Source organism: Natrix helvetica, assembly GCF_964273705.1.
Source record: "Natrix helvetica genome assembly, chromosome: 2".
NCBI classification, from domain to species: Eukaryota; Metazoa; Chordata; class Lepidosauria; order Squamata; family Natricidae; genus Natrix; species Natrix helvetica.
The window spans coordinates 251,930,415-252,002,503 of NC_138552.1; the positions used below are offsets into that span (position 1 = coordinate 251,930,415).

A 72,089-nucleotide genomic window follows, 5' to 3' on the forward strand; every position below is an offset into this window, starting at 1 on the left:
TTAGAACTGAGGAGAAACTTCCTGACAGTTAGAACAATTAATCAGTGGAACAGCTTGTCTCCAGAAGTTGTGAATGCCCCAACACTGGAAGTCTTTAAGAAGATGTCGGATAGCCATTTGTCTGAAACAGTATAAGGTTTCCTGCCTAGGCAGGGGATTGGACTAGAAGACCTCCAAGGTCCCTTCCAACTCTGCTATTGTATTGTATTTTTTTTAATTCCCCTTTCTCCAACACACAGTTCTTTCAAATAGAATATTTTCCAGGATTTAAAAAAAAGATTGCAAAGAAAGAAGTTCTAGATTTCTTATAGTAATGATTAGTTTATTTTTAAAGAATAAGCATTTTCACTTCTTTTTACTATTTTCCTGGCCTACTAAACGTAGTCCTTTGAGTGCATGTAAACTATTTTTGCAGAGTTTGAAACTCTGTAAAGAGACCAGTGTATGCAATTGATTACAATGTCATTATTTTGAAATAAGCTATTCATTTATCATAGATAACACCCGGGGAAATCTGAGAAGGTTGAGTGAGAAATTAGAAAGGTTTGGCATTTAGATATGCTGGCACCAAATTATCCTTCTTATCGGGAAAAAGATGAGAAGGCCAATCCTTTTGGATAACTTAAGTCATCTCTATTCTCTTTCTCTTCCAACGCTGACCTTGCATTTAGTAAATACTGCTGCCGCTGAATGATTTAAGTTCAGGCAAATTGCAAAATATTCAGTCACAGGATATGCCATGATTTAACCACAATTATAAAGTATGCCATGATTTAAAACCAAAAACAACCTAGGATGCTAAAAAACATTGATCAAAATAGCATTTGCATAGATTAACAACATAATCATCCATTTAAAATGAAGAGGAATAAAAATTAGGAAGCTTGTCTTAATGAAGGTGTCACAACGACGTATCCTTTGTATTCTAAAGTTCAGGAACGTTGCTAAAGAAAATGGTATGCTCCCGTCCAAGGCTGGCAATAGTTCTAGGCTGCCTTGGTGACTGCTTGGTCGGCCAATAATATCCTGGACCAGGGACTTTCTGTGCAGAATAAGATACAAACAAGAATTCCATAAGAAAACAACAACCATGCTAGTATTCAAAGCTCAGATCTTGTTTAAATCACTCTGAGGTCTTTTTTAAAAAAAATCTTGCTATCCAAAAAATAAAATAAAACCCACCTCCAGAGCAGGTACTACTTGGACCTGTCTATGTAGAATCAGTCTGAGTTAAAGTAGATCATCTAGGTAGGAATATCCTGTTAATTTCACCATTGAGGAGCATGTTTCAAAATATTGAAACAGGGAATGTAAGACCTGGTAACTACCTTGTTTCCCTGAAAATAAGACCTCCCCGGATAATAAGCTCTATCGGACTTTTGAGCACCTGTGCTAAAATAAGCCCTCCCCCCAAAATACTGCAACAGAGCAGCAGTCATGAGGTGACCATGCTCGCTGTCTCCTGCACTTCAAAAATAAAAAGACCTCCCCCAAAATAAGGCCAAGTGCTCATTTCGGAGGTCAAAAGAAAATAAGACCCTGTCTTATTTTTGGGACAACATGGTAGCTGTTCCGAACCTCCTACTCTTTTGGCCCTCCCTGTCTATTGCATCGTTTCTCAATCTCAGCAATTTTAAGATGCTTGGATTTCAATACCCAGAATTCTCCAAGCAGCAAAACAGGTTTACAGCATAGTAGCCTTGTCTAAGATGTCCTTAGCAACCATAAGCAAATTCAAGATGATTAGAATTACAGTCCTTGAATCATAGACTTGGAAACAGGCCACTCAGGCTATCAGGTCCAACTCTTTTCTCAGTGCAAGAATCCAAATTGAATTATACTAACATTATGGTATGACTCATATGATTAAAGATAATGGATTGTATTCATCTACCAAACTAAAATATAAGATCGCAAAATTCACAGGCTAGTGCCTAGTTTTTCCCAGTAGCTTTATATTTGCTGCCAGCTTGCTACTGCAGGATGAATAGTGCTAAATGAAATATAATACAGGCAGTCCTAGATTTATGGCCACAATTAAGCCCAAAATTTATGTTGCTAAGTGAAATATATATTAAGCGAATTTTGCCTCATTTTATGACCTTTCTTGCCACAGTTGTTAAGTGAGTTAACTTGGTTGTTGAGTGAATCTGGCTTCCCCATTGACTTTGCTTGTCAGAAGGCTGCAAAAGGTGATCACATGATGCCAGGACACTTGAACTATCCTAAATATAAACCAGTTGCCAAGCATCCAAATTTTGATCACATGACCATGGAGATGTTGCAACAGTTGTAAGTGTAAAAAACGATCTTAAGTCACTTTTTCAGATCCATTGTAACTTTGAATGGTCACTAACCAAATGGTTGTAAGTCAAGGACTACCTGAAATGGACTAGAATGCCCTTGTGTTTGGGCTTCATTTTGATCTTTCAAGACTGAGCACACTTCCTTATTCCAGATTGCCCAACTTCAGAAAAGATCCCAGGTGTATTGTCAAGTGTTCTTCTAATACATCAGGCAGCCAGTCTGATCTTCTCCAGAACAGGGTTTTATTTCCATGGAGGCAACTTAATAATGCCTGAATCTAAGTAACATTTACTGTCTCCATGTTTTCCTTTATATCTTGAAAATACTAGGTGTCCCGTCCCCCCCACCCCCGCAAAAAAAAAAGCTGAAAATCCAAAGGCTGAAAATGGAATGTCTCCAAGAAAGTCAGGAACCCCAAGTCAGCCCTACAGCTGCAAGCACAGATTGAGCCGTTGTCAATGTTATACTCACAGTGTGAGCTGGCAATATTCGTGGTACTTTTGATATGAAGGACGATCGTATTGAAACTGGTTGGACATCCTTTATTTCATACTGCCCTGGGCCTGGACCTTGCATCTACAACGTAATAAAATGCTTCTTTTTTACAAGTCCCATATACATAAATAGTTCCATAACACTGTTGTTCCTAGCATTATGTAGCCTTAAAGACATTGCTAACATAATCAACATTTTTACTCAGCGCAAGACAGCTACTCAATACTTGAAATACAGTTTGCATGAAGGAAAGGTTTAGCTACAGCTATAGCTTCTCTGTACATGTCTGCTTATTTGCCCAAATATTTGGCTGTGTGGCTGCCTGTAGACAAGGAAATATCAAGGGTGACAATGCCCAGCACTTCACTTTGAGGACTTTCTTAGAGCAGGGTTTCTCAACTATGGCAAGTCTAAGATGTGTGGACTTCAGCTCCCCTGAATGCCTCATCCAACCACGCTGGCTGGGGAATTCTGAGGGTTAAAACCATACTTCTTAAGAGTTGCCGAAGGTTGATAACACAGTCATAGAGCAATGCATGTTGATCCCTGATTGCGGGACAAGCTTCAGAGACTGTACTCTAGAAGATGGTAGGACAAGAAAGAACTGAGCCCTATCCATTGGTGCCTTCTCTCATTCCATGTGGATCTCTGCACGGCAGTCTCTGCAGCAAACTACAGTCATGCCAAAAGAATAACGAGTACAATTATGTAATCAGGAAAAAAACACAGGTATGTATTTGCATCAGGACCTCTAATGCAACTACATAAGACATGGTTTTTGCATCATTCATGTTGTCTTTTCCCCCTCCACCCTAGAGATGCCCGTGTCTCCACCACACAGAGAGCCTAGCTATGAGAACGTAGAAAGGGATGAGAAATGGAATGGTCCACTTAATTTATCCCTGCTTGCCCTCCCTGGGCATAGGGAATCCAAATGAAAAGAGCTGTTTTGTTCTAGGAAGATCAGTAAGAGCTAAGAGCTAAGTAATACTGACTGATTTTGACAGGTTTGCAAACCCCTGGAGTAATTACAGGATATCAGCTTTTGGCTTGCAAAAACAAATAACCATATTTTAAATGTACAAACAACTGACACCAATCTTTTGCTGACTCATTTGTTAACAAAGGCATTTTCACTGATCAATCTATTCTCAACCACCTGGAGACAAAAGTGACACCAACTAGTAAAGCAGTAATTTATTTATTGTTATAAGACAAGAAATAAATCTATTTATAGTTTGGAGATAGGCTGATATTTGTCTGTTGTTATTTCTGTGTTTCCATGTTAGCATCTGTCATGTTCCTTTGAGCATAACACTCCTGCTTTCGTACATATTTGAAATAATCACATTTTCTGTGCAGGTGTGTTCATACCTTTTTCCATTGGGGCAACTCAGTTTTATTCTGTTTATCCAAGATAAAGTTTAGGAGGATTTTCCATGCAAATATTTCTGAAATTTTCAAAACAGGCATAACACAGTTGCATTTTTAAAAAAGCAGCCAATGGAAAGTGAATCATAAGGAATTGTCATGGATTGTAACAACAGATAATTTAAGAATCTTTGATAAGCATAGGTTGCATTTTAGGTTTTAAAAAATCATGCAGCTATAATAAAAAGACAAAGACAAAATAGAAATTTTCAGGACTACAATATTATAATAAAATACGAATAGGCCTATCAAGATATAATACAGGTTGTCCTCAGTTAACGACAATAATGGGAGTCATAATATCCATCACTAAGTGACACAGTCAAAAAGTGCAATGTTGTGTGACTGCATCGCTTAGCAACATCAATTCTACCACTTTCTGGTTTCAGTCATTAAGCGAATCATTGCAGATCATCAAGCAAAGACATCACACGGTCACAATTTGCGATCTCCTGCCAGCTTCCCCATTGATTTTGCTTGTAGGAAGCTAGCAAAAAAAAGGCCAAAATGGCAACAACATGACCTTGGAACAATGTGATGGCTGGAATTACTGAAGGATCCATTGTCAGTACCATTCAATTCAATACCATCAGAAGTTTGAACAGTTGCTGAATAAGTAATTTTAAATGAGGACCACCTAGATGTCAGTATAATGAATACATATACAATGTACAACTTCTATTTTTATTCTTCTATCGATTGTAGAAATATATAGTTTTTAATAAATCAGCTTTTCCAAAATGGTGGCCTCCAGATCAGGGGTGAAATCCAGCAGGTTCTGACAGGCTCTGGAGAACTGGTAGCGGAAATTTTGAGTAGTTCGGAGAACCGGTAGTGGAAATTTTGAGTAGTTCTATGAACTGGCAAATGCCACCTCTGGCTGGCTCCCGAGTGGGGTGAGAATGGAGATTTTGCAGTATCCTTCCCCTGCCATGCCCATCAAGCCACACCCATAGAACCGGTAGTAAAAAAAATTGAATTTCACCACTGCTCCAGATGATTTTGAGATAAAATTCTACCACACTATGATTTTAGCATACCTAAAATCTAAAATTTTAAATTAAAAGAAATGTGCGTTAGCCAAAAGGGCTAAAATTCCTCAGCATGCTTCATGGAGTATATCTGCCACAATTTTCCCCTCACTGTACAAAACCTACCAGATATATCTAAAGAAGATCCAAGGAATGTCAAGCCAAGGGATGAGGAAGACAATTAAAGCAGTACTTTGGCTCAAAGAATTCAAGAGAGGTCCACATATGTTCTCTTTATTGTTGATTTTATGTCCTTACATTAATAAATCTAATGATTCTTTGGATTTTCCCAGCCCACATATGGTGGTCCCAGCATTCCTCTATTTTTAAGCTACTTTTTTTAAAGTGCCTAATCCACCTTGGAGTATGTTTTAGGAGAAAAGACTGGAAAATATTGACTTAATAGAACCTCAGTGAACTTGAATAAATGTTATCTCTAAAAATAAAATAAAATAAAATAAAATAAAATGGTTAAATGTTGGTTTGCTTTGCATCCTAAACCATCTTTCTGCTGTACCTGAGACAGAATCTACAAACAAAGTTCATTGCAACCCTATCTCTTTATGCAGAATCTCCTTCCTGTCCATGCCTATCCCAAAACAATGGCCATTTATTTCCAATACAGTGAACAACACATGCAAAATCACTCTCCGGGCATCAATAGCTTTAACCTGCAAAGAATACCCAGGTTGCAGCTGTTCCAAGACAGGCAAACACTAAGACTTCAGTTCCAGTTCATTTGTTGCAAAATATTGGATAGCAGCTGTATCAATAACTCATTTAAAGAGTAGTTGTTTACATGGAACGGCTCTCCTGTCACAAGAGGCCACCTGCCACGAGGTCATTAATGAGATCCTCAAGGATTTTCAAATGAAAGGTTAACATCTATTTAAAAGCCAAAATAAAAAAATAAAATCCTCAGACAATTCACATTATACTTAGTTTGCTGCTGCTCTTTCAGAATAAATTCTGGTCAGCTATCGCAATATGTATATACTGTATATTACAGTAGCTGATCAGAGTTTATTCTGATATGTATACATATACATATACATATTTTCTTCCATCATAATCCTTAAAAAAATGCTAACCTGATCTGGAAAATAAGAGAACTAGGCTCTGGAAGTTAAATTTGTCCTCTTGTTTTTCCAAGGCTTATGACCTGGCTGATATCTCAGAATTAGCCATGTATTTGAAAAACTACAGGCATTTAAATCCTAATCCAAACAACAAAAGCAGTGATACGTTGCATTTTTAAACAAATATCATACAAGCAAGCATAACTTTCTTGAAAGGAAAAAGGTGAATCACATCTCCCAGGGAAGAGGCCTGGCCTATAAAGCCTATGAAAAATACAATATGTTTTCAAGCTTGCTGACAGCCTCCTTCTAATTGCATAAACACTATGGTGATCATGCTTCTCCCTAAATGCACCTTTTTGCCTTGATTCACAAATTCAAAATAGGGCTGCTTCAACCTGACAACGATCGTTTAGAACTCAGTTGATAGGTAGTAAAGCTGATGTAGACGCAGAACTCAAAGAATGGTTTGAGTAAGGACCTGCTTTTCAGAGGGTATGTTCTTACACCTTGTCTCTTGCTGTGGCCTCAGGGTGAAAGAATATTCTGTTCTGAAACCACACAAAGCTTTACTAAACCTATTTATAGGATACAAAACTGAGGTGATTATGCACACAAGCAGCAACAGACTTTCTAGCTTCTTCATTGCAAGACAGAAAAAAGTTTGGGATTCCAAACTATCAGATAAATCCAGCTACAAAATTTGGAATTGAATTTAAGCATAAGAGACATTGTTGTGACACAACACAGGGAAAAAAATTATACACATTTTCCTCAGTTTTCAACAAACAACAAAGAAGTATATACTCAATATTGTATAGACATATTGCCTCACCTCAAGGAGAATCCATTGGGTGTTCTTGATAAAGTATCCATGTGTGTTTAAATATGTAGACAGACCCCACGGAAGTATCCTGATTAAGCATCAGGATCTTCTCTTGCATCTGATTCCTTGCATAAATATTTGTGTGCTTGGAGAAGTCCTTCCTATCAAATCTAATAGATATGTCAGAGAAGGGAGGGAAGAGGCTTAAGTCCTCTGGAGTTGGGAAGCTATAACAAATTTTAATAGCAAAAGCAGTTAGTACTTAAGACTTATATGCTGCTTCATAGTTCTTTATAGCCCTAAGTGGTTTAGAAAGTCAGCATATTGCCTCCAATAATCTGGGTTCTCATTTTACCAACCTCGCAAGGATGGAAGGCTGAGTCAACCTTGAGCCAGTCAAAATCGAAATCCTGGCAGTGATCAGTGAGTTAGCCTGCAATACTGCATTCTAACCACTATGCCACCACGGTTCATAAATAAATATGTGATAGCCTCTGTGCAGTCATTCAATGTTGAGTGAGATGGCGGAAAATAAGGTTCATGTGCAATTCCCATCAACAGAATCTAAAGTGAGGTTGTATCTTGTTTATTTACCAAATCCAGATTTAGTATAACTAAAAGCGGAATTTTGCAAACTTTGAGGGGGAAATGAAAGGTATCAGTTTAAATTCCACTATAATGGGTATGTTTTGTGGTCCATATCTCTCAGAGTTCCTTCTACAGCCTAATGGCTTAACAGGTAAAAGATTCTGATTTGGTGGGCTGCCAAAATGTAGATCATAAATTTAGTTAGGTGGTTTCCCATTTTGCTAAATCAGGGCTGCATAAGCTGTTTATGTGGCACATGCCGGTAGGTTTTACATGGTGTGCTGGCAGCTGCCTAAGCCCAAGAACAAAGAAGAGGCAGGGGAAGAACAAAAATTAAAATGGATTTGTTTAGTGTAATAGCAACTAAAGTTAATTAAAATTGTACCTTTATGTAATAAAATTAAACCTATGAATCCATCCCTATAATATGCGGGTCAACATCAGTTTAATGCACTTAATGAATAAATCATTCATATATAATTTACCTCCTGATTAATGACAAGGAGAAATGTAACATAGCTCTTAAGATACTAGTTACAACCATGGAACACACTTTGCACATTCCTTTTTAACATGTGATTATGATAAATGATTGGGATTGATCATAGCTGCCGTCATGCCTTTTTAAACCAAGGATAATGGTTAACAAATATTTGAAGGGCCACTTTATTGCCTTTGCCCCAAGCAATTTCCCCTTCTTCTTTTGAAATGTATGAATACATCGTGTAAAGCAAACAAACTTCAGAGTTACAAGACGACAAGAATTGCACTGGAGGGCACCATGAAACTTTGAAAGCTTCTTTAAGCTATTGATCACTCCTCAACATGCAGCAGCTCCGGTTGGCATATAAAAGCTGCAAGCCCTCCTTCCACTATCATCTTTCCAGATACATTTTTTTAAAAAAAAAACCAGAAAGTCACTAGTGACCTCAAAAAAAAAAAAGCATACCTTAGATATTAAATGCATCCCTGGAGAATTGTGGTATGAAGACCAAATATTATTAATCATAGACCAGCTGAGGACAAAGTTAATAATAAAGAGGAAGAAACCAATCATCTGACCCAAAGAAGCTCATTTACTACTTTCTAACAGCTTGCCTGGATTTCTTCTTAATAGCTTAGCTGACTGTTTTCCTTTCCATAGTGCAGATTTTTTATGGCTAAAATATTTTCAGCAAAATATGCCTTTCTTTTCTGCTCAGCTGTAAAAGGCATGTGGGAATCACTGTCATAATGTCAAGCCGGCCTCCCCCAGCAACCAAGAAAGAAACCACTTAACTCCATTTTGCAGAATTAAGAGTACTTTTACTGGTTATGAAAAGATAGCAGCTAAGCAAAGCAAGATCCGAGGCAAAAGCGTGTGAAATCATACATATCTATATGTGACCAAACCCCTTCCTCCTGGTAACCCTCATCCCAGTGTCCAATCTGTAAATCCCTTAGGTGTCATGTGAGTTCCATCTTGAAGGAGCATCATCAAGTTGGTATGCAGGACGGTTGGTCTTGACCGACACCGAGCACTAATCTCCAGCATGCGCAGTAGACGGTGTGACCAAAACTCCCTTTTTACAATCTCTCCTGTACTAAAACTTCCCCTCCCAAATACCAGGCCCCCCTCTCCATTTCAATGGCAGCCGAAAGCAAACAGCAAAACAGAGCTGACACATAAACTGTCATTTCTGTGCATGAAGATGCGTTAGGAGTGACGGAACTGTCACATTCATTTCCACCACCACCCCAATCCTTTGTTGTACAACGCTTTCACTTGATAACACGTTTTCATAGACAAATGTGAAGGGGAAATACAGCATTGCTTTGTACTAGAGGGAAAAGACAGATAATTTTAATTAGAAAACTGCCTCAGAATGACGGAGATAACATTCTTGTTAGTCACCATAACCCAATACTTAGAGTATGTGTTTTTATAAACCTCTACCCTAAATACACCCTCATTGGTTTGACAACTTGGCCATTAAGTCATTAAAAAGTCACAATGTGTTAAATCAATGGACAATCTAGTCCAGGCTCTTGTTACTTATCGTGGCCATCCCGAGGCATATAGGAATCCATCACAACTGCCAATAGTGTTGCTTTACAGATGTTCCAGAGCATTTTGGAGCAGAAAAAGCCAACTAGATATAGCGCAGGTACTTTTGATTCAATGCCATTGATCCCAACATATGGAGAAACCTGGGAATTATAAATGGGTCAGCTTGTCCATCACAGAACTATAAGCCTGAAGCCACACCTTGATTCCCCTTGATAATACCTTTCTTGTTCCACTTTTTAAGTCAGAGAACCACAGTCATCATCCTATTTGAAAGCAGCAATTTCAACAAAGAAATTATGATCTGGGTCAAGTAAAAGCTTTTCTTTTCCATCAATGAACAACCCATTTCTTAACATCCCTACTCTTCTAACAGAAAACAATTGCCCAAGTCTTCACATTACAGATCAATTGATGTTTTTTCAATGTTTTTGGAATTCCAATTATACTTTATTGTAATGAATTAAATCCCATCTATTGCCATTATAACTGCTGTTCCTGATTATTACCTTCTCTATAATATCATTGCCAATGCTGATTTTTCTGTTGTTTTTGTATATCTTTTTTCTACTTCACACATCAACAAGGAACATGTTATGTATCTCTGTTGAGGTACAGTTGCCCCTTTCCTAGGTAGGACAGTTTAACCACTATGCTCAGGTTACCATGATATTTTTTTTAGCAATAGCAATAACACTTAGACTTATATACCACTTCATAATGCTTAACAGCTCTCTCTCTCTAAGCAATTCAGAGTCAGCATATTGCCCACAACAATCTAGGTCCTCATTTTACTGACCTCAGAAGGATGGAAGATTGAGTCAACTTTGAGTCGGTCAGGATCAAACTCCTGGCAGTCAGCAGAATAAGTCTAAGAATAGAATATTGCATTCTATTCATTGCACTACCCCAGCTCTTTAGGTGAAACTATTCCCGTGTGTGTTTTCTCTTACTAGGTTTGAAGCTGCAGATGATGCAGAATGTTGAGTAGAGTGCTTCGCCATGCGTACATCTCATCAGAGCTGACATAATTACTCCAGTTGCCAAATGGCTATTGACAAGTCAGGATACAAGAGATCCATTTTTCTACTTCTCTGGGATTTTCAGAAACCTTGCTAGCTATGCTGCATTTTAAAGATGATTGGCATTCTGGGATTACCCAATAATAAACTGCCCCTTGGCCTCTGGAATGCTGTTACATATGAATACTTGCTTTTCACCTCCATGTTTCTAATATGAAAAGCAATACTTGCTTTTCACCTCCATGTAGCAATCATTTTCTATATACTTCCATTGCTGTTTTTTTAAAATTTCTAAGCACATGCGTTACTTTCAGACATTTTTAAACATTAGAATCAGGGTGGGTTCCTGCCAGTTCTAACCTCTTCTACAGAAGAGGTTCCACAAATCTACAGTGCCGTTTAGAACCGGTTGCAGCTCCCTCCCCCCGCCTGTCTGCACATCATCAAGATGAAGAGTGAGAGGAGGAATTCTGGGAGTTGAAGTCCACAAGTCTTAAAGCTGTCAAGTTTGAACACCTCTGGAGTTTTTTTCTAAAGGGTTAGGGGTGCAAGGGTCTTCTAACTTGACAGCTTTAAGACTTGCATGCTTCAAATGCCAGAGTTTCTGAGCCAACATTTTGGTTGCTAAGCAAGAGCGTTGTTAAATGAGTTTCACCACATTTTACAAGTTGACCACGCCCACCCAGTCACATGGCCAGCAAGCCACTCCCACCCAGTCACATGGCTGGCAAGCCACTCCCACCCGGTCACATGGCCAACAAGCCACTCCCACAAAGCAGGCCACACCTACAGAAGAGGTTCTAAAAAAATTTGAAACCCATCACTGATTAGAATGTGATACCCCCCCCCAAAAAAAAACGTGAAGAAAACCCAAAAAACAGCATCTTTCCAAATTCATTTAACACAATTTGGAAACTGAAGTGAACTTCGATCCAATTACAAAATGTAAAAATGCCATTAGGCAAATTTTTCTTCCTATCATAGATACTGGGAAGAGGGCTTCGGAGGCACATTTAGCCACAACAGCTATATAGTTCAAGGTCTTCTGTGTAATTCTGACTGTGCTAAAGTGACAGCTTTTCAAGAATATGACTGATTGGTCTTTTGAAAAGTTTCATATGGCCTATGCTCCTATCTGTTCCTTCAGGATTGAGTCATTTATCAAGATTATGGTGGGGTGACTCATAGGCTCTCCATCTAATACACTTACTTAATATTGATGGCAAGTTCTCACTACTTCCTCATTGCTTTGGCTCCTGAATCTAGGTATTGTTAACTGGGGAACAGATGCATCAATAACATCAGCCTGCTTATTCCTCCGATCCATATTTGGACAACTGCAATCAACACATCTGTCAAGTATGAAAGACATGATCCTAGATACCTTATAATGAAAATGTTCAAGTTCTCATGAAGGCTGGAGTTTCCTACATGGATTCTCTTGCTCAAGAACCTATATTACTCAGTTGGCAATATGTGCTTTTGTAGTATGGTGACTGGTTCATGAAAACACTGGCTGTCCAACACAAGAACTAGGATGATGTTACACAGATGTCAAGAGCTCCAGTTGGAAGTACAGTAAGACTAGTGACTTACCAGGGAAGGTGAATACCCTGGGTTTATAACATATGCATAATAGGTTCTTACTATCATCTTGCAGAATAAATCTTTTGGATTGGCCAAGATTTACATAAACATAGTGCTACAAATCTGACTAGTAAACTAGTAGTGATGGTACAATGTTAGAATGCTTATGGTTTTAATGATTTCAGTATAACTTTAGCATATATTTAGCACTGATGATGATTACCTGGTTTATTTTCATAATGAAACATCTGCAAGAAAACAACCAAGTTCAGAGAGCACTAAGGTCCCCATAGGCCAACTCTGAGCTATAAATATTCTATCAATTTAGCATATATGAACTATAAAAATCCAGATGATCATTAGATGGAAGCTAAGAAATACAAAATAATAATAATAATACAACCCTGCCACAGATAACCGGCTGTGCCACAGATAACCGGTTGTGAGTCCCTGTGCGTGAAGTGGGGCCCAGGGAGGCAGTTGGGCTTGCTGATTGTATACCTGGCTCCTCGCTATGCATCAGCAGCCCTGCCCGAGCTCCTCGAGGTGATCGCCGAGATGGCAGTTGAAACCCCCAGATTGTTGGTCATGGGGGACTTTAACTTGCCATCGGTAGGGGAGTCATCCGAGGTAGCTCGGGAGTTCATGGCCTCCATGACAGCCATGAACCTGACCCAAATAATTCAGGGCCCCACACATGAGGGAGGACACACACTGGATCTTATCTTTGTCTCTGGCCGGTGGAGGAGTGATCTGGGAGTAGGGGATTTAGCCATCACACCCCTGTCATGGTCAGATCACTCACTTCTCCGGCTCGACTTTCCAGCCGCTACACCCCACCACGGGGAGGCGGAACCGGAATGTCCAAGATGGTTCCGCCCCAGGCGCCTGATGGAACCTGACAGGTTCCAGACGGAGCTCGGGCCATTTCCTATAGCCCTGACCCGCACCCAGATGGAGGACCTATTGGCTGCATGGAATAGTGCGGCCACTGGGGCCTTGGACCGGGTTGCGCCTTTGCGGCCTCTCTTGCGGCAGCGAACCACCCAGGCTCCTTGGTTCACCGAGGAGCTGAGAGTGATGAAGCGCCACAAGAGACGCCTAGAGAGCAGATGGAGATCGTCACGCTCTGAATCTGACCGAACACAGGTGAGAGCCCATTTACGGAGGAGTTTGACTCTGTTACTTCTGACGATATGGACAGGTTGCGTAGGCGACTGCGAGCCACCACATGTTTTCTGGACCCGTGTCCCTCCTGGCTTGTACTGGCATCCTGGGAGGTCACACGAGGCTGGCTCCAGGAGTTAGTCAACGCTTCTTTGAGTGAGGGGTTCCTGCCGGCCGTCCTGAAAGAGGCGGTGGTGAGGCCCCTCCTCAAGAAGCCTTCCCTGGACCCAGCTTTGTTAGCCAACTACCGTCCTGTCTCCAACCTTTGCTTTCTGGCGAAGGTTGTAGAGAGTGTGGTGGCACAACAGTTTCCACGCCACTTGGAGGAAACTGATTATCTGGACCCGCGCCAGTCCGGTTTCCGGCCCGGCCACAGCACGGAGACGGCAGTGGTCGCGTTGGTGGATGATCTCTGGAGGGCCAGAGATGGGGGCTGCTCCTCCATCCTGGTCCTATTAGACCTCTCGGCAGCTTTTGATACCATCGACCATGGTATCCTATTGCGTCGACTCGAGGGGTTGGGGTTGAGGGGCACCGTTTTGCGGTGGTTCTCCTCCTACCTCTCTGGCCGAATGCAATTTGTATTGGCAGGGGGGCAGAGATCGACCTCGAGGCCACTCACTTGTGGGGTGCCACAGGGGTCGGTCCTCTCGCCTCTCCTGCTCAATGCATATATGAAGCCGCTGGGCGAGATCATTCGTGGGTTTGGGGTAGATTACCATCTGTACGCGGATGACACCCAGCTGTACATCTCTACCCCAAACCACCCCAACGATGCCATCGAAGTGATGTCCCGGTGTCTGGAAGCCATACGGATCTGGATGGGAAGTAACAGACTCAAAGTCAACCCGTCCAAGACTGAGTGGCTGTGGCTACCAGCGCCCTGGTTCAACCAGCTTACTCCATCACTGGCCATTGGGGGCGAACACCTGGCCCCTGTGGATCGGGTACGCAACTTGGGTGTCCTTCTGGATACCCGGCTGTCAATGGACGACCATGTGACAGCCGTGGCCAGGGGGGCGTTTCACCAGGTTCGCCTGGTGCGCCAACTGCATCCCCTATTGAACCGGAGTGCCCTTTGTACAGTCACTCATGCGCTTGTGACGTCCCGGCTAGACTACTGCAACGCTCTCTACATGGGGCTCCCCTTGAGATGCACCTGAAGGCTGCAGTTGGTTCAGAATGCGGCCGCGCGGGCAGTTTCGGGAGTCTTGAGATACTCCCATGTAACACCTCTCCTGCACGAGCTACACTGGCTGCCTGTGGCTCTTCGGGTGCATTTCAAGGTGTTGATTATCATCTTCAAAGCGCTCCATGGCACAGGACCTAGCTATTTGCGGGATCGTATCCTGCCCCATACATCCCTTCGGCCGATTCACTCACACAGAGAGGGACTCCTCCGGGTGCTGTCCACTAGGCTGTGCCAGCGGGCGACGCCCAGGGGAAGGGCCTTCTCTGTGATGGGCCCGACCCTCTGGAACGACCTTCCCCCTGACATTAGAACGACTATGGACCTCCACTCCTTCCGCCGGAAACTCAAAACCCACCTGTTTCATCTAGCCAGCCTGGCCTAATTCCAGCTTTCCCTCCTCAGTTTGTATTTCTAAATCTCATGGTTTGGTTTTAAGGTTCAAGTTTTTAATTCTTATAAATTTGTACAGGGGATATTTAATTCAATTTTAGTTATGTAGATTATCAAGTGTATGGTTTTAAATTTGTACCTGTACACCGCCCCAAGTCCCTTCGGGGAGAGGGGGCGGTCTAGAAGTTTAATAAATTAAATTTAATTTAATAAATTAAATCTAATAGTTGTCAACAATTCTGCAGCCCCAACATGGTGCCTGTTTTATTTCGTTTCTTAAGAAACTAGAATTCTACTGGGCAAGTGTAGCAATTATAATATTTCATCGCTTATTTTCCAAGCTATCTTGATTTTTTGACTTAGGTAAAAAATGGGCAGGGCATCAATTGCATGATTGTAGGAAGCCTCTTGGCTTTTTTGCCCCCCTCCCTCCCGCCGGCGCAGCTGGAAAAAATGGTTGAAACTGACCACCTGGATGTCATGTTGCTGGCAGATAGAAATATGTCACAGGGGCAACTGGGTTAGCCATGTCATGCTAACATGGCCACCGTATGATATTCATTCATTCTATAACCCTCTTAGGAAATTTCCATTCTTCTTTCTATTGGTATGCTGCTCTTCCACTTTCTTTGCATAAAAGGTATACAGTAGTTTCCTGACACTTTTCCAGGGGAATCCCTGAATGGGAGAGAATTTCTGGAAGGCAAAAATACCTGATTTGGTCCTTTGTGACTAGACTGGCTAAAAATAAAAGAAAGAGGAAGATAAGAGAATGGGGCAAGAAAAGAAAGATGATGTATCTGTCTAAAGCAGATGCAATTGTATTTAGAATATAGAATAACAGAGTTGGAAGGGACCTTGGAGGTCTTCTAGTCCAATGCCCTGCTTAGGCAGGAAACCCTACACCACTTCAGACAAATGGTTATCCAACATCTTCTTAAAAACATCCAGTGTTGGAGCATTCACAACTTCTGGTGGCAAGTTGTTCCACTGATTAATTGTTCTCACTGTCAGGAAGTTTCTCCTCAGTTCTAAGTTGCTTCTCTCCTTGATTACTTTCCAGCTGTTGCTTCTTATCCTACCCTCAGGTGCTTTGGAGAGATAGCTTGACTCCCTCTTCTTTGTGGCAACCCCTGAGATATTGGAACACTGCTATCATGTCTCTCCTAGACAAGGGGAGTCATGCAGGTCAGTTCTCCGAAGTACTATTTTTTGGGGGAAAGTGAGTTCTTAAAGGGAGCTCATTTTCCTGACGTGTGTCTCAAAAAAAGAATTTTTTTAAAGAAAAAAATGGATCTCTGGCCTCTATTTACATTTTTTAAGCACCATCCCTTAATGGGCATTGTAATTAAACTGGGATCCATCAGATGGGGAGTGGGGGGATGGGACAAAACTCGAGATGGCATGACAAGAGTGGTTGCAAAGTTTATAGCTGTGGGGCTAGTCTTGAAAAATCTAACTACTCCCCAAAAAGCTAAATGTGAAAGTTGAAGAGTTGGGAAGAATTAATGGTTTATTTTGAAGAAAAGATTGGAGTGGATTTTTCTCCTCTTTACATGAAACACCAACATTTTATAGTCATTAATCAATAGAACTTACCAGAGGAAAAATGGGATGTCTTTGAACTGCAGATCGAAACATATAACTCCTGCATAGAATAAGGAGAGAAAATAAAATTATTTGAGCATTTTGGTTCTTTTGAAACAATTGGGGATTTTAATTTAATCTACATCTCAATGAATGCAAGGCTTCTTCTTTTCAAATGTACAGAACAGAGGCTCCTATGCCCCTGAGTACAATCCAGGATATGCAAAAGAACCCTTGAATGGCCTACACCAACTTCACTCCCAATTCCGTCTTCTTCAAAATCCTTTTCTGGCAGGTCTGCTTTGCCCTCTTAATGGTCATCTCCCAAAAGGCTAAAGCTGAAAGTTGCTATGTTGTAAAGGTTTGAATCTTGTACCAACTTAAGAAGATCCACATTTGAAACATCTTCTTCTGCTAAACTTTGGGGGGGGGGGGGTAATGATAAAAGATATGAATTTTGTCTATGTTTCTATGCAAGGGCCTGCTGTGAAACATTTTGTTTCAGGAGATCTGAATGGTTTTTAAACTGAATTGATTTTAATTTGTACTTATTTTTTTATTTCTAGTTGTTTTAAATAGTGTTCTACCTGTTTTAATGACTACCTTTTATTCCTTGGTTTTAACTTGAAGGACCCACTGCTAGGAACCACTCAAAAGTGTTGAAATCAGTAAAACTAAAGTTACTTTAACAACATCATTTAATCCCTCCAGCATATTTCAAAGCTATTGACTTGTAACTCTTTTCTCACCATCCAATTGAAGTCAAGTGGAGGGAAGGAATGACTAAGACCTTCCTAGACTAATACTGAGACTCAAAGGAAAGATCAAGCATACAGTCCCAGAAATTAAGTTTAACTGATTTCTTACAAGCTACATAGATACAATATAATTTCATAAAACTATATGCAAATGATATATTTGAGGGGCTGCCACAGAGAGGAGGGGGTCAAACTATTTTCCAAAGCACCTGAACGCCAGACAAGGAATAATGGATGGAAACTCACCAAGGAGAGATTCAACCTAGAAATAAGGAGGAACCTTCTGACAGTGAGAACAATCAACCAATGGAACAGCTTGCCTTTGGAAGTTGTGGGAGCTTCATCACTTGAGACTTTCAAGAAGAGATTGGATTGCCGTTTGTCAGAAATGATGTAGGGTCTCCAGCTTGAGTGAGGGGTTGGATTAGATCAGTAGTTCTTAACCTGGGCGGTATCGCCCCCCGAGGGAGCGATTTCATTTTTGGGGGGGGTGGAACAAAAAGGGGCGACGTGGGGGCGAAGGAATGGAAGTGGGGCGATATGGGGGTGATGGAGCGAGACGTTTTGGGGACACTTTTGAGACTTTTTTGTAGAGTGAACCGCTGTATTATCTGTCGTACAAAAACATCAGATCGCTCGCTATTAGTGGATTGAACTATGTTTTAAAATGTTCCTCCAGTTAGCTTCAGTACAGAACGCCGTACATATGTGAATACGCATCACTCTACCCATACAGTGGGCGCCATTGGCCAGAATGGGCAGTGATGGAAGGGTGAGCGCTTCTTTTGAAACATCGCATGCTGAGTGGCTGTCCCCTGTGATGTCAGCTGTAATGTCAACGTAACTGTTGAAACTAAGTTTAGCGATGTCCACGTGTGTTTTATAGTGTTCCAGTGCAGTCTAAAATTTAATTTGCAGTTAGTGCCTTTCATTTCAAAGACCTCTGAACATGGCTGAGAAGAGGAAGTGTTGCCAATATTCAACGGAATACCTAAAATTGGGGGTCATCCCATCTCTTTCCAACGTACAGCTTCCGTTTTGTCTTCTTTGTGAGAAAACATTTTCAAATGAAGCGATGAAGCCTTCCTGACTGAAAGACCATTTGGTAAGAATTCATTCGGATAAAGCCGACAAACCTGTATCGTTTTTCCAATCCTTAAAGCCCAAGTTTGAGGGTTGCAGCACTGTTGAAAAGTTATTTGGAAAATCATCACTCAACGCCGACAAGGGGCTCATTTTTTCCTATGAAGTATCTTTGTTGATAGCAAAATGTGGCAAACCTCACACTATCGGAGAAACGCTGATTTTACCAGAAGTGAAACAGATTGTTGCCACCATGTTGGGGGCCCAGCGCAAGCGCTGTCACGCAATCGATTCCTTTGAGCAATGACACTGTATCAAAAAGAATTGATGAAATGGCTGCTCAAGTGAAAGAAAGGCTTATTGACACCTTGAAAAGGACAGAATTCGTGATGCAGATTGATGAGTCAACGATTCGTGAAAATGAAGCCTTGTTATTGGCTTATGTCCGTTTCATCAACGGAAATGAAGAGATCGGGGAAGAACTGTTATTTGCTCGAAATTTAGCCACCGACACAAAAGGTTCTTCGATATTTAAAAAGGTTGAAGAGTTTTTTAATGAGAAAAACATCCCTTTGACAAATGTCGTGGCATGTGCAACCGACGGAGCTGCATCCATGATTGGACGATATCACGGATTTCAAGCTCATCTAAAATCAGTTGTACCTGGAGTTATGACTGTCCATTGCGTCGTTCATAGACAGCACCTTGTCTCAAAAATTTGAATGGCCGTTTGCACAAGTCCATACGTTACGTCATTAACGCTGTGAACAAAATTAAGTCGAACAACCGACTTTTTCACAAGCTTTGTAGAGTTTGAACGTCTCCTTTTGCACACCGAAGTAAGGTGGCTTTCAAAAGGAAAGTATTTGCGGCGATTCCATGAACTTTTTGACACAGTTGTCTAATTTCTTGAATCCATTGATCCAAGCAGTTCTCTTAAACTTCGACGTCTGGGTGTAGCTTATCTCGCTGATGTTTTTGACAAGCTGAATGAAGTGAACGTAAAACTGCAAGGAGATAAAATCAATTTTCTTAAGGCCAAAGGAGTAATCTGCTCATTTATTTCCAAATTGGACTTCCTTGCAAGCAATATGAATCGCCAGGAACTGTATCAGTTCCCAAGCCTTGGTAATGAACACCAACTCCAAGCAGAATATTTGGATGTTTTTTGTTCCCACTTGAAACAACTAAAAGAAGATATGGAAACAAGATTCTATGATCTGATAAATCTGGAAGTGCCCACTTGGGTGCTAAATCCTTTCACAGCAGACTTTGCACAACTTCATCCCAAACTGCAAGAGCCACTGACAGATCTGAAATACGACTGTGAAGCCCAATCACATTTTCAGAGTTATGAGCCTGCGAGGCTTTTTGGGTGAAAATGAGGAAACTTACCCAATATTGTGGGAGCAAGTTAAGTTGCTTCTTTTAGCCTTTCCTTCCACTTACTTAGTGGAGAGCGGCTTCAGCACCATCCAACAGATCTTTTCTAAGTCAAGGAACATGTTGAAGATCACTAAGCGCGGCGATTTAAGAATGAGATTAACAAAAATGGTTCCAAACATCAAGAAATTGGCATCAGCTCACCAAGCACAAGGTAGCCATTGATGTTCTTTTTTTTGCTTTTTGTGTACATACATTTTCTTCATTAATAATTGTCTCAGCTCTTATCGTTGTATTTGCTTGCATTGGATTTCACATTCCAGTTTGAGTTTTCGGCTTCGTTTTCGAATTCTTGTTGTGCTCTGTAAAACATTTTGTGTGTCTCTTTGTATTGTACTTTTTTAGCATGCACTCCAGTTCAATATTATATTTTCTCGGTTTTATGGTTTCCATTTTTTTTGTTGTGCTCTTCGTGTAAACTTTTTGTATAGATATTTTTTTTTCTTCAGTTTAAGGCATTAAATTTGTCGCTCTGATTTTTGTTGCTTTCCTTCTGTAAAAATTTTCTGTGTGTCTTTTAAACCTTTTTTACAGTGTGCATGAATATATATTTTCCTCAAATCTTAATTTAGTTTCAGAGTTTTCATCTTGAAATTCTTAGTTCCTGCATTGCGGTTTGTTCTTATGCCCTTTTTATATTTCTTTTAGCGTCTTAAAATTCACTTGTAATTAAATCATTAAATGTTACTGTTTTTTTTCGGACGTTTCATTTTCTTGCAATTGAATTTTGTTTTCAGTGGTCATTGCATTTAAGTGTCTTGAATAAATAAGATAATAATGTAATACATGTATCACGAAGCTTGGGAGTAAAGTGACAGGTGGCATCAGCTCAAGGGGGTGATTCTTTCAAAAAGGTTAAGAACCACTGGATTAGATGATCTATAAGGTCCCTTCCAACTCTGTTAATCTGTTATCTGTTACATTATTTTTAAAAACACACACATTAAATTTCCTTCCTTGAGCTTTCATCCACAAAAGAGCCTGGCCTTAATAATATGCCAAAATAGTCGGAAATCCAAGGCACAGCATTGCTGCAGAAGTGTCAGTGATTATTCTAGGACCAACCTTTCCTCCTTGTATTGAGGCTACAATCCAATTTTATTTCAAACATGCCTTTAAAAATCTGCATTTTCCCAGCTATTTCTATATAGCGATGCAATTTATTTGTCCATCACTCATCACAGCAAGGAGAAGAGAGTAAGACAAGGATAAACAGCCAATTTTGCGTGTGAGATGTTTGGATGACGTTTTCCATAACTCAACCACTAGCCCCTCTGGATGGACTGATGAGAATTACAGTCTCAAAAATCTGAAAGGCAACCTGTTGCCTTGCCCTGTAACTAACCAGCCTGGCAAGCTGAACAGTTGCTTTGAGTACTTTTTTTTTTTGTCTTGTCACTTCTTTTAGGATCTTTATCTCCTGCTGACTTTTTGCACCAGCCTCAGAGAAACTGGAACGCATTTCTCCAGTAAGAAAGGATCTCAAAAAAGGCTAATTTTTCATGGAAATCAGCAAGAATCTATCTTGGCCTCTGACAACAACGGTCTGGCTTCAGGCAAGGGCTATGCTACTGCTTGGAAATGCAGCCAAATTCAAGAAATATTAAGTCTTTACATGCCAAAATAATCTGTTTAAAAAGAAAAGTAGATTAGAAAGTATACTTACTTAGTAGGAAAAGTAGGAACTGGACGAGGGAAAAGATCATACTGTCCAGGATCAGTCCTTATATTCTGTGGGGAATCAAAAATACAGGGTATAAATATAAGATTTTAGGCTTTGCTTTTTAGTCTAATGTATTGATCAGCTTTTCCAAGAGATCAAGTCTGCCCTGTCCTGCTTTGTCTTGGCATGGCTGAAATAAACTAAGGGGCCGCTGTATTTGATTGCAGATGTGAAATCACTTTTCCCTTTATCTTTAAACACTCTTTGCAAATAGAAAACTAAGAAGCCAGCCTAAGACCAGATATTTTTCCTCTAAGGGGTGTCAAACCCAAGGCCCGGGGGCCAGATGCGGCCCACAGTGTACTTAGATCTGGCCCCAGAAACAGCAAGGCACCAGCCTGCGGTGCTTCTGCCAGCAAAAATGGGCTCCCGAGCGCCGCTTTCAGCTGCCACAGCCTCCTGCAACCTTCTGCCAGTGAAAATGGAGCTTGGGAGAGCTGCATGTGTCCAGTATCCAAACTTTGCCTTTTTTTTTAAGCAACAATTGTTAAATCTGGAATGTTGTGTAGCAGGTCCTTGCCTATTTGAATTCTAAAGTCCCAGAGCAATTTAGCTTCTTTATTTTCTATTAGGTTGCCTATTTTGTCGTCCCGCCAGTTCCTGCTTGAAGCAAATTGTATTCCTTGCAGATATTCCAATGCACCGTAGTTGTTACTTTCTCAAGTCATTATTTGTAATCAGTCTGTAGGGTCTTCTTGCAGCAGTTAACTTAAGTGATTCATTCTTTCCTCAGCTTCTTTGCAGGGATGCATTTGCTGTCTGCTGCTGTCCTCTCAAATCTGACTTTGTATACATTTGCTCTTAAGACCTGGTCTTTGCAACCAGAATTTGACTTTCTGTCTCTTTCTTAACTTTCCTGCTCTGAGTCATTGCCAGGTTTTGCTTCTACTTGCTTTGCCTGCTAGTTTTCATGTATTGTTCGTGCAATACTTTGTCTTGCCGTGCGCTTCTTTTCTATTTTTCATTTGGTCTTTCTGGTAGGCCAGTTTTGTCTCTCCAGTATTCAGTAAGCCTTCATGGCATTCTGTTTTCTTCACTGCCCTTCAAATGTTCTTCCAATAAACTTTTTTCTTCTACTGTCTGATGTACTTGCAACATTCCATACTAACCTTCTTTTTCTTGATAAATAGAATTTGTCAACATTACGGCATGGATGAAGGACATGATTCATAGTCATTATATTTCCATTCTTTCTCTCCAGGGCTTTCAGTTCTGCTTGAGTCCAATCTACTATTCCAGCTGTGTATTTAATGACTGAAATAGCCCAGGAGTCAATTGCCTTGATGGCATTTCCTCCACTGAGTTTAGATTTTAAGATCTTCTTCCTTCTCATACTGTATTCACTTCTAATCTTCTTTTTGACTCCAGTATGCTTGTTGTTGTCAGTTTGAAAGATCCCCAGGTATTTGAAGTGATTATCTTCATCCAAACTCTTGATATTATTTCCACAGGGCATCTTGATTCCTCCGGTTTTCACTATTTCCCCCTGTTGATGGTGGCATAGTTGTCTAATCTGAATTCCATTGGAATAATGTGGCAGTATATATGATGATGAGCACCAATTCTATTTCAGATGGTGTTTTTCCACACAGCTTCAGGTCATCCATGTAAACGAGGTAGCATAGCCTGGCAGATATTTTTGATGTTTGTAGCCTGACTTATTCAGTATCGTTGGCGGAAAAAAATCAATGCAATGATAAGCAGTAGTGATGAGAGTAAGTATCCTTGAAAGAGTCCTCTTTCTATTTCTTATTTCCAGACACTTGATTATCCAGTCATGTGGCAGGGAGTCAAATGCCTCCTTGTAATCAAGATACATTCAAGTTAGTCTTCTTTCTCTTTCAATTTTCCAAAATCATTTTATCAATTAGGAGCTGATCTTTTGCTCTTCTGCTGTTTGGGTGGTTTCCTTTCTGCTCAGGTAATACCAGCTTTTTTCCAACTAGACTAGGGCTGTCAAACTCACAGCCTGCGGGCTGGATGCATCACACACTGGCCATGCCCATGCATGATTTAACAAAGGAGGAAAACCTGTGATATATCATGTGATGATGCCATGACGATGCGAATTTGACACCCCTGAGCTAGATGCTGTTGGACTACATCAGTGACCACACCAATTAGTAATTTGAAAGTTGTTGGTAAGCAGTTAATTGGACTGTAGTTGCCTGATGCTGCCCCCTTTGTTGGATCTTTCATTATCAGATGTTAACCAATCTTCAATTTCATCTTCTTGAAGCTTGTTGTTAAACTGCTTGGCAACAAGAGGGTGTAAAACCAATCAAGATGTTTCAACCCAAAAGATATATAGTTCACCTTTATGCACTGCTGAGCAATTCTTGCTCTTCTTTGCTCGTCTTCACCATTTCTCTTATTATTACAATGTCTTTCATTTCAGTTCTTTTCTTCTCCACCTCCTTTAGTCAAGCTGAATTCTTGTTGTATTTCTTTGGGTTGTCCCATATCTGTGCCCAGAACTGCACTGTTTCTTCTTTGTCAGATGCTGATTGGTTTGCTGCAGTCTCTCCATTGATGAATTGGTAGAAATATTTCTGATTCGACTGAAATTAGAGATTCTGCTTGAGCTTCATATCTGCTGATCTCCTGTGTTTCCTTACTTTTCCTTGTTTCTAGGTGATATTTCTTGATCAAGTTTTTTTCTTTTTCTTTTGGGTCTTCTGGTTCTTTACCTTTCTTTCATCTGTACTTGCTTGCTTGTATCTGATCTTAGCATACTGATCTTATTTCCCACCCTGACCTTTCATTTTGGTGGTGCACTATGTGGTGCTTTTTTCTTCTTTGTTGATTTTGCAGCCCAAATTGTCAGTTATAAATGCAGCTGTATTATATATTAGTTGGTTTGGTTCTTGTAGTGAGTAGTTGCTCATGTTTGATATCACAGTATTGGCATATTTAAAATTTGTGCTAGCTGCTTCTTTGTAATGAATTTCAATGTGGGCAAACTTATTCGGTTGTGTGTGTGCTATTCAAGACACTCAATTACTCTTTGTTTCAGCTCCTCTTGCCTTTTAGTTAGAGGACTTTGGAAGATGAGAGAGTACCTGGTTTGGGAGTGAAAATAATTCAATAGCTACGTTGGCCCCTTCTATTGCCAACTTTGCCTGGTTTCCCTCTACCATTTAGCTACTTCTGGCAAGCCTTTGATTTCTTTGCCCTGGATAGACCTTTGTAGTTCTTCCATTTCTACTTCTGTGAGTACTTTCATTTGTATTATAAATAGACATTGATCCACTAGCTTTTCTTTTGTTTTTTATAATCCCTTCTCATTTCTTGGGCAATGATTGAGCTGCTATAAGTTTCTGTAAATTGTGTCCCACCATATTTTTTATGGAAAAGACCATCTTTGTCTGGACTTCTGATGAGACTATGGTTGAACTAGCTCTCATTCTCTTTAGAGCACACAAGCCCCACAACCACGTCAAGGTAATGCCTCAGTGGACATCATCATCATCATCATCATCATCATTATTATTATTATTATTATTATTATTATTATTATTATTTTATTGGATTGTCAGCCAGATTGTATTATTATGGTTAGTTAGTTATTCTAAGGTGATGGCGATAACCTCTTTTGAGATTCTCCATTCCATTTCTCTCTGGTTTTCCATTCCTGCTCCTTTATTTGTTGGCCATTAAACCCACTCAGAAAGACTTCCCATTGGGATATAAGACAGGGTCTGGATATTAATGGTAGGTCCTGAGATATCCCAAACCATATTTTAGCTATGTACCTTTTCTTTTAAAATGGCAATTATTGTTATACAGCCCCATTCCTAATCTCATTTTACCTTATCTCTGCTGATGGGATAGTTGCTTTGCCTTGAAGTACTCTTAAAGGAATAAGTAGCAGGTCTTTTCTCTGCCAGTTCCACAAATGAAGGAGGATAGTACATGAAAGTACTTGGTAAGGTCAAATCAGGTAATTGCTCATAGATGGACGCTCTCTTTCTCCCTTCACCTTTAAAATTATAGGTTGCTTTCACTGGATTCAACTGAGCTTCTTCAAGAAAATCTCGTACAGGATAAAACCCTGGGATTGGGGTTGCCTAGTAAAAAGAAACAAAGCATGTATAACGTGTTTTGCATATCTGACAACATAAACATGGATTTTGGCAGTGTCTTTAAGCAGATCATTCTGTATCATTATTTTTTTTGCTGAAGTTGATCAGCAAATTTAAGATGCCTGAATTTTAACTCCCAAAATTCCTCAGCTCATCTTGCTGAGATTGTGAAACACTAGGCTGGACTGACCATTCTTGGTACCCCAGGGAAATTAACATAACTGACAATGTAGGTCTGTGATGGCGAACCTATGGCATGTATGCCAGAGGTGGCACACAGAGCTTTCTCCGTGGGCACGCATGCCATTGCCAGCTGCTCTTCTAGTTTGCGGAGCATATGGTCTTCGTGGGCACTGGAGCGCCGGAAAATGGCCTGAAAATGGTCCAAAAAAATGGCCAAAACCCAGGTTGTTTTTCAGGCCATTTTTCAGGCTGAAACATAGCCTGAAAACAGCCCACAATGGCCCACAAACCAGTCCAGAAAGCAGCCTGAAAACAGCCAAAAAACTGGCCAAAAACAGCCCAAAGAATGGCCGGAAAATGGCCAAAAAAACAGCCAAAAAACAGGCATGCATGCACCGGCCAGCTGGTTTTTGGGTCTTCAGCATGCGCGTGCCAGAAACCTGAAGACTAGCTGGCCAGCATGCACATTCACATCAGCTAGCTGATCTTTGGGTTTCTGGCACTCTGGCACATGAACATGCATGCATGTGCGTTCTGGTTTGGGCACTCCGTGCCAAAAGGTTCACCATCATTAGTGTAGGTCATGGTCCTCTTGCAAGAAATAATAGCAAATCTTCTAAAGGACAGTTTAGTTGGGAACATATTTCACTTACGGGCTAATAATTCATTTGGATAACTCACCACTTCTTATTTCATTCAATTTCCTTTAATAATTCAAGGACTTAACAAGAAATCCAGTGTCTAGATGTTAATGTTCAATATTCAGTCATCCTACAGTATCTGTGGCTCAATTCAAATATATGGCTTGGAAGACGAGGAAAATATTTTCATTCAGTTATTTTCAGAACGATCAGATCAATCATCGCGCAGGTCAACAAGGAATCAGAAATAACAGAACAGAGGCTAATAGATCAATGTTGATTTAGAATGTGAAATAAAGGATTCACAGATGTAAAATTGGAGGAACAGCAAAGGTCTATCCAGGGGGTGGGGGAATCAAAAGCTTGCAGGAAGTAGCTCAGGCCTTCGATGGGAATCCAGGGAAGTTTATTCTAACATTAATTCTTTTTTATTGCTGGGCCACAGGCTGTAAACTGAACAATCCCTTGTCAATATAGACATCTCAGTGAAAAATGTTCTGCAAAGGGTGGGATGGAGGGAGGCAAGTCCTTTATTTTCAATGATTCATAGGAGTATCTAGATTATTGGAGGAGCCATACTAGTTCATCTCAAGCAGAGGTGGTATTCAGCAGGTTCTGACCAGTTCTGGAGTACCGGTAGTGGAAATTTTGAGTAGTTTGGAGAACCAGTAAATACCACCTCTGACTGGTCCCGCCCCTATCTATTCTCTGCCTCCCAAGTCCCAGCTGATCGGGAGGGAATGGGGATTTTGCAGTAACCTTCCCCTGGAGTGGGGAGGGAATGGAGATTTTACAGTATCCTTCCCCTGCCACGCCCACCAAGCCATCCCCAGCAAGCCATGCCACGCCCACCAAGCCATGCCCACACCACCAGTAATTAAAAAAAATTTGAATCCCACCACTGATCTCAAGGACTAATTACTCCAACATTCTGTGCTCATAGAACTAGATGCCTCCGGGAATATGACTGCAATAGCATTTATGAATATAATAGCATTTTCAATAGGCTAAGAATAATTCTCAATTGGCTTGTCTTAATCTCATGCCTTCCATATATATTAGGCTACAATGATCAAAATTCCAAACTAACCTGACCAGTTTTGAAAATTGTAGGATGTCAGGTTGGGGAAGGCTGTTCTAAACTATCACATGATATCCCTAAATTCTACTTTATTCAAGAATGGGGAATGCAAAACTATTAAAGAGCTTCACTTGTCTTAATTACACTAATTCCCAAATAGGAATATAATTCAGTAACATGCAATATTTTGGTAGCTATACAAATTTGATAACTATTTTTTATGTAAATTGTAAATTAAAAACATAAGAATAAATATATATCATATTATTTACCTTTAGTGAGTCTCTCCACCATGTATCTCTTCTGTAATATGGTATTTTTTCATGTTCTATTCCCTAGGGGGGAAAATCAGGATTGTTAAAGAACAACTTTAAGTGTAAGTGAACATATTAATGTATTTTTCAGGGGGAAATTAAAATGGTTTCATATTTAGAATAGCAGTAGGCTTAGCATCTAACCAACACAGGGCTGATTACTAAAACATGGTGACAATCTGATCAGAACTTAAATGGAAGTCAACCAGGAAGTGGAGGCCTTTAGGGCTAGATTAAGAACTTGAAAAACAGCCTGAAGAAGAAATTGGCAGAATGTTTCCATGCTGCTGCCAAGAAAACTTTAAGGATGTCTCCAGGATGTCACTAGGAGTCTCACTTATGAAATGTTCAGTTTTACCATACATTTAAAATGTTTAATCTTACAAGAGAAAATATAATAAGAGCTAGAATTGCAATAAGATAGATGTAGAACATTTACTGGAGGATGTTTGCTTGCTTTAGTGCCCAAGACGCTGTCAACCATGCTCTCCCTCTGGGGTTTTTTTAGAGGATAATTGCATCAAATCAGCAATAGTTGTCTATGACATCACAATCCACATGCTAAGGATTTGAGCATTCTTACTTGGAAGAAATTACAAGCATCTGGGAACAAAACGTAGCCTCGGATAAAGAATTGAGACAAGATTTTGAGAATGGGTTTCTGCTTTCAAGTTGAGAAATGTGTATTTGTGTTAGGACCTGCCTCAGCTACGTATCTTCTCAGGAAAGTATAACTCTTGAAACAATTGGTATTTCAAAAGGAACTTTTGCTCAGGTGAAGTCAGTGCAGAGTATGAAGATTCCTGCATGAAGCGTTGTTCATTTCCCCTGATCAACCCCTACTCAGTGCCCCATGTCCACCAGTGGCCAATACGATGCCGCAAAGGTGTTATGAGAACTCCGAGGCGGGATGGTGATAGCAGATCAGTGATGGCGAACCTTTTTCTCACGGCGTGCCAAAGTTGCATGTGTGCACAGTATCACGCACCTGAGTGTGCCCACACCAATTGAATCCTCACCGCTCACCTGCGCATGCACTTGCAATGCCCCATGCATGCGTGCACGACCCCTCCCCAGGCTTCGGATGCTTTCCTGAAGCCTGGGGAGGGCGAAAATGGCCTCCCCGCCCCTGGAAGCTGGAAAGGATCGTTTTCGAACTTCCACTTGGCCCATTGGGGCTGTTTTGTGCCCTTCCCAGCCTTCCGGAGGCTTTCCTGAAGTCTGTGGAGGGCAAAAATGGCCTCCCCGCAGCCCTATGGAAAGGCGAAAAATCAGCTGGCCAGTGCACCAGAGCTAACAGCTGGCGTGGCAGCAAATATGCTCTGGGTGTCATGCATGCCATAAGTTCGCCATCACAGTAATAGGTCATTTTTGGGACAGTATGACCTTGGGTAACAGGCTGGAACCAGCTTGGAGGGAGTCCATCCTGACAGCTCAGCCCCGCTCCCTAATTCCCATGTGGTTACAGCAAAAGGGAAAGCATTCAAATATTCAGCCCCAAGAAGCATCCCCCTCCCTTCGGAAATGCAGCATGACCATTTCTAAGCTCCCTAAAAGGAGTTTGTGCCAGGTTTTTTTCTCCCATAAACCTGTGAAAATGTCAATCAGAAGCAACAGATGGATATTAAAAAATCTGTTCATTAGGACAAGGAAATTATCCCTCCCTCAATGATCTTCTAAAATGAGACCAATTGAATATATTTAAACCCTGTTCTACCTAGTCCCAAGGCATCCACTCCTGTTTTGTTCTTTTAGCAAGTTGGTTGGCTTGCAAGTTCTCTTTTCACATAACTTGGTATTAAGATATGTAGATAAATAGACACTGATGCCACAGCATACTTAGTCCAAATAGAGATTAGCCCATTCCCACATGCATACCTTTCTGGCAGCACGTTGACACATTAAGGAGATCAGAATCACCAATTGGAAAACACGAAGGTCTCACTTTTTCTCCAAAAGGTGTCTGTTATTCCAAAATCCTTCCTCAAATGATTATTGAGGTTTGATGACATCTCTAACCACTTCCCATTTCCCCAAAACAGGACAATGAGTGAATCTTGAGCTAGGGCTGTAAAAAAATCAGATGTCCATGGAATGGCAGCAAAGAGGGGGGGGGGTTTGTGTGTGTGTGTATCTCTTTGCCACCACCTTGCGATTGTTGGAGCATTTACAAAGCTCAGTCAGCACTGGCTTTAGAAACTGCAGCAAATGTATATTTTAGAGGCATGTTATGAACTGACAATGGTTTTGGTAATAGGGAGGCTTGCATTCTGAAGCCCTATTTACCCCATGGAGGGAAATACAACACAGACAGGTGAAAGATTTGGATGAATCTTATTGGGTCTGATAACAAACTTTTAAAAAAAATAACGACAATGGGAGATTTCACTCTGCCAAAAGCCAGAGATTCCCAAAATGTTATCCTCTTTTGGCAATCTCACTTGTTACTCAAAGAAGGAACAAGGGGAGTCTGCTACACCACACATACATCTTACCAACAAGAAGGAATTACCTGAAGAAGTGAAGGTGACCAGAAATGAGAGAAAGTGTTCTTGTTATCCTCGAACTTCTGCTATCAAAGATAGGGAAAATACTTGCATACTAGATTTCAGAAAAGTGGGTTTTGGTGAAGTCATCCAATGGCTTGACACTCTGAAGGGAGAAACTTTCTGTAAAGGGTGAGAAATTCTGAAAAATGGGCTATTGAAGCTGTAATTGCAAACAGTGGAAATTAAAATGGGAGAGATCTAAAGACACCAGCATAGATAAACACAGGGTTTGAAAAATGCTGAAAAGAAAAAAATAGAAAATAGCAGGGATGTATAACCAAAGAAGGAAACAAGAAGTTGGCAGAAACTAAAGCACAGAATGAGTTGAGCCTTAACACACCATTACATAATCATGCAAATACCCCAATTATAGGCTTGTGTCAGAACATTTGACACAGGTATGTAAATTCCAGCATTTCAGTGATTATGTAATTATACAGGGCATTATTCCCTTTGCCCAACCCTTCAGATGTAATAGATATGAGAATGACCTTGGGAGATAGGAGGGAGAGCGGTAGATTAGACAACTGGCATGTAAAAGATGTCTCCAGTTTTCTGGAGAATAAAAGATGGGAGAAATCCAAGATTCTGTTAAATGTAACTTTACAATAAAAAATAGTGCTAGTACTCTCCTCGTTGTGCTTCTGGTCTGGACTACCTTGCAAGGTTTATAGACGCCCATGCTAACTTGGGTTTGTCACAAAAAAAGTCACACTAATCATATCTTCTTTTTGGACAGAGTTACCAGGGAAACACAATGGACATAAGAGTATTTTGACCTCTGCAAAACATTTGGGTTAGTCACTCTCTCTCTTAACTCTAGCAAGAGGGCAATAGGAAATCAGTTCTGAAGTCATTGCAAGAAAACTGCATGGTCTTGTCCATGTACTAACCAGGAATCAAGATTAACTTTGAGATACAAAAAAAAAAAGGGGGGGGGGCAAATTAGATGATATAATTGTATTGGCTAAATGACCGCACCCAGAGTGTACTCATAAATTGCTCTACATCACTTCAAAAGTTGTATTAAATGACCAAATCCTGGGACTTGTGTTGTTTAACATTTCTATTGATGACCTGGACGAACAGGCTGATGAGATGATTATCAAAATGGCAAGATAAAATTCATAAAGATCTAGACAGCCTTAAGCAGTGGGTCAAAATGAATAAAATGACATTTAACAGGGAAAAATACAAAGCTATACATCTAGAGGGGAGGAAATGAAAGGCACAGGCATGTGGGAGAGACCTGGTCTGGCAGAAAAACTTGGGGAAAGGATCTAGGTACTATAACAGATAGCAAGTTGAATTGGATGAACAGGGTGAGCGTCAACTCCATAGCGTAATAGTCTCATTTGGTTCTGCCTTGGAATAGTGTTTGGAATAGTATTTCCAGTTCTTAGCACTGCAGTTCTCAACAGTGGGTGAAAAAACCCCTGGCATTTAGAGGACAATACCAAGGTAGTAAGGGGACCGGAAACCAAGTCCTATGAAGAAAAGAGAGAGGAACTAGAAACATTGGCCTGAAGAAAAGACTGAGAAGAAGTGCAATGGCAATCTTCAGGTGTCCAGATGTCTGTGAAAAGGAGACAAGGCAGAATCAGACAGGACCAGAACAAGTGAGCTGAAACAACAGGGGAGTAGATGTCATGTTAAATATTAGAGTAACTTTCCTGGTGGTAATAGTTGTCAATCAATGGGATAGTTTAGCAACTACAAATAGCCATTTGTCCACAATGCTTTAGCAGATGGTCCTGCACTAAGCAGGGAATTCACTGGATGATTTTTAAGTTCTTTCCAATTCTTCATTCTATGGGTAGACAATACTGGTGCCTGTGCTAGGTATTCCCAAGATATTACTATATGGAGTTAGCTTAACCCTGTTTGTGGCTGGATGTGCCAGAGCTACATTTCATTACTGGGGAGAGGGGAAGTTAAATGATTGGGAGCTTTTCACCTATTTTGGTACTTCCCCGGTTAATTCAGTTAAGTGGATTGTGAGTTCATGGTCAGTCACACATCAGTTGTACACCCACACAGAATTATGTATTCTAGCTCAAAAAAAAATTATAACATACATTTGAATGATCCCTTCCATTATTGATTTTAGATTAGCATCCATCTTAGTCTTTCATTTACGTGGATAGTTTACTAGCTGATATTATTAATCCCCCTTTCTACATCCAAAGACTGATGAAATGGATCAAATTTATAATGAATTTGAACAAATTTAGAATGAACTAGGGGCTCTGCATTTTTAGTTATCATGCTACATATTACCAAATAAAAAACATTGACATGCCAAAAGATGGTTTCAGTATTTTCCACTCCTGATCCTCTGTGTAAACCTTTTAATGGGCAAGAAGGTTATGTTACATTGAAACTAACTTTGTTTTTTAAGAACACCTCTGGAACGATCAGGACCAGACATGATATTAGAAGCAACAGCCCTGAAGGTTGTACTAAAGTTTAGATAAATGGCAAATTGTGACTTATTTGGAATAAAATCTATTTTTTTGTTTAAAAGCAAATGGGGGCGGGATTGCTGGAGGCATAGCATTACTGAACTTTTGAAATCACTGATTCACCATAAATTTGTTCGAATCATACCATGTATATCGAAACAATTAAGAATATTTCTTAATAAATATGGAAGATTCATTCACGGAAGATACAGAGAAGACATTTTTGTATGCAATTTGTTTTGCATACAAAATGCTGGCTGGAGAGTTTTGGGAGTTGGAAGTCCACAAGTCTTAAAGTTGCCAAGTTTAAAGTCTTAAAGGTGCCAAGCATAGCTGGCTGGAGAATTCTAGGAGTTGAAGTACACAAGTCTTAAAGTTGCCAAATTTGAAGACTTCTGTTTTAATAGAACCAAAGTCCCTGGTGTTTATCATAAAACTGCTGGTGTTTGTTGATTTCCTGCCCCTTTTACTTCATCCTACAATTTTGAAAAACCTCTTTTAAAACAAAAATGTCATGCAAATTAAAAGAGGTGCATTGTTGCTCAGAAAAAAAGTAAAGATGAGCAGGGTAGTAGGGAAAGGAGCAAGTAATACTCTGTGAATTGATGCTTCGCTTCCCAAACGGTTGCATTTTCCACGAGTAGGCATTCTGCCTAGGTGCCCATTTGTTCTTACAATTCTATTTCAACAAATATCCTTAGCTTTTTTCAACTGGTAAGATAAAGAATCATCTCTGTTCCTGACATGGTTCCAAAGGCGTTCTTGCAAATTAAAAATACTAGCATCAACTAACGTTTAAATTTACCTTCCTGTCCATTAAAAACGTTTAGAGGGTAGGGGCAGAAAGTCCTGCACCCAGTCTTTTGGTTTACCTGTGCTTTGTATTTAGCAATAGAATAACTACTTTCTGAGACATAAAACAAAGGTAGAAGAAACCATGTGCCCATTGATCCAGAAAATTTTAGATAAGTTTCACAGCCCAAGTGAAAACAAAGTGCATCACTCACACCCAGCCTTTCCAGAGACTCTGTAGCTGTTGGTATACTCTTTCGACTTTTGAAGCGGCAGCCAATCATTTTTACTTCTTGGTCTTAAGTGTATTGCAGTCTACAAGCAGGTTTTTGTTGTGTTCGGCTCCCAACATGTGGCATGACTAACAAAATTGATGTGCTGGTCAAACTTTTGAAGAAAGGGGTACACAAGTGCCCTTGACTCCTTTTTAAGCTATTAGCAATATCACAATCACAACTGTGATGCAATGTATTAACTCCCAATCAGTGGGGGCAGCTTTAATGAATAACCTATATTAGTTTGTCTTCATTACACAACTACGCATCAATACAGAATTTGGTTGGCTCTCACCCACCTGACTTTCCTCAAGAGCCTGAGGTACCAATGGAGGAATATCACACTGGAGGTGGCTGATCAACTAATAGAAGTCGCCATCTCCCACCCCCCTGCATATTCTGCTTCCTTCCTCCCCATCTTTAGTTTTAACTTGCATTTTATTGTAATTTAATGCGATTTTATACTACACACATACACACACACTTTCAATGTTGTAAACCACCCAGTCACCTTGTTGGGAGATGGACAGCAAATGTAATTAATACATGTATACATTTCTCATTTAATTACACCAATTCCAATATTAGACATTGAGATGTACAGTACTGTGCAAAATTGTTTGGCCGTTGTATAAAATGCTATAAATTAAGAGTGCTTTCAGAAATAGAAATGTAGCTTTGATAAATAGCTTCATCAATTAACAAAATGGAAAATAAAGGAACAGAAGAGAAATCCAAATCAAATCAAAATTTGGTGCGACCAGCCTTTACCTTCGAAAGAGCATCAATTCCTCTAGATCAGTGGTTCTCAACCTTCCCAATGCCACGACCCTTTAATAGTTTCTCATGTTGTGGTGACCCCCAATGATAAAATTGGTGTCTCAGTTCCTAAAACCATCCAAAATGTTTTCCGATGGTCTTAGGCGACCCCTGTGAAAGGTTTGTTCGACCCCCAAAGGGGTCCCGACCCACAGGTTGAGAACCACTGTTCTAGATACATTTGCAGTTTTTGAAGGACCTCAGCAAGGTTCCCTCAAACATCTTGGAGAACCACACATCTTCTGTGGACGTAGGCTGCCTCAAATCCTTCGGTCTCTTCATGTAATCCCAGACTCAATGGTATTGAGATTAGATCTCTACGGGAGTCAAACTATCACTTCCAGAACTTGTTCTTTACACCGTTCTTAAGGACATTGGCTCTATGTCATCCTGCTGCAGAATAAATGTGATGCCAATCACATGCCTCCCGAATGGTATGACATGATGGATAAGTATCTGCCTGTATTTCTCAGCATTGATACCGCCATTGATCCTGACTCTTCAACTCCATTTGCAGAAATGTAGCCCCAAATTTACAAGGAACCTCCACCATGCTCTTCATTGTTGCCTGCTGACTCACTGTACCGCTCTCCAGCTTTTCAGTAAACTGCTTCCTGTTTCAGCCACATCTTTCTAATTTTGATTCCAGTCCAGAGCATCTGCTGCCATTTTTATGCACCCCAGTTGAGTCATTTAGTCTCATTTCTACTTTGGAGGTATGGCTTTTTGGCCACAATTCCTCTTCTGGCCAGACTTCTCTGGATAGTAGATGGGTGTACCTGGATCCCTCATTTCTGCAGTTCTCTGCCAATGGCACTGCTAGACATCTTCCGATGTCCAAGGTAAGCAAGCCTGATGTATCTTTCATCTGCTGCATTGTTTTCTTGGCTGACCACTGTGTCTACGGTCCTCAATGTTACCTTTGTGCTTCTGCAAAAAACCTTGCACAGCACATTCTGAATCCCCAGTCTGCTTTACAATCTGCCTGACAATTACTTTGTTGACGCAATATAACTACCATGTGTCTTGTTTCTGTGTTCAGTTTTGCCATGGTTTATGACCTGTGACACGAAACTGTCTTCCACAACTTCAGCAGCAGAATTTGGCTCTTCCTCACCCAGTTTTAAGCCTCCTGCACTGTCATTTGTTTCAGTTAATGACTGTGTTTCAACCTACATATGGAATTGATTATGTTTAACACCTGCTTGGTATAATTGGTTAATCTGCTAATCCTCCAAAATCCCTGGTTTTGGGATGTGTACAAGTGTAAGAATTGAAGCTGATTTGAATCAAAAGGTAACCCACCCCAAATATTGATTTAATTTTGATTTTTCTTCTATTTGCTCACTTTGGCATTTTGTATATTGATCAAAATAAAACAATTAAAATATATTTTTGAAAGCATTATTTACAGCATTTTTGCACAACTGCCTAAAACGTTTGCACTGTACTGTTGATATTATCAGTATTCACTGTACAGATTTCTAGATTTGAAAGGAGAAAAGGTGATTCAGGGGCGCTATACTTGACTGAAATTCCTTAAAGAAACTTATCTTTGATGCATTTAAGGAATGACAACAGTTGCAACATGCATGCTCATGCACACTTCAAATTACCTTTCACCTCCAAATCTCATTCCTGCACAGCCCATGTCTCCCACATTTGTTTTGAAACCACTGCCATTCCTTGCTATATGCCATGCTAGATAGAACTTAACCAAGTTCAAGCCTAGAAGGTAAAAGTTGCTACTTTTGCTATGCCTAAACACAGCCTTCATTTGGAGTCTAAAAGGTACAAGGATTAATTTCAGAAGTAGACACATTAAAAAACAATGTATAAGCATTCAAAAAATGATTTAGACAATGTGAGTTAATTATTTTTTATTGGAAAACAAATATACAACTTGGAATGGATTTGAGGCAAGTTGTGCCATAAGCGGATTCTTTTTAAAATAAGTGGCTGAACAAAAGTTTTTAAAAGCATAGTAACTATAGAAGAAAATGTCTTCTGGTACATGACCAGGAGTACAAAAAATAGTGTACGAGTACCTGGATAATACACCCGTTTTGCAATAGTGCAAACTTTTTAAAGTTCCATATTGTTGACTGTCCATAGTCCACAGAGTTAAGACTACATTTCAACAACATGCTAAATTTCCTAAAATAACTAATTTCAACAGGCATAACCTAGATGATCCCTCATTTAACCAACACCATCTAACTTTAGAAGTGTGGAAGGGCTTAAATATCCAGAGTAAGCCACATGCAAACATTTGTTACTTTGATCATTTTCCCAAAATATCAGGATGACAGATAAAGGGGAAAACATGGAGGAATGAGTTTGTTACTATACATGCATCTCTCTCAACAGAAGGGGAAAACCTTTTACAGATAAGTTACAAACAGAGAAAAAGGCAAATAAACAATTTGTACAAGAAATTTAACACATTCTGTGCAGCGTCTTCACTTTGCTGTCATCATTTGTACAAACTCTGTAGAAGAAAAAAAGATGATAATGTCATTCAAGTATCTGTGTAAATAGTCAAAAAAAAAAAACCCAGGCAATCTGCCATTTTAGCCAATAAATTTATGCCATTTAGCTACCATCTTGTTCTCTGTATATTTGTGCAGTGCTTCTCACCATTTATGGATTTCAAGAGTAGGTTCACTTTAGTAAAATATTATTTTGAAATAATTTTTAATCATGTTTCATTCATTTAATTAGTAGTAATTCTTTCTAATACACGAAGAATTCATATAAAAAGCAATGTCAGTTGTTCACCAATATTGTTATCAACTGTTTCTTAAGGTACCTAACTAAAATACTGAGCCTTGTTATGTCCAGAATTTGCTGGTTACTCAATGCTTTATCTTTTAAGTGTCACATTAAAATACATTTTCCAGATACAATTGTCAAGGTTTCTATTTAAGTAATTTAAAAAACTGCAACACTACAAATGTTTTAATTTAAATATCACGAAGTATTATTAGACAGGCCACCTTCATGTTTGTGCTCTAGTTTTTACAGATCCATAACCAATTTATCAAAAACTGCTACATAATGAAATTTTTTTTCTTAAGCAAAGGCCTAAATACAGTATAAAACCTATAATTTACCTCAAACGTCTTTGTTCAAGCATAATTGAAAGCAGAGAAAGAAACCAATCTCTTTAATAGTGCTAAATAACTGGCTGTCAGAATCCTTGCTGATATACTGCAAGCCCTACTGGCATATCTTCTGTCTCACATCAAATAAAAACGAATACTTTTGATCAGATCTATGTTTTAATGTTATTTCTGGCCAGATAAACATGCACTTCAATATTTATAACATAAAATATTTTTGAAGGATTATAAGTAATTAAGAACCATAAAGCCTGCAAATAGCACTTTTCTATTTTTAGTTCCAATTAAAACTTTACACCGACACTTTGCAGATATATTTAGCACAAAGACATGATTTACTCCAACTATTATTGTTGCAGAGAATCCCTGTTTCTAAAGAGAAAATAAAATGATGCCAATCTTCTGATATCACATTGGGAGTATGAGAATACTAACATCTTTATTTGATTAGCCAGATGCTAGAAAAAGACTGTTTACCTGATTGCCAATTAATTTATTGCAACTTTGAAATTATGTGTTATGAGAAAAAGTTAGATTAGTTGGATTCTAACAGTGCTATTCCTTTGTATTATCTCTCCATTTTTAATGCAAGCTCTCAAAAGGAGAAACTGAATATTGCAAATAGTTTTACTGGGTTTTTCAGACTGCCAAATGCAAAAAAAAAAAAAAAAGCACATCCTCTAGCCAACAGAAAATAACGTGTTTTTTACTGCTTTTAGCCATTTTATAACTTCTTTGGCCTTAATTATGCAGGTGTGTTAAGGTCAGTGGGTTTGATTGTTTGCTAACAGGTTCAAGACAACTTATGTTACTAAAAACAATGTATAACTTTTACCTTCATAGTTTACTTGACCATCACCATCGATATCTGCTTCTCTAATCATCTCATCAACTTCTTCATCTGTTAGCTTCTCTCCAAGATTTGTCATCACATGGCGAAGTTCTGCTGCACTAATATAACCGTTACCATCCTGGAAAACATTTGGTAGTCACTTTAATTATATTACATTGCTTTAAACTCATATTTTAACAATTACTCAATCAGAAATAACTTGCTTCTACTGCAAAGAACAGTTGAAGAAGTTAAGACAGTTATACAGTTAATTATTGTTCCATTCTTTTTGAACTCTTATATATGCATACTTAAGAAAGCTTTGTTTTTAGACTGTATTACAGACCTAACTATTTACTGACATTATTTGACATTATTAGTTACATACTTTAACTGGGTTGGCAGGAATGAAAAAAGTGCACTATTATTGGTAGCACTAACTCTTCTAAAATTTTATAGAAGATTTGTCTGCAAGTTAAGAAGGTTTGCATTAAAAGTCAAATGTAATTCCCTGAAAACAATATGTCATTGCTCACTGGCATTAGTACAGAATTTGTTCTTATCAAAGTGAAAATTTCCTTTGGTTAAGGCACACAGTACTTTGAAAACTTATCAAAATATCTGGAATACCTTATCAAATACACGGAATGCTTCTCTAATTTCTTCCTCACTGTCTGTGTCCTTCATTTTTCTTGCCATCATTGTCAAAAATTCTGGGAAGTCAATTGTACCATTACCTGGAAAATAATTTATATATTAATACAATTCCTTTCAGTTACATTCAAGTGTTAATGGTGATTAAATTTTAACTACTGAATAATTTTAAATAAAATTTACCATCAGCATCTACTTCATTGATCATGTCCTGTAATTCTGCTTCTGTGGGATTCTGACCAAGTGACCTCATCACTGTCCCCAATTCTTTTGTTGTTATTGTGCCATCTCCATCTTTGTCAAATAGTGAAAAGGCTTCCTTGAATTCTGTAACACAAAAGAGGAAACCATATATATGTATATGTGTATATGTGTATATGTGTATGTATGTATGTATGTATGTATGTATGTATGTATGTATGTATGTATGTATATATATATATATATATGTGTATGTATATATATATATATATATATGCAAACCATTCAACTTATTTTTATTTAAATTTTAATTCAATTGCTCAAAAGCCAATGTAAGGGATAAGAGAGTGAGTAAAACGAATGAAATCCAAGCACATTACATCAGAGTAAAAACGCATACTGCTTTCAATAGGATATTGTGTGCCTGATAGTTTCAAATTTTATGTAATTAATTTCCATTTGGGATGAGTCAACTAACTATTTTTTTTTAAATTAGTGAACCTTGGCTAAACTTGAAAACATAAACAGGATTAACCCAGGTTAGTTTGCAAACAAAAAACACCATACAATATCAAATTAAAATTAAATACAGCAAAATAATCAAGAAGACATTATTTTTATACTCTTGCCAAGAAAGCTATATGGCTAAGACCACGAAACCATTGTTAAGATGAATGTGACTAAGAATTATATGATAGTTTTTTCCCCACCTTTTCTCCAAGTTTCAGGAAAAGAAAAGGGATTTAAAAAAAACCATGCACAGTTCCAAAGGAAGATACTTTTTTTGAAAATGTGAAGTCCCTTTATTACCATCAGATAAAAAATCCTTCTGTCACTTGATGCTCAGAAAGCTACTTCCATAATGGAGATTAGTATATCACTTCTCTTTCTTTTAAAGCTCCCAGATATCGTTTATACTCTTATCTAACCTCTCATGTTCCCTATCTTTAGTCCTTCTTGTTTTGGGGCCCTGAAAAAAAAAATCCAATGCCAAAATAGCATCTACTGTAGTCACTTATGTGTGAGCTAGGCAGATATATAAATTTGTTTAATATTATTTAATAAATGCACAAAATCATCTAAATCTCACAGCACCCACTACAAAAAAGTCAAACCCCTTTTTTTAAAAAAATGGTAGTGCTTACATCAGGGATTCTCAAAGTTAGCAACTTTTAAGTATCTAGGCCAACTCCCAAAAATCGCCTATCAGCATGGCTGACGGGAGAATTTTGAGTGCTGAAATCCAGAAAACTTAAAAGTTGCCAAAGCTGAAGAACACTGACTTATTTTAATGACGTTTCAGCTTGCTTCAAAGAAATTTTCATCATGGAAAATGGAAGCAACAAAATAAGATATTCTGCAATTATTTACGGTCTTTTAGTCATTGAATTCTTGAATCAATTCAAACTTCAACTACCAGTTTCACAGGATTTTGTTTTCTCCATCCCGACTATCCCTTTTAACTTTAGTTTTTAAATTCTGATTTAGGAAATCTCTTTTGAATAACCACATTTTTCCCATGCAAAGTATTGTGATTATTGTTCAAGTCTTTTACATTTCTATAGCTTAGTAGTTGGACGAACATGTTTTAATATTAATCCAATTAATACACCTCTTATTGGATCAATTACACTTAAGCCTTATTTAGCTTTAGAACGTATTATAATACCTAGCCAAAATAAGTAAAGTGAACTATTGCCTAATTGGTTTTAAGTTACCACTAATACCAGTAGGAAAACAATTTGCTTGCTACACTATGTTATCAGGGAAAAACAATATATAACCAAAATTGTTTTTTGTAGTTAAATTTACCTATATATAGGAGCATCCTGTTCTGAATGTGAAATTTACTTCCTTGATTATCACTGATCCACACATTCCCATTATTTTTATATTTCCAAACACTAGTTAATTTATCACAGCATGGAGCTTAAACTTTTTGTATTTGATGCTTGAAGTATTATAATTCTCTCTCCACAACATAAATGTCTCCATTTTTAATATGAATCATACAAAACTATTATCACTTATGCAGGGATAGCGCGTTTCAATATTTAAAACTACAGAATGTACCAACTGTTTGATTAAACCAAGGACAGAAGCTATAGGACCAGGGTGTCAAACTCAAGGTTCAGGGACCAGATCCAGCCCGCAGGGTGCTTAGATCTGGCCCACGGGGCCACCCTGGAAACATTGAAGGACTGGCCCGCAGTACCTCTGTCATCGAAAATGGAGCTTGGGAGGGCTGCGTGTGGCCCTCCCAAGTCCATTTTCACTGGCAGAGGTTGCAGGAGGCAAAAACAGAGATCGGGAGCCCATTTTCACTGGCAGAGCACTTGTGCCACCCCTGACACGCGTGATGTTGAGCTGGCCATGCCCACACTGGGAAAAAATGACTTATGATGATTTTTCACACTTGGTACAACCTTTGCAACATCCACATGGTCACGTGATCAAAACTTGGGTGTTTGGTAACTGACAAGTATTTATGACCCATGAAGTGTCAAAGGATTATCTGATCACCTATTGCAACATTCTGACAAAGAAAGTCAATGGGGATGCCGGATTCACTTAACCATATTACTAACAACTGCAGTAATTAATTTAACAACTGTGGCAAGAAAGTTCATAAAAATGGGGTAAAACTCACTTAACTGTCTTGTTTAATAATGGAAATTTTGGCTCAACTGTGGTTGTTAAGTCAAGAATTTGCCTAATATCCCTGTAAAGTGAACACAGTGGGAATGTGAAACGTGCTCTAGGGGTTGAAAAAGAAACATAAGGACCTCTAGATATAAACAATCAACAGATGGGAAAGTTTGTTAATGGTTTATCTAGTAGTAGCTCAATCTGGATAGCACAAAGCCTAGAAAGAAGAGATTCAAAACTTTCAAAGAGACTTTCTCTGGAAGAATTCACTAATAAAAGAGGACTGGGTTACTAAGACTTTATACTTTTTCTTCTTAATTTTTGCTTTAAAACATATTAAATTTACCTAATGGTTGCTTCTTCAATTACGTCCTACAGTATGTAGCTTGACAAGAAACTGGTTAACCATCAAGAAATAGGGTCAATACATATGGAATGATAGCACATAGAATACAAAACTGAAAGTAGTTTTGTAAGTATTCGTATGAAATGAATAAATAAGATTCAAACTGCAAAACAAATATATGAAGAGTAAATGTGTTGAGAGGAAAGGTTGGTTAGAGATGTGTCCTCTAAAAGTGGAGAAAAACTTAAAGTAGAAAGCTAACTATCAGCATAGAAGACCAAAAATGGAATAGCAGAAACATAACCAACAGGAATAGAATAAATTAGATGTGTGTTTATTTTTTCCCCTATATATCACACCTTTCGTTACTTTGGCTTTCTATTATTTCTAATTCCTTTTTGGCTGAGAATGCTATAATGTATTATTCCCATTTGGGTATAGATAATAGTTGCTATTAGCAATTACTCCTACTAAGTAAGTGGGGGGGGGAGAGGGAGAATCACAGGCTATCTTCAAATACATTGGACTGTGCCTCTTTCTTGAGACAAAAAAACAGAGCCTTGTTATGGGACTGGAACTTTTACCAGGTAATCTTTCATTATTGCCTATGAATTAAAAAGATATCAAAATAAGACCTTCCTAAGATGTACCAACAAAAACTATGGGTTTCTGAAAAGACTAGTAGAAAAGTTATATTGCTATGGGAGAAATTTCTAATACTAGAATTTCTAATTCTAGGTAGGATGTCAAATGTGACTATACTGTAAACCCCAGATCTTGATTAACTTTTTATGCCAAGTTATTTTCCCAGTTCAGAGCTACTCTGGAATAAGAAAGTAGGCACATTTCATCTGGAGAGAGAAACTAGCATAATAGCAGTTTCACTCAGCATCTTATTCACATTTTAAATACACAATTGAATACAGTTTCAATGAATCTAGGTTAATAGTATGCACAATTTTAATAAGCCTATCTAATTAGGTTTGAATTATCTTGGGATATTTGTAATGTTTTAAGATTTAATTTTTTTAACATATGATAATTTATTGATTTTAATGGCTTAACTCTGGTTATGATTTAGCTATCAATTAAATAAATTACTTTCCATATTGAAGTTAATAAATTTCTATCAGCCCAACTACCATATTTTTCGGAGTATAAGATGCACCTTTTTCCCTCAAAAAAGAGGCTGAAAATCTGGGTGCGTCTTATACACTGAATACATTTTTTGCCTCCCAAAACCTCACCCCCTTCACCAAAATGGCCGTGCATAGCTTGTAGGAGGCTTTCAGAGAGCTTCTGGGGGCTGGGGAAAGCAGAAATGAGGAAAAAACAGCCCATTTTTTGTTCAATTTTGCCCCTCCCCCGGCAGCCCCCAGGAGCACTCTATAAGCTTCCTAATGCCCCCCCTTTTTTGACAAAAAACAGGCCCGTTTTTGCAAAAAACTGGCTGTTCTTTGCTCATCCCCACCCCCCCAGGAAGCCTCCTGAGGGCTATTCATGCCCTTTTTTTGAAAAACAGGCATGAAAAACGTTTTTGGGAGTCTTATACTCCAGTTCGTCTTATACTCCAAAAATACGATAGGTAAATCAAATAGAAAATACAACTAGACCAACTAAATCTATTCAATTAAGGCTACATTATAAGAATCTTGCAAGTCTGACACTTTTAACCACTTGATCAATTAAGGCGGATCCTTCCTAATTTTCTTTCTTTAATGCTAATTCCATTTCAGCTACATTAGAGCACCAAAGTAACTGTTTAACTGGATTGTAATAGATTTTTATCTCTTCAGTGTAACAAACATTCTAACAGAATATATAATATGCTTTGAAATGACACTATTCTGTTTTATTATTTTAGCAATTCCTTTAAATGTTAAACTAAGGAACAAATATAAGATGAGATATAAATATAGAATTACATATAACTGTGATCCATAAATATATTTCTGGATCAACCTTTTGAGATTTGCAAGCAGGAGGTGGATCTTATTTTTGTTATTCCTCTTCTCTTAAGAGTAGCAAACATCCATATTAAAATTTGCTTAAGGAGAGTACATTTATGGTCACTGTGAGCAAATTGAGTAAGAATCTATAGAAATGGCATTTGCAAATACCATTTTTTTCCTCAAGGAATATAACCCAAATGTACCCATCCAAAGATACTTTTACGTATCTATTTAACAGAAAGTAACAAAGAATATATGCTCCTTCAAAAATTTTGTGTAAGGAGTGCAGGCATATACTAATATAAAGAAGTGATATAATTCGTGCAGTTCAAACTTTAGGCATGCAGGTAATGCAATATTCTTATTTCAAGTTTAAGAATTTCCTGTAATTAAATTATAGCTATCTGTAGAATTGTAAACATAGTAGTTGAAGTTGCCAGTTATGAATAAAAAGAATTCAATTAGACAAAATATTCAAATTCTAGCATTATACTTTTATTGAAATCTATTGAAATTGCACATTAACACCATAAGTAATATAAATTTGGCATCTCACCTGCGATCTGCTCTTCTGTCAGTTGATCAGCCTAGAATATGTAAACATAATGATGTTAATATATCTTGGCAAACTAGTTTTATATTTACCATCCTTACTTTTTTTTTGCAGAATATACAAAAGGCTCTACATTCAGGCTTATAATTCTGAAAACAAAGCAAACACTCTAAAAGGGAATGAAAAGATAAAGGAACTTTGAGAATACAGAGCCAGAATCAAACTATAAATAAGACATTTAAACGTAGCTATATTTGATCTGTACTGTTCCTTGAAAGGAGAGAATAAGCAATTGCATCCTGCATAGTGCTCAATATCTTTTTCAGCCCAATATTGAAAAACAAATGCAAACCACTGAAGAGTACTGTAGTGCTATTTTCTGCTGATTTGGTTGCTTAGTAAGACAAGTAAATGGTCTTAGGAAGGCTTCACCATGACAAAAAGTCGCAGCTTCAAGCCACAAAGACAGCCCAACACCTTTGACATTGGTGGTCTAATTACTGGGGAAAAAAACCCAAATGGCTCCAGTCAAATGATGGCTATAGCTGAATTCCTTATATAGAGAAAATAAAACAAGTTCTATACAGCCAGCAGTCCTCAGATCAACAGTAAGGAGAGACTTACCAAGTACCTCTATTACCTCTTCTATTAAATAGTAGCTTTAAATTACAAAAGCAGATTCACTCGGTATGAATTTAACTTCATTCTATTCATGTCAGTGGACTCTAAACCAGTGGCCCCAACCTTTGAGCACCAGGGACTGGTTCCATGGAGAGGTTTTTCCACGGACTGGAGGGGGCGTGGTTTTGCATACTGCCTGCATCCCACAGATGGGGCTTCACTTGTTTGCTGGTTTCTGGCATGCCACAGACCGGTGCGGGTCCATGGACCAGGGTTTGGGGACCCCTGCTCTAAACAGAGCCACTCAGATTTTCAGATTACACAATTTGGCAAAATGCATATGAGCTGTAATAAAAGTTATAAGAAATCAGAAAAAAAATGATTTTGCAACTAGTCAATATGTGAAATAATGAGAAATTGGTCACTTTCACTATCTATGGATAAGCAAACAAGCAAGCTGGTTAAATAAGGTAACTTTAATTACAAGATAGCACTCTGCTGCATATTATAAAATTTTAAGACTCAATTGCACAATTTTGCATAAACACCTGTAATTGTGTTTGGAAAATGTACTGGATACTTTGCCAAAATATGTTAATTTGCACCTATGCAACAGGATGCTAACAATACTTATGATACTATAATGTAGAGCAGATTTACCTCATAGAAAATACAGAATATAGCATATACAATACTAATCCTGAGCATATAACAATTCAGGAAATCTGCTCTTATAAAGAATAATGCAATTTCCTATGAAATGCTCTCCTGAAGTAAAATGGTTTGAGACAGTTTCCTCAAGCATGACACTTTAGCCAATATATATTGAATTTTAAACAACCCTAACCCTTCTGAATCAACTATGTAACTTTACCTTAACATCTTTAGAGACTATCAGCTTACACATATATTGCCTAAACTTTTCAGTATACTAAAATAAAACTCTGCAGCAAATTTGACAGCTCAAGTTAAAAAAAAAATCTAAACAATCAGTTAGTTGGGAGCTTGTTTGTGAAACTAATGGTTGACAACCGAGTCTGGCTGTAATTTTTCTCTATAAACAGTTCAGTATATTCAAATCCTACTTAAAATGACCAATAACATGCCTAATATACAAGACATGCATTACATCCCATTTCACTGTATCATACAAGGACTGAAATGTAGATTCCCAATGTTCTCTAATGGGCAAATCAATATGGAAAATTTGAAACATTAAGGCCTGGAAAAGCAAGTAGAAAATGGCTGTTAGGATTCTCAGAATGTTCTCTGCATTGCATAGAGATGAAAAATAATAAGTGAGGCTGGAACATCAATGAAATGTGATTGTTTTAATCACATATACTTGAACCGAAGATCAATCTTATTTTTAAGGATTATCAACTTATCTTTTTTGCAAACTTCAACTGAAGTTGAGGAAATTTAATTTACATGTTCATTCTGTCTTGATAATATAGAACAAAGGTATCTCTTAAAACTCCCATATTTTGAGTCTTCCAACAAATAAGGATTTATGGAGTCTGAATAGGTTTCACTTTATTAAGACTTTAGAAAAAGATTTTATGAGTTACAGGATATGCAGAACAAAAGAAAATATGGAAATCAGAACTAGGAAGGGAAAAAGATGCAGTAACTTTCATGAATTAAAAGCATTGTACCACTATACTGAGCCCAACACTTCTATCATGCTTCTAAATAAAGCTGTTTTATTAATTTATCTCTTTAATATTATTCTATTTATATTATATTGTATCCACAACATATTTTTATTTTGTGTAATCTAAATTATTGTGATTAAGCAGTACATTAATAGTCACAACCTTTAGGATTTAATACTTAGGTATTCTAGCGACAAAATAGAAGCAGCTTTTTCAAATCTTGAAACACTATATATAGCTGACTACACTGGTCATTTTGTTCATGCTCGTACAGCTCAGGTTGGAGCTGAAATTATGCAAAGTTAGGCAATTGGATATATTTCTGAAGTTTTCAACTACAACGCCCATAAATACAATTATGCTGCATATTAAGGCTTTAAAAACTGCAATATAAATCATTGTTTATTAAGTAAAGTTATACAAAGATTGTGAAAGGACTCTTCCCCAAAACTGGTAACAGCATTCTCTGGAAGGCTCAAACACTTTAAGGACTTTATAAGGTACTTTCCACATATATGTGCACACACTGCAACTCTGTCCGAAGTACCAATAGAAACTCTGAACAAGGATGAATGCAGACTCACTTAAGTTGGAGAAGCCTCTAAAACAGCTATTCAGAAGCTTCGGAAAGATGCAGCTGTTGCAAACCTTCAAAAAGTTTTCTATAGCCATGTCAGACATCAAACTACCCACTTACCCATACTTAATGAATTAAAGGGGGCAGACAAGCAAAGGAAGTTATGTTAGTAAGTAAAACAGCTGGAGAAAAAAATCTTAAGCGCTGTACAGTATCATCACTACTATCACCTCACTTAACATAGCTTTAGTAGGGCATCTCCTGAAGGCCCATAACATAAAATTGCTACTAGATATCCAGCTGTGGCTGTCAATTGATAGAACCATATTCTGCAGTAGATGTTTACATCCCTAACTACCTGCAAATGTATTCTATGAGTTGGAAGACTCCTCTCTTCCAAGGAGATTTGAGGGTACAACAATTAAAGAAAAATAAAATCCTGTTGTGTAATTTAAAATATGCTGTCCTTCATTTCTACAATTGGTGCCTTCAAAGAAACTTAATCTAATGAAAGCAACTACAACTCATCAATGGTCAGGAATTAAAACTTAACAGAAAATTCTAGATCCACAATTAGAATTGAGTCAATGCTTTGACTCTTTTGTCACCCTTTTCATAAGGATTATAATAGAGCAATAGGAGGAGGAAGGGATATTAGATATGTTTTACTGCCTTGAGTTCCTACTAAAAGTAAATGTGGGATAAAAATAAAGCTTTATTAATTAAAACTAAGATGTCTAAATGCAGTATGTAAGCATAACACAACTGCATGGTATCAGATATCATAGGCAACGTAAAAATGTTTAACTGAAAAATATGCATTCTGACAGTGGGTTGGTTCTTCAACAGTTGTATAATTGCTAATATAAGGACTAGGCACATGAAAAATGAAACAAATAGTAAAATTGATGTTAGATAAACGACCCATCTATTCAAGAATAGCTCTATCAATATATAACAAGCAAAAAGTGCTTTAGCAGACATTAGAAGTGAATTATTCAGTTATTGCTATCAATTACTCAAATCTGCCTTTTACACTATGTACTTCATTCTTCCTTGCTGGAAGGAATCACTTGTGGCCTTCTACAGAGGCATAACTGCACTATGGCCTACAGATAAATGTTCATGACAAATTCTAGATTCCCAGGTGAAACTCTGTTGAGATCTTGATTTCTCCCTAGAACGCAAAGCAAGAATCTGAAACTTTATCCAAAAAATCCACAAGGCTGAGAGCAACAGAAATAATTCTATAATAGAAAACATTCAAGAAATATTTCAGCAATTCTAAAAAGGTCCAAAACAGGCTAAAGCCTCTTAAATTCAAAGTCCCACGGGGAAAGCAAATATCTTACAGCTTTCATGGAAAATGAAATAACACATCCCTGTAATATAATTTTATGCTTTCAAAAAATCCTCACATCTATGATAAAATGTATATTTTATCATATTTATATAAAAATATCTCTACTTAGTCAATAATTCTAACTTGAATGTACATTGTTTATTCACTCCATTTTAAGAATTCTTCAATATGGAGTCTTCAATTGGTCATTTAACTCATATTTAGATTAAGATGCAAAGTGTCATAAATATGGAATCATTACAGAAAGGCTTTAATACTTCTAATCTCTAGAAATAAACCCTGCTACAGATAAGGAAGTTAAATTCCTACATGTTAGCATAACATGTTTTTAGCCTGGTAGCTAGGATTTTTCCAAACTCCAGCCAAATATTTATATTCTAAGCTTTGCTTTAAAGCAATCTATCACAGCTTATGGAGGCCATTCTGAAGAGCTGTTATCATTGAGGTCATGTAGCAAAAGTAGAAATCTGTATATAGGTTACTTGCACAAATGTTTGCAAGTTGCTTAGAAAATCATCTGCATTCCTGAGATTCTTCTGTTCTTCATACTCCAATATTTCAGTGAAAAAAATATACAGTACAAAGATTTACACGCAGAGAACAAAAGATAGTTTAAATTCATAAATATTTATAACAGTCAACTTGAAATGTTCTGCAGGGTAACAGAAAATGAAGTGATTGGCTCTGTCTAGCTGCTGAGGATGTAGAAATTAGAATCCTCTGATACTGATGTTAAGAACATCTAAATTTATCCTGCTCTGAGATTCTATACTTTTTATGGCCACTGAGAAGTTTGTTGTCCTGGATAAACTTTCATTCAGCTTTAGTATCAAAACAAATCATTTATAATCATTAATCAAAAAGAAAAACATCAGTCATCTCAACTATTTCCACTCAAGAAGAGAAAATTCACTTTGAAAGGTGGAGCGAGCATTTATTTCAACATCCAGAACTCAGATTTAGCAGTAGGGCTTTCTTGCTCAATTCCCAGTCTTTTCAAATTTCAAGCACTTCTTTGCAGGTATGAAACTATATTACCGGTTAAGCATATTACTTGTTAAAATATAGAAAGTACAATCAAATCTTTTTGAAATGGAAGGTACAGTAAAATAGCAGCTTAGCATTGTGATTTTAAGGGTATTCCTTAGATTACCATATTTTCTTTACTGATGAAGTGTCTATATCCAAATCATACAACTTTCTGATGATTATTTCTCTTCATACTTAAAATTCATCAAAATTCCTTAATATGGCTTTATTTACGTTAACCTAGAAACCTCAGAGCAGAATGCACCCTTAACTCAACATCCTATCCCAAAAAGTCTGCACAGAAATGTTACAAGATCCCCCCCCCCGTTTTTACTGAGATTGCTATTTTAGCTTCTTGCAATTCCTGCAGTAGGAATAAAACTCTCTCTCTCTCCACACACAAATATTCCAATGTAGCTCCACGCTTTAACCCATTAGATTTTTTCCCCGTGGCGCGACTGCACCTTTTTACGTTAAATGAACCTTACTTTTCAGGGAAAGCAAAAACTTTGCACCTCTTTAAAAAAAAAAGAAAGCAAAGCGGTTTAAACTTCAGGTGTGATTTTTGCAAAGCCGATCCCCGCTTACTTTCTCCCCAAACATTCTCTGCGAACAGTAACTGCTCCCGATTTCCACCCTGCGCCACCCAAAAAAAACCAAGCCGGGGCGCCGTCACATTTCTGATAACTCCCGCCTCCCACCCGCGACGCCTCAAACGTTGCACGAGCAGCGGCGACAACTCGGTTGCTACAGCAACGCAATTTTACCCGCCCCCCCCCGCGCTTCCTACCGCAAACGGTGTTCTCAGGACACCCCCTTCCTTAAACGAATCTAACAAGGAAAGAGTTACCACAGACCTTCTGTTCCTTCCCCCACACAAACACTCTCCGCTCCCAGCATGGCGCCGAGAAAAGCAGTCGGCGTCCGTTTGAATTCTGAAGTCGACGTTGACACGAGCGCGCGAGAAAGTCGGACTTCAGCGCGCTCTTTCTCAACTGGTCTCAAATGTATCGGCTATCCTCCCATAGGATCGACACCCCCCCTCCCAACACACATGATGCCTACCCGGGTTCCCGCATCGCCCCACTAGTTTTAAAAAGTGACATTTTAAAGCAATCCATTCCTGTTTCTGCTGTTAACTACCGCGATCACGCCAAATCGCCCCACTTCCCTCCAACCGATCCTCGCCCTCCCTAGCCGCTTACTAACCATTGTGGCCTGGCGGCGATTACTGCAGGCTAAGGATCACGACTGGTGCCGCCTTGTTCGGCACAGAAGACAGGAGTGGCGCGCCGTCTGCTGCCTCTTCAGCTCCTAAAACCCAAACGCCTCAGCGATTCGCCTCACACTGAACGAAGCACGCCTGCCGGCAGCGCCTCATAAACCACTTCACTGCTTTCTGAAATCCATCCGCGCCTTCTCCTCCTCCCCCCCCCCCCTTACACCATAGCAAAAATGAAAAGCGCGCAATAAAGGAGATCCGGTTCCGCAACTAGCGTATCAACCGTCGCTCCCGCTATGTATTCCGTTCCTTCTCCACGAAGACACACGAATAGGTTCCTTTCCTTAAAGAGAAAAAAAGGGAATGGTAAAAAGTAGCTCTCTTGAAGTAAAATTGTCGAGTAGGGTTTCTTTATTTATTTATTAACGAGGGATTTTTTTAGCGCGGCGAAAGAAGATGGACGAAGGAAAACGTGTGAGTGAGTGAACAACGAACAGGCTCCTCTGATTGGTGGCTTCGTACCTGCAATGCGTCACTCGGGCATGCACAGTCTGGCTTGGGAGCCGTGCGCCCTCTATTGAGGAGTCCATGCGGGCGCGGGGGCGGGTGGGAGTGTTAACTGGTAGGCGGTTGGGGCCGCCTTTGAGTCTTGGGGAAACCGGCGCTGGCGCAGTACGGCGAGGGCTTCTCGCGGTGAATGCAAAGTTCTCGGGCCGAAGCCTTGACTAAGGGACGAGAGGAGTGAGCCTTCCTGGGGAAGAGGAAAGGGGATTTGCTGGATGGAAGATTGTGAGTGGCAATAAAGTCCTGGAGGGCAACATGCGAAGCAGACCAGTTTCCGAGCCTCAGTTGTTTGAGGATCGGGCTGGAGGTGGAGCCGAAATGCGTAGTGCGCCGTATCATCCTGCGCTCGCCAACGTTGCAAAAGCTGTGCAACCTCAAACACGCTTTCAGGGGAGAATCCAGCCCTATAAGTTTAATGGGATTTACTCAACATGCAGAGCCAGCTGCTCCTGCACCACTTTAGGCGGCTAACAATGCGACCAACATCCAATGGGGCTTCCTTTTTAATAACCCAACAACTGTGTCAACCCAACCGCCCAAATGTAGGTTACAGGCAAAAGCCTTGTTGGGTGGAAAATAAAGTTCGGAAGAGGCGAATAGATTTGCTGAGGACTTAGGTCGTCGGAACGAATGCCGGTCGTCTCTGTTCTTGGGAAGGATCATAGGGGGTGGAGGGTCCCATTAGAAATGATCGAATGGAGGTACAAAAGAAGACCTTGACGGGGAGCCACAAGGTTTGAATTAATAGAAAGCAGGGGCGTTCTCCTGTCACTGCAACTCTGCTCTCCCTTAAAGGGGGGAGACGGTCGGTCAGAGGGGTTTCGGTGGAGACCACTTACTCTTCTCCCCTGTCCATTTCATGTCAAAAGTTTGGATACACGTACCTTCTGTTACTGCAGTATGTAGCAGACGTGTGCGATGTGGGAAATGTGGTGGCTCACGTGCTTTTGTGCAATGCGAAGAGACGGAGGGAGCAAGTTGGATGCAGTAGTGATAGTAAAATATCGCCTAATCTGCCAATTGTTTTCTAGTGGAAAACAAGGCTGAAGAGAGAGGGCAAAGGCTGAGGAGAATTAAGAAGGTTGTCCGGGGTTTCCTATAGGAAGGGAAAACAATAATCTGTTCAAAAGACTTAAAAGAATTTTACACATTCTTTCCCTGGCGTACAAACTTGAATATTAGCTTCAGAGGCAGTTTGTAAAGTAGGTGTTGGCCAGTCTTGCTTTAAATATGTTTAATTCAATGTAGAAATTGTAAGGGTAATAGGGAGGGGAAGAGACTGAATGTTGTATGGTGTATGCATCTTTAGTAGTATGTGGACAAGAGTTGGGTGTATATATTGATTGTCAGTTAAATCGATATTGTCTCTACTTGGGAATCATGGCTGGTGAAAGGTGTCTTTTTAAATCATCAGATGTTGCAGCCAATATAGAGTGGGCTATATCTGTTTTTAGATTTTATATACATATATAAATAGCCTTGTAATTTGGTGGGTTAAACCGGTGAAGGTAAATAGAAATGCTGAAATCAGGATTAATTTGCAGACAACTGAATAGGTTTGATTTCCCGGCCCAATCAATACTGTTTTTGTCAATGTCCTATTAACATGTTAGATCATTGCCTCTTTGGAGCCAGTGAAATTTTGGCTATGTGTTATAGATAGAACAAAATGGCTGCAGTGGAAGAGCTTCTCCATTCACAAATACTGGGACTGAAATCAAAGCACATTTTCTGGAGTGTAAACACATGAAGTATAAAGCTGAGATGGAAATTCTATTAATTAAAATGAGGCCCAATTTATTAAGATGCTCCTGATCTTACTTTTTAACTCTGTACCACAGAAAACAAATGAGCCTAGTGGTCCTAGACCTCAGTCTAGTGCTGGCCTGAGCTCCTGGTGCCAAATCATACAACATAACAGAATACCTCTGTCCAGAAGGCATATGTCATGATATTCTAAGGAACATACAATCTCAAGAAGGAAGAGTATATATCAATAGAAAAAATGTCGTATGCCAAAATAAACCAGTTAATATAGAATAACATTTATCATGCAGAAACATTTGATTTAAACAATTACTTTTAATTTTTAGAAAGATTTTGGAGCCCTTAGGGAACTCAGAGTTATTCTTGGAAATAAACATGGTTCTGAAATTGTGCACTTCATTTTCAACATGACAGCATCCCAGTTAAAAATAATGTCTTTAAAAATCCAAATAAAAGGAGGAAATAAGCATACTGTGTACTGCAATGCCCATTGATGTCATGCTGAAGACTTAAAGGTTTAATTACAAATTCATTAGGAATTATATTTAAATTTTATATATATGTATGTATGTATGTATGTATGTATGTATTTGTGTTACAACCCCTGGTATGACTACAATTACAACATTTATATATATAAATATATATTCTCTTCCTGATAAGGAAGAGAACCCGTGGCTTAGTGGTTAAGACTTCTGCCTAAGATATATACACCCCGGGTTCTAATCCCAGTAAGGGTATGGCTAGCTGATGAGAGCTAATTAGCTCGAAATAGATCTATCCTAGTCTCCCTTTATTTATCAGTACAATTACAACACATTATATATATATATATATATATATATATATATATATATATATATATATATATATATATATATATATATATATATATATATATATATATATATATATAGTTATAGTTATAGTTATAGTTATAGTTATAGTTATGTGCTTTTTAAAGGATGAGGGAGATCTAAACAATCAGCAAGGTTTGCTGAATCGTTAATTCTTCATTTTGGGGAAAAATCTATATACTATAAAATTTACATTTCAAATAGATGCACATCTAGAATGCTATTAAGTTTAGCTGCAGAATTTAGTTATTAGCTACACAAATATTTGTGTGGCACATGTTTAAAAATCATAAAATAATGATATATAAGGATTTTCTATTAAATTTCTGAAAAATTTCTAAACGTTAGGCATTTTAAATAATTAATCTGTTTTCTAATGAAGCATTCATAAGTGATTAAAAGACTGTATTCTACCATGAATTGTATGCGTCATAATTTATTTTATGTATTAAATCAGCCTCATTTCATAATTTAATGCATATTTTACATATTTTAAATGTGCTTTGAAGTGCATCATGATTCACACAAAAAAGGCAGAACAATTATAAACAAAAATTGTAAATAAACATCTTACATATTTGTAAGTCTTTATGTCTTTAACTATTTCAATCTTACAAATGTAAGAGTCCCAAGTACTCAAAACATACAGTAAACCTCCATAATTGAGGTGGGCTTGAATCAGAGTTTCCGCATTTGACACTTTAACCATTATACCATACTTTCAGGATGCAAAATAAATGTACAAATAACAGTAGTAGTGTCATGATGGTCCATTGGGCCTCCTGGAAAGAGTTGGTCTATTCTAAAAAATAATAAATCTCCCAGAGATAGCATTCAGTTTAGTTTACTTTCAACACACTCTTCTCCTTTCAATCAAAATTGTTCCCCCCCCCTTTTTTTTTGAAATATGTTCCTTTTACATATAAATGCTTGCAGAGCAATAAAAGTACTTTGTGGGTCTACCTTCATGTTACTGCATTCTTGCAGAAATGGCATTTCTATTCGCAACATATCCACAAATTATATTGCTGCAGAGTTGTATTCAAGGTAAGGTACATTATTAAATATCAGTCGCTTAGTTGGATTTCTGCTATGTGTAAATGCATAGCTTGACAACTTCGGTTCTCTTGAAAGAAATGCCGATATCTAAACAAGCTTTTCAGATAAACATAGCATAATCACAGTTAACTGTATGGAGATGCAAAGAAAAGGGTTTCTGTTCTTTAATACTTCCACCAGATTTGGGGTGCAAAACTCTTGACAGCCCCTGGTTGGCAGCAAAATCAAGGAAATTTAACTCCTTGAGGCAATCTAATAGATATGTAGAAGGATAGCTTGCCTGACCTTCTTGTCTCCTTGAAAAGCCACCAGCATCAGTCCCTGTATGTATGGCAGTATTGTTAAACCTCAGCAAGTTCTAAGATGTGTGGACTTTAGCTCCCAGAATTCCCCAGATAGCATGCTGGCTGGGGAATTCTGGATGTTGACGTCCACACATCTTAAAATTACTGCAGCTGAAAAACACTGCACTATGGAATTTCCTCAGCCCCAGGAATTGCCAATAAACGATCCCTTCTCCTGGAAGCATAATTTATGCAATCAGAAAAGCAACCTATCAAATTATAAAAATGACCAAACTGAGAATCCCAAATTAAATACCATCTCGGACCCAGCTTGGAAAGAGAAAAATAAATGAATATCCCTGGATTTCCCTCTTACCAAATCAATAAACAAAGCAAGAATACAACTGAAAGCTATCGCCAAAATTGAAGACTTACACTGCAAATGGAAGAGCAATATGGTAGCTTATGGCACCTTTCTCAAAATACTATAAAGGCTTATGGGTTGTGTGAACACACAGCCAGTGCCAACAATATTTCATATGCCAGTATGGGGATTTGTGTGTACCAATTGGATTTGCAACCCATCAAGGAACTAGGAAAATAAAAAACGCTTATCAGACTATTGTAAGTACCCATAAGGTGTGGCCTAGGATTTTTTAAATTCCAGAAGCACCGTAGAGAGTGGTTCTCCAGTTTCCCATACAAATCCAGGTTAATTTTTGAACTTGAGGCAAAAACAAAACCACCACTTAACTGCCTTTCTGACAAAATAAATTAATGCCAGACATTTTACAAATTGTGACACCCCAAATTTTCTGCAGGAACCAGGCAACCCTGCTTTCATTACATGCATAGAGTGCTAAGTTGCTCTCTCTCTCTCTAAATAATATATTGCCTCATATATATCATGTAACTCAATAAGAAAATCTAAAAGGAAAAAAAAAGGTAAAAAAGAAAAAAAGTGCTAAGAACTGGCTTTTGGTATTCTTTACAGCAGTTACCAATACAATTATAAATTTATCTCTTACTCTAAGGACTAGGCTGTCCTTTAGTAAATGATTGCCTGGTTCACACTGTGACTAATGCAGAGCAAATCAGTGCTACATTCCCTTAAATATATTCTCCACACTGAAAAGTTGAGAACTAAAAAAAACCCTAGAAATGCATTTCTGGAAAATTGAACATGAATGTACTGCTGAATCAAGTAGTAAGAAGATTGCCCATAATTCTTATTTAGAACCCAAGAAATACCATAGAATTTGCTAATGGAAATCCTGCCCCTGTAGTTCGCCTGTTATGGTAGCTGAATTATCTCTGAGTGGTGGGGGTTAGGAGTGGATAGGCAAAGGTTCATTAAGCAAATCTTTGACTCCAGTAAACAGACAAATTTAATATTCTTTTTAAAGTGCTGGGTCTTGTATTCGTTAGCAGACACAGATTTTCAAGCCCTACTCGTATACATTGTCAATATATTATTATTTTTTCTTTTACCTTGTTCCTTTTTTCCCCTTTTTATAAAAACAAAACACCGCTGTTAAGATAATGTTTTTTTTAAAAAGCTACAGTTAAAAGATTTGGCCTCTTAATTCTTGTTTGTCATTCTTCTATCCTGTTCAACATGAATTTAAAATGAATTTGTCCTCATTAAATTGAATTTTTCAAATGAAGTTACAGCTGACATCTTCTGCCATTTGGGTCGTAGGTTATCATAGCGGAATGTCAGATAACATGAGGATTATGATGGATGGAAAGGCACACATAAATGTTTTAAATAAGTGAGTGCTAGAAAATTACTCACAAAATTCATTCCCAGACTTCGCAGAAAACCATTGCAGATCATTTACACTAGCTACTGTATATGCATCTGTTTTCAACTTGTAAACCCTTTTCTCTTCGCATGAAAGCAAAATAATGATAGATGGAATTTTAAAGTACACATCAGGAAGTTCACAGCCCAAATCTTTTTCATGCAAGCTATTATCAGTGGAGGGCAAATCCTACAGGTGCCTAATTTCAAGTTCTCCTCTAGGAAGGACATCCCTATAGAGCAATAGAATTGTAAAGCTAGAGCGTGGAAGCTCTTCGAAGTATGTAATTGTAGAGAAAGACTATGACCAATTTCCGTGTATCTGGGGCCACTTGATACTGGTATGAATCATGCAAATTAGTTTATAAATTACATATTTAAATTATATATAATCATGCAAATTAACCTGTAAGTTATATATTGAAATGGTATACATGGATGAAACAAACCAATTTAGCTTCAAACTGTGATATTTAAATTTAACAAAATGAAGTGTCAAATTGAAAAGCAGCAAAATGAACAGTCATAGAAGGCACCTCATAACTGCTGCTTCATTGATTTGATTTCTGCCTCCAAATCAGAGGTGGAGTACTCCCGGATCAGCCGAACCAGTAGTAGAGGAGGCGGGAGGCTCCACCTACCTGCCCGGATGCTTCTGCGCAGAACATCGCGCAGGAGTGAACGGCTAGTAAAAAGTTTGGAAACCCATCACTGCTCCAGGTGTTCTCCCAGATACTTGAACTTTTCAGTGATAGGAATTGGACCGATTCTCGTACAGTATATTTTCCCCAATGAACCACAGGGAAGCATTTATATTGTTGGAGAAGTGGGATTTTGAGGTTTAAAAACAAAGCAGAAGAATTGATATTCCTCACCCATGCTAATTCCCTGTTGGAAATTGTGGTTTAAGAAGCTGATCTCATTAAGAAAGCACTGGGAGGAGCTAACTATATTGACTGATATAAGTAGTTTCAGTCATGGAGGTCAACAGTACTCTTTTCCTCATGAATTATTTTTAACAACAATGGATGGAAACTAATCAAGGAAAAAAGCAACCTGGAATTAAGGAGAAACTTCTTAACATGAGAACAATTAATCAATGCAACAGCTTGCCTTCAGAGGTTGTAGGTGCTTCTCACTGGAGGTTTTCAAGAAAAGACTGGACAGTCACCTGTCTAAAATGGTATAGGTTCTCCTGCTTGAGCTGGAGGTTGGACTAGAAGATTTCCAAAGTCCCTTCCAGCTCTTTTCTAATTGATAATAAAACCACGTTTTTGCTTGTGCATTTAGACCACCTGGACCAGGGATGCACTGTCCTAGCTATCTTTGCTCTTCTCTAATGTTCTGTTGGCTGCTATTTTGTGATACAGTTTAGGAGAAATTTCTCCTATAAGATTTAGTTTAATAGAAGACCACTTCTCAACAGAAGTTGGTGGAGAGAGGAGCTGGCAGTTGCAACTGGAGTGGCCATTTTCAGCCTCCAACTTTGCCAAAGGTATCAGAATGGAAGGAAGAATCACACCTTAAAACCCCCTTGATGAAACCCTGAGTTGAAGGCTCTCTTCCCTGAAGCCATTTTGTGAACACCTTCAAGGCTGCCACTCTGCTTGAAACGTTCATCTAAAACAGGGGTGTCCAAACTTGGGAACTTTAAGACTGGCTGGGGAATTCTGGGAGTTGAAGTCCACAAGTCTTAAAGTTCCCAAGTTTGGACACCCCTGATCTAAAAACTCAACAAGTGGATCTGGGTACAATTTTAAAGCTCTGACGAGTCTAGGATACAAGACGTCCTGTTGGAGATGAAGCCAAATTCATGTATTGAGGCAGAACCTGGTCATTCATATAAAAAGGGGGGAAGAAGAGCTGCAAGCTGCTGCTGCTACTGCATCAATTTTGTCAAGGGCTACCAAAGGCTTCCTCAACTGCTTAGGATGAGCATTTTCAAACCTTTTCAGGCCATGGGATCTGTTAGTTTAAAAAGAAAAAAAATTCCTGAACCTCCGATAAGAACAAAGCTCTAGTCAGAGAAAATGGGCTTTATTTAACTTTTTTTTTTAAATAAAAGTTCAATCAAAAGTATCCTAGGATTCTGCAAAATGCAGTTTTGAAAAACTCTGCTCTCATCCAAAGTATAGATGTTGCAAATCAATGCTTCCTACAAACAGGAACTGGAATTCATGAGTGAATCAAGTGCAGGTATACCATTTGTGAAATATGAGTGGCTAGGGAGTCATACAAATACGGCATCACCATAGATAGCAGTTTCTCAATCTCAGCTACTTTAGGATGGACTTCAACTTCCAGAATTCCCCAGCACCCATGCTTGTCTTTTAATTTCATACCAAATTATAGAAGGAATTTCTCCTTCGTGACTTTGCTTAATAACAGAGACCAGAAGCACCACCTGCATTTATTGGGTACAGAGGTGCATAGCAATTGTGTGTGTGTGTGTGTGTGTGTGTGTGTGTGTTGTATTTGTGCTGATAAACAAAGGGAGACTAGTATAGATCTATTTCAAGCTATTTAGCTCTCATCAGCTAGCCATACCCTTACTGGGATTTGAACCTGGGCTGTGTTACATATTAGGCAGATTTGTTAGCCACTAAGCCACAGGCTCTCCTCCTTATCAGCTGAGCCAGGGAAATAGGTATGTATTTGGGCATACCAGGGGTTGTAACACAAATACATATATATGCATGCATGCATATTGGTCGCATAGCAAACCTAAAATGTGGCGACCCTGTTGCATAGGTTTATCAAAGTATACATGCAAATCAACATATGTGGAATCCATGAGGTCTGATAGTTGTGACATAACCAAGCTGGGACTACAAAAATAATGGCCTTACTAAGACTACAGAAAATGTATGTTAAAATAACAATTACTCTCTGATGTTTCTGTTCTTATCATCTCCATTGTCCTTGCTTCCCACAGCTTTCCTTGCCCCCAAGTAGCCCTTCTCCTTGTTATCAACCTTCCTTTGCTTTCTAACCATTTTTATGACTGTGCTGACATTTTTATTGCTTCTCTAGGAGGCTCAGGAAAAGTGAGGTGGGGGGAAGAGAACGGAAATGAGCTGTTTACCCTAGCTAGCTCCTTTTTTCTCCTTCAAGAAAAATAGGGTAGGTCTACTTAAATCATGGCTTGACAGTAAGGGGTGGGGGGGCTGGTAAAATTGGAATTTCCTGGCTACTCCAATCACCCTGTAAGTAACTATTGGAAAACAGATCATCATGTTCTTAGACAAGAAATCAGTATAAATATTCTCATTTCATGAACTTTGATTGATGCATTTCCTCTACTGAGGCTGTCAGAATACCAAGTCTTTCCTCTTTAATTCTTACCTAACCCTGACTGTAGCCGATCTTCATAGCTTACTAACAATCAATTTCAAACTGTGGTCTATGAAGACAGCTTGATTTAATAACTATATATCAGCTTAACCATAGTTTATGACTTGGACTCTAAATTCTGACTAGTTGGAAATGGAACCAGAAACTAAGAATGTAATGATTATATCAGAGGGGAAATCAGGAAGGCATAAATCTAAGGGCCATGAATGTTATGCAAAATCTTAATTCATAACTATATCTAAATTAATGATATTTATTGTTTTTCTTTAAGGTTATTTGGGCTTTCTGGCTTGCTCCCCCCCCCCCCTTTCATAAGAGCTTCTGAAAAAAACAATACGTTTAGTAAACATCCAGGAAAAAATACTGTTTTAATGCTTTCAAAGAGTATAATAATACTCATCATCTCCAGACAGAATTTTGGGAATACTAGGAATTTTATATCATATTTGTAGGGAACCAGACTAGGGAAAATTGAGCTAGAAACTTTGGAAACTTTTGACTGCTGGGACTTATACCTATAAGAATTTTGATTACAGTAATAAAATCTAATGCAAACTAAACCTATAGAAAAAAAGAATAGAAGAAAGGTAAAAAATGTGCAAAGACAAGAAAAAAAGAGAAAAAAAGAACGAAGAAAATTAAAAAGAGAATATATATATATATATATATATATATATATATATATATATATATATATATATATATATATATATATATATATATATAAAGAAATTACTTCTAACATTCATCAAAAGTATAAACATAGTTTCAACATATCTTGTTTTAGCCTTGATCAAGTAAACCAACATTACTTTCCTTCCTTTTACTTCTAACAGTCTTTCATCTTTAGTTCATTTGAATATTCTAGTAGGATTTGGTTTTCCTTTTCTTCTTTGTCCCATCACCAAATTCTTCAATAACAATAGCACTTACACTTATATATCGCTTCATTGTGCTTGTACAGCACTCTCTATATGATTTACAATGTCAGCATATTGCCTCCAACAATCCAGGTTTTACCAACCTCAGAAGGATGGAGGACTGAGTCAACCTTTCGCCAGTCAGAATCAAACTCCTATAGTGAGCAATGAGTTAGCTTGCAATACTGCATTCTAACCACTGCGCCATTACGACTCTTACATCCAAAGGAAATAATTGTCTTCTTGGTTTGTCATTTGCATTTCCCTTTTAAATTTTAAAATCTCACTTGGTTTCTTTTGTAGATCCAATGAAACATCTTTTTTGAAGTCATTCTCTTCGCCTGTCAGCTATGTCTACTTTTGATACCATCTCTAATTTGTTAGATAAAATTTGTTCTCTGTCTGTCATTTCTTCAATAACATCTTTTGGCCATTGTCTAACCACAGAAGCAGATTATATTACTGATATTGTTGGTACTGTGGCTATTATGGATTTGAAACACTGGCTAAAGTATACAGATGGGGTGTTTGGGAGGGGCTCTGTGACCCTGATAGACTAACTTGGAGGAATCATAAACTGACATCTTTTGCCAATAGCTTGCCCTAGATTCTCTATCCTACCAAATCCCTTTGAAATCAGATCATTATCAACTGTTAATATCACACACAGTATGAATAAATGACAGAAGAAAATCAGTTTGGCAGCCACATATTTCAGTTGCACAGAAAAAAAAATCTGTAATGGCAGATAAAGGGGGTCCATCCTTCCCTTTTCTCACCCTTGGGACAATAATTTTCTTATTGTTTTGAATCTTGCCAACAATTTGTTTCTTGAAGCCTCAGTGGCTACAGAAACAAAGACACCACTGCAGAATATATCTCGATAGCATCTTCTAGTAACCAATCCAGCACACAGTTAATGTTAGAAAATGCTCTGGATTGATACTTATATTGGTATCCAGGCCTGGGAGATTTTGGCTCACAAGCCACATGCATGCCCTGTACTCTCATTGTTCTCAGTAAAATTTCAGCCATGTGTTGCACAGAGAACAATTGAGAAAATGAAGGTAGTCATACAAGCGCCAAACTTCTAAGAGGTGAAATATTCCCATTCTCACTTTTACCCTCACCATCCCTCAAAGCCCTGAAAAATTGACTAAGATGCTGCTGGAATTTAGTGGCAATATGAAATAATTTTTTTAGTCTGCTTTTTTAGCTTTAAAATGGGAGAATAAGCACTGGAAGAGATGTGAAAGGCCTCTGTGAGGTGTAATAATTTTATTCCCCCCCTCATCCCCTCTCCCAGAAATCATCCAAAACTAGGGCAAATCACACACACACACACACACACACACACACACCTCATTTGGTCCTCTGGTAAGGAAACTGTGTCACTGAACAGCTCTTTTCAGCTTGTTAGCCTGTTAGGAAGAGGCCCTTAGGCTAAAATAGTTGCCTATTTCCTGGCAAGCCAACGCCTGATCCAGCTCTTCCTACAGCAAACATCTATTATCCTTAGCATAACACTATTTTAGTCCAGTACTTTTGGCAAGATGTTCTGTTCCAACATAATAGACAGGGACGGCTCTATTTGCATTTGCCTTTTTTTTCTTTTCTGTTTTAAATCAGGGGCAAAGTGTGCTGCAATATCAGTTAGAAGAAAACACTGCAGTCAAAGAGCTAACTTGAAAAGCTTAACAAAATGCTGGCTCAGCACTGCAACACAATGGGTCTTCCTGTTGAATTATGCAGATAGTGTGTATTTGTTTGTAAGAAGGATGCATAATCAAGTGTTGGGTATTAACGTAATTCAAAGTCACGCTTAGAATTTTGAATGAAGCATTTGGACAAGACTTTCTGCACTGTCCAATTAGAGATTTGCCATAAAAGCATGTTGAAAACAAATACCCTAGAGAACAATATCAGGACCCAGGAGGACCTTAATAAGCTGGAAGAGTGAAGAATTTCAGAAGCAAAATCATTCATTTGAGTAAGAAAAATCAAAGACATTAATATCATATATGCCAAAAGGATTTTTGATGTCCCATAAACTGAATATGAGCCAACTGTACAATGCAGTTGCAGAAAAAGTAAACATGCCTGAAACTACTTCAAAGATCTCATCTTTATCTAGAGAAGAAAAATACTTGAAATGTGTTTTTATTTTTTATTTTATTAATTTATTTATATGGCCCCCTATCTCACACTGGTGATTTGGGCAGTATATATAGATTAAAAGCATACAAAACACAATATACATCTCCTGGTATCCAGAATCTTTGGCCGTGGTGGCTACAATAAAGGCCTTAAGTTGGCCCATGAGTAAAAACATACAAACCATAGACAACTTTGGTCTCTCTTGTCTGAGATTGGGGAATACAAAATTACTACAGTAGTGTCCAAAATTGTGGAAACCTTTTGGGAAAGGTGTACAGTATTTTTGAGGTTTGATGGCTAATAACACCGCTTTTTTTGTAGTAGTAGTAGTACCATAAAATTATATATCAATGGAAAGATAATTTAATTAAGAGTGTAATGCAATAACTTTTATGAAGGATTTGCTATTAGAATAGCAGTTATAAAGAAGAAAAGTTAAACACATAGAAAAAACATGATATACAAAAATGATCACCATAGAAAAAATGAGATATACAAAAATTATCAACATGACAGTTAATACTTAGTGGGGTAACCTTTAGCATGAATTATGGCCTTACAACGTCTTCCCAAGGAGTGAACCAAGTCTTTTAGTTCTGCAGCTGTTATAATGTGAAACCAAGATTGAATGATTGCTTCTATTACCTGGGTTTTATTGCTGGCTATATTTGGCTATAACTTTTCATAGAATACAGATAATTGAACAAACTTTGTTGCATTGCATTTTTGATTAAATTATATAAGCTCAGCAAGAAAGATAGACATTTACTTCTTTGTGCCATATGATTAAGATTATGTTGTGATAATAGATGATGTTTGAAAATTATCCAGATATAATACAGCTAGAAGACGTATTACTGCAAACAACTTTTAAATGTCCAATAGATTCATAGAATGCTTATTAGAACACTATAATATTGAGCAAAAAACTCTGCAAAAGACACAATTCTCTCACAGTGACAGCTCATATCTCTTTAACTACTCTTGCCAGATAAAAGTGTCAGAATCAAAGATCAGTGCAAAATAGTAATATTTATCCAGCCAAAGTGATATTGAAAAGCTGAAAAGTTGAAAATAAAAGCACAGAACAAAACGTATCAGTTAGATGTAAGGAATCCAAATGCTACTTATCTGAGTTACATGAAATGGCATCTAATCAAGAGCTGGACAGGGTAATAGATCATGTTATGTTGCATCTATCTGTTATTTTATTTAGAAAGAGGGAATGTGACAAAATTGGTATTCACTTAAAAAAATTGAACCTACTCGGGTTACAGGGATGTTTTCCGATATTCTTTGTAACATGTTAACATTCATTTTTGTTCAAACTCAAAGTTGAGTCCAAGCTGATCTTAATAAAACTCAGGTCAACTCTTATGTCAATTCTCTCTCATAAATGAAGAACCCATCACTTGATTTCTGAACCTTCATTCTCCTTTGCTGTCTATTTTGGGGGTGGGTGGACTGGAGATGACAGGTACATTGGAGATGACAGGTACACTGTCAGATTAGGAACACAAGTTGAAATAGGGAAGAAAATGGTAAGTGAGCACCTGTCTACCCTAGATGAGTTCAAATCATCAGGACCGGATGGATTACACCCCAAGGTTCTGAAGGAACTGGCAGATGAGATCTCAGAACCACTGAACTATATCTTTCAGAGATCCTGGAGCACCGGGGAACTGCCAGAGGACTGGAAAAGAGCTGATGTGGTTCCCATCTTCAAAAAAAGGGGAAAAAATAGATCCAGGAAACTACAGACCTATCAGCCTCACCTCAATACCAAGAAAGATTCTGGAAAAGATAATCAAGCAACGAATTAGCGAACACCTAGAAGTAAACAAAGTAATAGCCAAAAGCCAATATGGGTTTGTCAAAAACAGATCATGCCAGACTAATCTTATTGCATTCTTTGACATAGTAACACAATTAGTGGATTACACCCCAGGGGTCTGAAGGAATGCCGTTGATATAGTTTTCTTGGATTTCAGTAAGGCATTTGACAAGGTAGACCAAAACCTACTACTAGATAAAGTAGAAGAATGTGGGTTAGGCACCATCAGATGGATTCGTAACTGGCTGACCAACCGCACTCAATGTGTAGTCCTCAATGGAACTGCATCTACATGGAGGGAAGTATGCAGTGGAGTACCCCTGTTTTAGGCCCAGTACCCTTTAACATCTTCATCAATGATTTAGATGAGGGAATAAATAGGGAACTCGTCAAATTTGCAGATGACACCAAGCTGGCAGGAATAGCCAACACTCCAGAAGATAGGCTTAAGATACAGAAGGATCTTGACAAACTTAAACACTAGGCACTATCTAATAAAATGAAATTCAATGGTGAAAAGAGTAAGGTTCTACATTTAGGAAAGAAAACCAAAATGCACAGGTACAATATAGGTGGTACCTTGCTCAATAGTAGTAACTGTGAGAGGGTTCTTGGAATCCTAGTGGACAACCATTTAAATATGGGAGGAGGAGCTTCCAACGATGGCGGTCGCCTCCTGAGCTCCGGAGCGAACTATGGAGCGCCCGACCGGGTAAAGGACTGCAACCGGCCCTGTGACACCAGAGGGGGCCGAGAGTTGATAGCCCGTCCACCCTGGCTTGTTTTGGGCCAGTTCTGGCCTTCCAGGGTGGTCGGTGGAGATCGGAGGGCAGGAAGGAGCGGAAGATTGTAATCGGCATTCGGCTGGGAAGAACGGCTGGGAAGAAGCCTACGAACATGGCGACGGCGCAGTGCGGCTGCGCGGGCGGCGCAGGCGCCGGTAAATTCAAAAAAGAGCCGAAAAGCCGGATAATAAAAGGGAAGGAATGGGCACCATCGGAGAGCCCCCGGAGAGCCCCCAGAGAGCCCCCAGAAAGCCACTTGAGGCACTGGAGGGTCACCATCAGCACCGGAGGCACGGAGGCACAGGGAGGAACAAGGCAGTAACAACGGAGCGCTGGAGAGGCACCATAGACTGGTGAGGCACTGAAATAATGGCCGGGGATGTCTTGGAGCCTTGAGGCCACTGGAGATCTGGACTTGGGGCTGGACATGGGGCTGTGGACAGGCTGGAGCAGCCTGAGCAGGCATTTGGGGCTATGGACAGGCCTGAGCAGCTACCCAGCCTAATACAATTAGGATAATGAAGCCCCCCCCCACCCATTAAGGAACTTATATTCATCTGGGACCATTTGAACCATCTGTCTCCCATTGACCATCTTTGCCTCTTCCCACCATTTGCGCCACTTGGATATCTCTCACTTCCCCCCCCCCTTCCTCTGGAGTTACCATCTTGATATTATTACCATCCAAATATTATTTACCATCTATCTATCATCTACTACTTACCATCTTCCTCTGAAGTTACCATCCAGACATTTTTACCATCACTTAACATCTAAACCTTAAGACTCTGGTCCTCATTGCGACCCAGCCCTGCCGGCTATTACCTATCAACTTTGTTTTATCAACACCTTACCCTACTGGGTCTTTCACTATTCAATCAATTTATTCGAGGTTAGACCTGCTCCACCTGCGAGAAGCCCCTCTCTCGCAGGTTTGGCCCCGGGCCCTTTCAAGGTCCAGCCTTGATGACGGGTTTGTGAACCCCGAGAGGTGGAAGAAAAGGAAGCTGAGGGGCTTTTTATCAAAATGTTTTATTGTGTTTTTAGGGGGTTCTAGGAAAGGGAGGGGGGATAACCAGGCCAGGAGGGAAGCCAACGCCAGACGAACAGGTGAGTCTACGAAGGAAGTGAGCGGGGTGAGGGGGGAGAGGGAACAAGTAATTCCAGTAGAGGGTTGTTTTATTACAACGGTCGCGGGGAGGGGGGGATGCGAGGACAAGAAAAGATCGCAAGGTCGGTTGGGAGACCGTGGCTGCTGGCTACGCCCGGTCGCTTGTACCAACCCCCGCAGCCTAGGTGGTCGGGAACTACAGAGCCAGGGCCTTAGGCTGATGCTCTGCAATGCAAGGTCAGTGACCAACAAGGCCCCCCTCATTAACGAGTTGATCTCGGAGGGGGAGCTAGACCTTGCAGGGATAACGGAAACCTGGTTGGGCCACGAGGGTGGTTTACCCCTCGTGGAAATGTGCCCACCGGGTTTCCGCGCATTCCATCAGCCTCGGGCCCTGGGTAAGGGTGGTGGGGTGGCGGTAGTTATACGGGATTGTCTAGAGCCGAGGGAGTTCACTGTTCCTCAGATACCCGGGTGTGAGTCGCTGGGTATGAAATGGGGCCCAGGGAGGCAGTGGGGTCTGCTGATTGTATACTTGGCTCCTCGCTATACGTCAGCGGCCCTGCCCGAGCTCCTCGAGCTGGTCTCGGAGACGGCGGTTGAGATTCCCAGACTCTTGGTTATGGGGGATTTCAACCTGCCGTCGACGGGAGCAGCGTCTGAGGTGGCTCGGGAGTTCATGGCTTCCATGACAGCCATGGGCCTGACCCAACTAATTCAGGGCCCCACACATGAAGGCGGCCACACACTGGACCTTATCTTTGTATCTGAACAGTGGACGAGTGATCTGGGAATAGGGGATTTAGAGATTATGCCCCTGTCATGGTCAGATCACTCATATCTCCAGCTCGACTTCCCTGGCGCTACCCTCCACCGCGAGGAGGCGGAACCAGTATGTTCAAGCTGGTACCGCCCCAAGCACTTGATGGAACCGGATAGGTTCCAGGCGGAGCTTGGGCCGTTACCTGTAGCCCTAACCCGCGCTCGGTCGGAGGACCTAGTCGACGCCTGGAATAGGGCGACGGCGGGGGCCTTAGACCGGGTCGCGCCTCTGCGACCTCTCCTGCGGCAGCGAGCCACCCGGGCCCCTTGGTATACCGAGGAGCTCAGGGTGATGAAGCGCCATAGGAGACGTCTAGAGAGCAGGTGGAGGTCCTCACGCTCCGAATCTGACCGAACACAGGTAAGAGCCTTTTTACGGACTTACCTTGTGGCATTGAAAGCGGCCAAACGTAGGCATTGTGCCGCTCTCATTGCGTCTGCGGATAACCACCCTGCCGCCCTGTTTAGGGTGACCCGCTCTCTCCTGTTGCAGGAGACGCGGGAGGCGCCCTTGCAGGGAAGAGCAGAGGAGTTTGGAGAATATCTGCAAGACAAAATCGATCAGATCCGGAGCGGGTGGACCTCCGTCAGTGGACCAGACGAGCCGCCAACAGCGAGTCTTGAGAGACCACACTGGGAGGAGTTTGACTCTGTTGCCCCCGAGGATTTGGACAGGTTACGTGGGCGGCTGCGACCCACCACTTGTTTAACGGACCCGTGCCCCTCCTGGCTGGTACTGGCAGCCTGGGAGGTGACACGAGGCTGGCTCCTGGGCCTGGTGAGCGCATCACTGGGTGAGGGATACTTACCAACCGCCTTGAAAGAGGCGGTGGTGAGACCCTTGCTCAAGAGGCCTTCGCTCGACCCAATGGAGCTAGCTAACTATCGTCCAGTCTCCAACCTCCCCTTCGTGGCGAAGGTTGTTGAGAATGTGGTGGCGCAGCAGCTCCCGCGACACCTAGACGAATCCGATTATCTAGACCCACGCCAGTCCGGCTTCCGACCCGGGCACAGCACCGAGACAGCCTTGGTCGCGTTGGTCGATGATCTCTGGAGGGCCAGAGATAGGGGTTGCTCCTCTATCCTGGTCCTATTAGACCTCTCGGCGGCTTTTGATACCATCGACCATGGTATCCTATTGCGCCGGTTGGAGGGGATGGGAGTCGGAGGCACCGTTTTGCGGTGGTTCGGCTCCTACCTCTCCGACCGGAAGCAATGTGTGTTGACAGGGGGACAGAGGTCGTCCCTGAGGCCACTCACTTGTGGGGTGCCACAGGGGTCGGTCCTCTCGCCTCTCCTGTTCAACGCATATGTGAAGCCGCTGGGTGAGATCATCCGTGGTTTTGGGGTTGAGTACCATCTCTACGCTGATGATACTCAGCTGTATATTTCAACCCCAAACCACCCCAACGAGGCTGTCGAAGTGATGTCCCGGTGTTTGGAGGCCGTCGGGGTCTGGATGGGGGACAACAGACTCAAACTCAACCCCTCCAAGACCGAGTGGCTGTGGTTGCCGGCACCACGGTTCAGCCAGCTGACTCCATCGCTGGCCATAGGGGGCGAACAGTTGTCCCCTGTGGAGCGGGCGCGCAATTTGGGTGTCCTCCTTGATGCCCGGCTGTCAATGGAGGACCATGTGGCAGCCGTGGCAAGGGGGGCATTCCACCAGGTTCGCCTGGTGCGCCAATTGCGCCCCCTACTGGACCGGAGTGCCTTGCGCACGGTCACTCATGCGCTGGTGACGTCTCGCCTGGACTACTGCAACGCCCTCTACATGGGGCTTCCCTTGGGACGCGTCCGGAGACTGCAGCTAGTTCAGAATGCAGCCGCGCGGGTTATTATGGGAAGTACCCGTTACTCCCACGTAACACCTCTCCTGCGCGAGCTGCACTGGCTACCTGTAGCCTTTCGGGTGCGTTTCAAGGTATTGATCACCATCTTTAAAGCGCTCCATGGCGGAGGACCTAGTTATCTGCAGGATCGCATCCTACCACACACGTCCCTGCGACCTATCCGCTCACACAGGGAGGGCCTTCTCCTGGTGCCGTCCGCTAGGCAATGCCAGCGGGCGACACCTAGGAGTAGATCCTTCTCTGTGATGGGCCCAACCCTCTGGAATGACCTCCCCCCCGACATTAGAACCACTACTGACCTCCGCTCCTTCCGACAGAAACTGAAGACACACCTGTTCCGACTGGCTGGTTTGGCATAATTTACAACGTCTACCCCCCCCTGGCATATACTTTTTACTGGCTTTTAGAGGGATAGTGTATAAATTGTATGATATTTTAAATTTTATATTGTTTATTTATTAGCTGTACAGTTTTGGTCTATTTTATCCTCCTCCTATGCATACATGTATTTTATTTGGTGTTTTTTAATACGGACTGTACACCGCCCCGAGTCCCTTTCGGGAGAGGGGGCGGTATATAAGTGCTAATAATAAATAAATAAATAAATAAATAAATAAATATGAGCCAGCAGTATGCAGCAGCTGCCAAAAAAGCCAACACATTCTAGGCTACAGAAACAGAGGGACAGAATCAAGATCACATGAAGTGTTAATACCACTTTATAATGCCTTGGGAAGGCCACACTTGGAATACTGCATTCAGTTTTGGTCACCACGATATAGAAAAGATGTGGAGACTCTAGAAAGAGTGCAGAGAAGAGCAACAAAGATGATTAGGGGACTGGAGACTAAAACATATGAAGAATGGCTGCAGGAACTGGGTATGTCTAGTTTAATGAAAAGAAGGACTAGGGGAGACATGATAGCAGTGTTCCAATATCTCAGGGGTTGCCACAAAGAAGAGGGAGTCAAACTATTCTCCAGGGGAACCTGAGTGTAGAACAAGAAGCAATGGGTGGAAACTAATCAAGGAGAGAAGCAACTTAGAACTGAGGAGAAATTTTCTGACAGTTAGAACAATTAATCAGTGGAATAGATTGCCTCCAGAAGTTGTGAATGCCCCAACACTGGAAGTCTTTAAGAAGATGTTGGATAGCCATTTGTCTGAAACGGT

The 72,089-nt window shown here is 39.5% G+C and overlaps 2 protein-coding genes across 2 annotated transcripts; both read right to left on the bottom strand.

Annotated features, from left to right (window-relative positions):
- Positions 1–335: 335 nt before the first annotated feature.
- On the bottom strand, positions 336–28,544 carry STPG4 (sperm-tail PG-rich repeat containing 4; the record flags this gene model as incomplete). The annotated part of the gene is made up of 7 exons (XM_081943931.1): positions 336–1,042; positions 2,779–2,883; positions 16,762–16,810; positions 21,700–21,764; positions 25,569–25,826; positions 28,019–28,081; positions 28,500–28,544. 7 exons carry the CDS (start codon positions 28,542–28,544, stop codon positions 926–928), a joined length of 702 nt encoding a protein of 233 aa, XP_081800057.1. The 3' UTR covers positions 336–925.
- An 8,281-nt stretch (positions 28,545–36,825) lies between these two features.
- CALM2 (calmodulin 2) lies at positions 36,826–51,895 on the bottom strand. Its single transcript, XM_081941151.1, has 6 exons — positions 51,730–51,895; positions 45,276–45,306; positions 39,755–39,898; positions 39,548–39,654; positions 38,921–39,056; positions 36,826–37,451 (listed from the first exon to the last, which is right to left on the bottom strand). Exons 1-6 carry the CDS (start codon positions 51,730–51,732, stop codon positions 37,423–37,425), a joined length of 450 nt encoding a protein of 149 aa, XP_081797277.1. The 5' UTR covers positions 51,733–51,895; the 3' UTR covers positions 36,826–37,422.
- Between the last annotated feature and the right edge of the window lie 20,194 nt (positions 51,896–72,089).

Excerpts from the sequence above, each read along its gene's own strand:
- CALM2 (XM_081941151.1), bottom strand. Across the intron at positions 39,899-45,275 it reads GACAGAAGAGCAGATCGCAG|AATTCAAGGAAGCCTTTTCA; the intron begins GTGAGATGCCAA and ends TTTGTGTTACAG. Across the intron at positions 39,655-39,754 it reads CAATGAAGTAGATGCTGATG|GTAATGGTACAATTGACTTC; the intron begins GTAAATTTTATT and ends ATTATTTTCCAG.